The 72,089-nt window shown below is 43.9% G+C and overlaps 1 protein-coding gene across 1 annotated transcript; it reads right to left on the minus strand.

The window, feature by feature from the left end:
* Positions 1-13,277: 13,277 nt before the first annotated feature.
* On the minus strand, positions 13,278-52,522 carry PTAC7 (plastid transcriptionally active7). The gene is made up of 3 exons (XM_087387436.1): positions 52,077-52,522; positions 45,811-45,897; positions 13,278-14,041 (listed from the first exon to the last, which is right to left on the minus strand). The coding sequence occupies exons 1-3, from the start codon at positions 52,359-52,361 to the stop codon at positions 13,697-13,699; spliced, it is 717 nt and encodes a 238-aa protein (XP_087243562.1). The 5' UTR covers positions 52,362-52,522; the 3' UTR covers positions 13,278-13,696.
* Between the last annotated feature and the right edge of the window lie 19,567 nt (positions 52,523-72,089).

Genomic DNA, 72,089 nt, shown 5'->3' on the forward strand with positions numbered 1-72,089 from the left:
GTAATAGAAGGTAGAGTGCAATCGTGTCTCTGCATTGGGATCTTGGGCATATACACCAAGTAATATGTCATAGTGATAGTAAGAGTGAAACATCTGCGAAATTATAGAATGTGGATATGTGAACAGATTGGAGTGAATGAGTACAACAAGATCCAAGGATGGTGGGATTGTGACACAAATGACACCCACATTGGAAAAAAATGTGTATTGGAGTAAGTTGTTATGGCATTATGAACTATTTAGTTTTTATACCAAATCAAACATAATGTGCATGTGTGTATGTCATAATTTACTGTCATCGTTTTTTCACTATGGAATTTTTTGCAAACATTTGATGATGTCTCCAACACATGCCAATGTGTAACTGTGTAGAATAGAGGAAGGCTTTAAAGGAACCATTGCATTGTATTATGCAATACTATGTAGAATAGGGGAAGGCTTTCAAGGAACCATCACAATGCATTATGCAATACTATAAACAACAAGGAGAAAGCTTTTTTCGAAGGCAAGTATCATGGTTCAAGATAGTGCTTGGCTAAGTCGAAGTTAAAGGGCAAGGATAATTTTTTAGGCTCCAATGCACCCACACCTATCACCACTAGTACGTTAGTATGTGGGGGTCTTTTTCACTAGGGTCCTTTTTTGCAAGAATTTGATGATATATGAAACACGAACCAACAATGAAATACTACAAATAGGAAAGAAGCAAACTTTTGTGGAAGGAAAATATTGTTGTTCAAGACCACTTTGCTTGGTTGAAGTTAGGGTTCAATGCACCCACACCTATCACCACTATAAGTTAGTGCATGAGGGGCCTTCATGGAACAAGCTTTCAATCACTAGTGCAATTTCATGGCAACAAAAAAACAATATGGAAACAAATACCATTTACATTGAGGATGAAATCAATGTTACTAAAGAACCAACACCAAAAGCTAAAATTTACACCACCACCATCACCCTCTTGTATAATGCATAAAGTTATGCCACTCAAAAAAGGTGAAGGTATGTACAAGGTAGTAGAAAAAAGAATTCACTCTTCATTTTTGGGCTATGCAAACCATAAATGTAAAAACCAAGATAAAATGTCAAGGATACCACCAAGGCAAAAAAGGAAAATGCAAGTCAAAAATCAAGCTCAAACAACATGGTCAACCAGCCCCTTGCATTTGGGGAACCCAATATCATCCGACAGATCATATCAAGGATGGTTATATTGTCGTATGTGTGTGTATTGGGTTTGGATTTAGAAGTAAGCCCAACTTATTGTTTGCATAGGAGGTCATCCTAGCTTGATTTAAGCAATGATATCATGGAAGGAATAGATCTAGTCATGTCCAATGTATCTTGTAAGGTTATATGCATAGCCTTTGTCAATAATAAAATAATTGCATCTTTTATCTCATGTATATTGAAACATCATCACAATGCATCTTTCTTGAACCTTCTCTCTCTCTCTCTCTCTCTCTCTCTCTCTCTCTCTCTCTCTCTCTCTCTCTCTCTCTCTCTTGCTCTTGCTCTCTCTTTCTCTCTATCCCTCCCTCTCCCTCCCTCTCTCTCTCTCTCTCTCTCTCTCTCTCTCTCTCTCTCTCTCTCTCTCCCCCTCCCTCCCTCTCCCTCCGTCTCTCTCTCTCTCTCTCCCCCCCCCCTCAAGCTTCCACAACTGCTCATTACCAAATGGTATCAGAGCCTTAGACCTTTATACCTTTTTGTATTTCAAAACTTGTTAATTTTAAACATTAATTATCATTATTATAGGTAATAATTCCATCTAGTCTAATCACATTTTATAGGGTTGTTTCTCTACATAAGGTATTCTAGTGTAACCTAAATAGTGTAGCTAGTGACAAAAAACCAAAAAGAGAGAGGGAGCTATAGATGGAGGATGGAGATGGAGATAGTAGTGGAATTGATGGTGATGGACTTGCTAGTCACCGTCACTACATTCCTTTCCCCCAACTAGCTCCCAATTAGCAGTACAGACTACATGATCCTATTGGAGATCCCGAGGTTTTGCGAGGAGGTCTTGAGAAGCCAAGAGGTAGTCACAGCGATGTACAAACTAGACAAAGAACTGTAGTAAAGCATTTTCTCTAGTTATCTCCTTATGAGGACTACGCATTCGCTGATGAGCCAAATCATGCTTGTGGAGAACGAAGAATGCTTTCCCCTCCCACCTCGACATGGAGTCTCTTTCTTGGAAAGTTGTAGAGGCAGAGGAGTAATTCTTGCCCACCCCTCGTGTGCACATGTAGCTTAGAAGCCATGGGGAGGCTTCTTTAGGCTCCCCCCAAGATTGCATCCTTCTCCTAGCCTTCCTTATTTAGATGGGTCCCTAGCTCCCGAGTTCATATACAAAGCCTCATGCTTTAGCTCTCCCCAGCCTAGAAGAAGTGCAAACAATCCAAGTGAGACAAGAGCTACTGCCAACACTATTGAGAACGGAGTCCTCACTACTCCGAGTCCCATATGAAACTAGCAAGAAAACTGGAAATGGTGGGACAACAGCAAACAGCTCCCCAATAAGTGGAGGAGGCATTGGTGGAAGAAGCCCATTGGAGATGCTAGGAAGACTTCGAGGGAGGAGAGGCTTCCCCCCTCTAGCGAGATGAAAGAGAAAACTACGACATCTCAACTTGATCAACGAGCAAGAATTGAAATGCCACCAATTGATAGAAGAGCACACCAATCTGCTAGAGGGGGTGAACCACCTCTAGCAATGGTAAGTCCATCATGGCTTTTCTAGATGACAATCTTCTCACTAATTCCATGAGGTGGCTTAGCACACATGCACTAGTTGGCTTCCTTCCTGGAGTTAGACCTACAATTGTCTTAAGAGGAGACTATAATGAGGAAGTCTCCTCTACAAAGGAAACTATCAGCCTGATCCATGATCATTTTCAAACACTATAAGGAGGTTCAGAGAGCCAGAGAATTATGCCATGTGATTAGAAATAGAGTTGTGGAGGGATTTGATACGGCTTAAGAAGCCTTTAATTCTTGAAGAACTAAAGGAGGCAATAACAGTAATGGCTAATGGGAAAATACCAGGAGAGGATGGGCTGCCTGTGGAATTTTATAGAGCTTTTTGGGACACTATTGGGCCTTATTTTCTTTCATTGTGGCAAGCAAGCCTGCACAATGGATCTCTACCCTCTCTCGTTAATGGAGGAGTTATCAAGATGATACCTAAGGAGGGATCCAAAGAAGAACTCAAAAATTGGAGACCCCTCACAATGCTTAATTGCAGTTACAAAATCTTTGCCAAAGCTCTGGCCCTCAAAATACAAGGGAAGATGAAAGATTGGATCTTGCCAGAATAGAAAGGATTCATAAAGGGTCGCCATCTCCTTGAGACCATTATCAACATTTAGGAGGGTTGTGAATATGCCAAAGAGACAAAACAAGACATCTGCTTTCTAAAGCTAAACTTTGATGAAGCTTATGAGACTGGAGAGAGTGGGACATCCTTATACAATCTCTACAAGGTATGGACCTCGGGCCTTCTTTTGTTTCCTTTGTTCAACTACTGCTTATAGATGCCTCAGCCAAATTCTGTATTAATGGAGTAATGAGCCATCCTTTTCCTCTAAGGAGGTCAATTAGGCAATGCTATCCCCTTGCCCCTCTACTTTTTGCTATTGATGCTCATTCCCTTGGCTAGCTACTTAAGAGTGAAATCAAGGAAATATCAGAGGGATTGAACTAATGTCTGGTAAGCAATTGGTGTGTCAGCAATTTGTTGTTGACACAACACTCGCTCCCAAAAACACTGAGCATGATGTGGGATACTTAATGTATTGTCTAGATATCTTTTGTCAAGCATCTGGGTCAAAGATTAATCATGCCAAAATAGGGTATGACACCCTTAGTGGAAAGGAACAGTGTGTACTAAAGAACCTTGGATGTCCACATCTTCATGGAGAATTCAATTTCATTGAGTCCATGTTGGAGACAGTGGGGAAGTCGTTACACCATTCATGCAGGTTGCTACTTATGCTTTTGTATTTACCCACTCCAAAATTTATAAGGTTAGATGGTCTTACTGCACCAAGCCTAAGAAAGAAGAAGGTATAGGAGTAGCTCTCTACCACTTGGGTTACTAAGGCTATTCTAAACCAAGAGAATGATTGGTCCCAACTTTTATTAAGAAATATGAAACATGCCAGGCTAGTGAGAGCTCCAAAATAAAAAAACTACCCTCTGCTCTCTACTATTTGTAATCCTGAGCCTTGTAAAACTAAGGGTAGCTCCCTCTGGCAGTCTATCCAGAAGGCCTTTGAGGAGATCAAGGCCTTCTTAAGTTTTTCTAGGTAAAGGTGCTTTTATGGCCAAAGATTCCATTTGGGTGTCCTCTATTTTCAGTAAGGCCCAACTGACTGAGGAACAACTTGTAGTAGCCAGCACTCTGTTTAAAATATGATTGTATTATGAGTTTTGGCAAGGAGTTGTCAGTGTTGGAAGGGTGGTACAATGTTACTATTTCACAGAGAGTTTAGCTAGATAGGCAATTCATCTATCTTCCCTATTCCCACACCAGCTGAGGACATGGGATATCTGTTCAAGACCCTAAATGCCAAATGGTCATTGGAGGACAGCAAGGAAAGGAGGTATGAGAGATTTGGTAGGCTTTGGATTAACTGGTTCTTGAGAAAATGTCCTCCCTTGTATGGCCTATACTTTACAAAGTAGTTTGGACTAATGCCAGAGGATTTAGAATTGGACTAATGCCAGAGTAGTTTGGACTAATTCGAGAGGATTCAGAAGTAGTTTGGACTAATGCCAGAGGAATCAGAATTGGCAAGGGGGATGGAAAGTGTAGACGGTGCCCATGAGTGCTAGAGGGTATCTTTCATTTTTTTGTTGCTTGTCCACATGCTAGGAAGGTTTGGAAGTATATTCAAATTGAGTGTAGGGAGCTAGTCAATTGGAAGGCCATACTTTTAGGTGATGATTGCAAAAATAAAGAGGAGCATTGGTTTCTCAGAAGGGCACATGATTTATGGTTTACATGGATCTCTAGGAACAAATACCAGTTTAATGAAGTTGAAATGTATACTGTTGCCCTTTTTGTTGAATGGTGGAACAAGAAAAAAGGAGGCTTGATTTTGAAATAAGTGCTTACATTATTGAACATTCCAGGTTTTGTGTTGAGTTGGCTGTCCACAAAAGTAGATGTGACATTGATGATGAACAAGTTATGCCGCCACCCTATCTTCTCAGAATACCTCCATCTCATAAGGGAGCTGGTCACTCAGACTCTCAAACTAGAGCTGGTCAAGGAGTTGGTGAACAGTACCCTACTCCACAGTGATGCTAGGGATGAGGCTGAAAAAGATATTCTCTTTCCAGGTTCCCTCTTATTTTCACAAGAGTTTATGAAGTGTTTTTCTTAGTAAGCAGGGTTTGCTATTTTTTATTTATTTGATGGACAGTAAGGGACTAATATGTCCTGAGAACATGGAGTATTATGTTATCCTTTTTGTGAGGGTGTATGTCCTGGTATGGACCCTAGAACTACAAGGATATGAAATCTGAAGTTGTAAATATCATTTTGAGATAAATATAATCACTTTTCTTCTAGTCAAAAATAAATAAATTGTGTAGCTAGTAGAGGAGGTTCTCCTCATTTTCTTTTCTACCGCAAGCATTGCTTAGCTATGATATCTCCTTTTTTTGTTAGTTTTAGTGCAACTTAAATAGTTTAGATAGTAGAGGAGCTTCTCCTCATTCTCTTTTCTATATCAAGATTTGATTAGCTCTACAATATCTCCTTTTTTTATTATTTTAATCAAGGATCAAGAATTTGGTGTTACCATAGCATTGCCACAATGTCACAATCAACAAGAAAAAGAGTCATGTGGGCCAACAAGGTCAAAGACTAAGGAAACAAATCTGTAAGAAGAGATAAATAAGATAGAGAGATATTAAGGTGTCATCCACTAAAAACAGCTCTCAAGTGAAGAGTGAATCCTTGGGAAGCATAGAGCAACATCTAGTTTGTAGCCCATGTATTGGATTTTTTATTATTACTATCATTAGATGTATTTGACTAAGTATCATAGATGTATCTTTTTTTAGTGTTGATTCAACTTTTGCAATTATCTTTAATCATTTATATTTATTAATTGATATGAAGTGAGTAGAAAGTGAAATAAAGTTTATAAGGGAAAATGAATTTCTCTTTTAAAAGTAGTTTTGTACAAAAATAAAAAAGTGTGTTTTTTTCTATTTGAAGTATGCTTTAAATTCAATTTTGTTGCATATACTTATTTTGTGCACATGTAAAGTATGTAGTTACATAAGAAATTATGATAGAATTGCATGATTAACTTCACAAGAATGTTATAAAATGGCACTATGTCTACATCATGAGAAGATGATTTGTGTGAGTACTCTTTTATCTTATCATGCAAATTGACACACGTGATCTACATTGACATACATGCAACTATAAGATTTTCTATTTCGCTTCTAGTAGCATGTACTGTAGTGAATATTTGAGATGTAATTACTTTCATGTTTTAGGCAATAATTATCAATGTGTTAGTTATAGATTTATAATTTTCATCTTGTCACTTCATTGATAGTAGATATCATTGATATGAGATAGTATATCTTAAAATGTCATCTTGTATTAGAACAACCGAACAGAAGAATATTAAATTTTATAGGTTGTTTCTAATCAATCAAACAAATAAAGAATATCTTTTTGTGGCAATATTTGATGAGCTATGATTGAGGATGTAGACTGACGTATTTCACTTCCTCAGCCAAGAAGATTCTAGTAAACCTTTTCCTTTAAGTATGTATTAAGCCATCAGTAACACTCTTCAATTGTAGTGTTCTACAGGCACCAATCTACTAAGCATGTGTGTATCTAGGAGATAGCACTTGATCTCGTGCTATGTATAACAATTACTAAAGTCCACAAGTGAATTCTCCTCCTCATCTATACAAAACTTCTTCACCATCTTCCTTGTGTCATTTTCGAACTGATTGTGCCACAGTTTAGCCTTTATCCCAAAGGAAATAACCCACAACTTCCTATTAACATTGTTAACTAACATCATGAAGTAAGAATATCCTCACAAAGCAACTACAAACATCTTACCACAAAGATTCTCATGTACCAGCTCTCTAATTTAGCACTAGTTTGGTAGGACATAAAAGTTATTATGTGTGGTTAATTTAGCCAATTTCTTGACTTATTTTAAGACATTGATAAAGTATTTTGGGGTTTTGATTATTAAACATATTAGCTTATGTGATGAAAAAAACTTGGAATTATTATGAATTGGAACTTACACCTATGACTTTGAATTTTATCGAGTTGTTAACTAAAATTTCAAGCTGTTTTCTCAATTTTTGGATAAAATCACCATACTCCTTGGTTAGAACGAGTTTTTCCTTTTTTCTTTTAAGTTTTATAGTCTATAGCACATATATTTGGATAGCTTTCAAAGTTAGATAATCATATTTCCTATAAATTATGGACTCAAAATTTGCTACTAATAAGGCAAATTTGAAATTTTGCACATTTTTTGACATGTCTAACAAGTTTTGAACTCAACCATAGTTTATATATGTCTTCAATATGATATTATGGAGTAGCATGAGTTTTTAGGGAACCTAATACCTTATAGAACATCAAATTCAAACGTTATTTTGATTACCTATTATGCTGCAATTTATTCTAATTTCAAGATACAAGGATTAAGTGACATTATAGGGATCCCGTACTTTAGGGTGACTATTGCAAAGCGTGCACGTTTCTACAAGGCTTGGCCTGAAAGAGTTTTCTACATATTCACTCCGCGATGAATTCACTAGCTATATGGTCACCCGACCTAGCTGTTAGCTCCTATACCAGAGATTCCCTAGGCACTGAGTTGGGTTTCTCTGGAATAGGTTGGTTTCTTCTTTCATCCTTTATTAGTTATCTCCATACTCGACACCTTCGGGGCTGCTGTTTTATATGAAGTTTTTTCAAGCATTAATAGAAGGTTCCTTTCTTTGTAGCAAAAAAAGTGACATCATAGAAACCTTCAAAGGCAAGCCTAAATGTTTTTTGTAGAGTGGCTCTAGACATGAATGAGTGATACCAACAAAAATGCTTATATTTAGAACACTTAAAGATACTTCAAAACTATAAAAGTGCGACTTATTGTGAAACCTATTTTGAATTTTGCTTGGGTGAATTATTGTGCTATTATACATTTGTAGGCACTTTATAATCATATATGATACTTTTTTATGTTCCTTACACTTTTTAAGAATAATTTTATGAGTATATCCTAAGCTCAAGGGAGGGAATCCTCAGAAAACATATCTACATTAAGTAGCTAATTTTTTGCCAAAACACCAAAAGGACATTTTTATGTCCTATTAAGCTAACAAACTATTGCATGTTTCATTTTCTTACCCATCATGCAAGCCTTATGGCTTCCTATAGTTTTGGAAAAGCAAATAGATTAGAAACCATCCTTGATCTTTGCATCTACACAAATCATTCATCCCAAAGTTTTTGTTTGCATTGGTTGTAATAGATCTTAGCTCATACAAATTGCATGCACCTTATGCCGATTCCAACTATCTTGCCATTAGCATTAAGAATATCTAGTGTTAACCACATTGGTTAACAAGGCCAATTTTGCCATTCTTTGCCATTTTTATGTTGTTTTTGTAGTTTTGATTAGCTTGATTGATAGAGTAGAGAGCCTATTATGCCTTGGATCCAATTAGTCCCAAGAGAACAATCACGTGGAAGGCAAGAGAGTGATCAAGAGAGGTAATAGAGAAGAGGGTTGGCCCTCCCTTCAAAATGTGGACTGTTCCAAGTTCACAAGTCAGTTTTAGAGAGCCCTTTTGAATAACTTCGGTACAAAACTTATTTTTTTCCAGCAGCTTCCATCCTTAGTCCGATAGCCAAACAGACCTATAACCCGTTGCCTTCGATGTGATGAAATCTTATGTTGCAGATGCACAGTCCCGATGGAAGTAGTATCTACCACTAGTACAAGAGATCTTAAATGACAATCATTCCACTAGTGTGTGTAGAACTCCTTATGAAGCAATCTTCGGTAAGAAGTTCGAGTCCCTTCTCACCACAACATTCGAGAACCCTTTCGGATCACTAAGGTTATCAATGAAGTTACAGTTCCCTACGACATGGATCATGCATCCAGTTTTCCATGTGTCATGGCCCAAGTCATATGTGGATCTGACCAGGAAAGTGGTTCCAGATGTGGAGCAGCCTAAGACTGTTGATAGGCAAGGGTGGTCGAGCACGAGCGGATTTTGCTTCGTCGGTTCAAGATGGTACAAGCAATCGTCAGCACTTGTATACAATTAAGTTCAAGCACAAGGGCTCTCACCACGAGGCACCATGTGTTGAAAATGAATTTTCCACACATTATCCCCACCTCCTTTTAGCATATAAGAAGCCTTTTCACCTCCCCTCGTTCTAATTTCAACAGCAAAAGGGGATGTCATGGCCTCGCAGCCCGTGGCCATATTGGCTAGGGCTGTGCAATTTGACAGGCCAAGGGCCGTCGTGACAGAGCCACAAGGCAATGCCACAACAACAAACAGGTGTGCCGCACAAGAGCCACACCAGCAGCCACGTGGTAGCCAGCTGACAGACTACCTCAAGGCGGTCTGGTAGGGACAGATCGAGCCTGGGTCGGCCAAATAGGCAAGTCTAGATCGATGTAGTTCTAGGCCATGGGAGCCTATAAAAGCCAACTCCCTTGGCCTCATTTCTTATCCCACTTCTAGGGTTGGTTCACAGTAGTTCTCCCTCAGCCTTAAGGATAGGATCAGGCCTGCACCGACAGGTAGCAGTGGACCAACTCCCTCCCGTAGCATCTACAGGTTCTATTCCAAGCCAGGCTTCAGCACTTGGATACAACATTAGGGTCTACATCAAAGTAGCCCTCAGTTCATAGTTATATAGTGAGGGATTCGTCCTCCATACAATACTCTTCCATCTTTCTTTGTACAGTTGATTCATTCCTTTGGACAGATATTTCTATAGTTTTATTCCCTCTTTGGAGGCCCCTTATATTCCCCCTCAGATTCTCTCTCTCACCTCACAACTTCCACTTGTGTTTGAGAGTCCTTATTCTCTCAGTTCAATCAGCAGTTAGTAGGAGAGAGAGTGAGCTAATCGTTCTCCTTGCTACACTATCCCAAGGCAAACGGGTGGGGCTGCTACCAACGATGCAGTAGGGGCTCCTATGTCCTGCTGCTGCACATGAGCCCTATTGCTCTAGGACCCTAACATGGGGACGTCTGATGGAAGATCGAAGAAAGTCTTATCCTCCAACTCTGAGGACAGCCTACTAAGGCGCCCTCCATTGATTTCCCCTTGGGTCTGAGAAGCGCACTCATGTAGTCTGATTCGCCAGCTGCAGTTCTGCAAAGTCTTCCTCCGGCTGGGCTCCTTGCACTCCACCCTGGTCCAAATCCCATCACAGGGCTCTACCCAAGGTGTCTGGGATTCCATTCGATGTCCAGCCACACACTGAGCTCAAATTGGGCGAGTTTCCCTCTACTCCTGTGGAGTCTGGGGAGGAGCCATGCCCGTGCCCTCCGACAATCACGTGCTAAGTGCCTCCATCTATCTGTACCGTAGGCATTGACCTGGCAGATCCAAGATCTCAATACGCTGCCTAAACTCTCCTCCATCGAGAGTCTCAAGAAGGATCTCTAGGTACTTAGCTATCGACCCGAGGCGAGGAACTCCATCTACTTCCACTGATGTTGCTTTCTAAGGTGGAGACTCAAGCACCGTGCCGAAAGCCCTCCCAATGGAGTGAAGTAGAGGCCGATACTCCCTCCCAAGAAGTGAAGTATCACCAGGAAGCAAGGAACGTATTGAGTCGAATCCATGTCATGGACTATGAATCCATGGTACCATGGGATGAAGTCCAGAAGATGCAAGCCAAGGAAAAGGGAGCTCTACTCCACAAGGGCCTAGGTGGTGTCGAGAAAGATAAATTGAAGGATAGGCCGATACTCCCTCAGGAGCCCCGGGAAGTGAAGCATCACCAGAAAGCAGGGCACGTAGTGAGTTAAATCCATGCCATGGACTATGAACCCATGGTACCATGGGATCAAGAACAAAAGGTACAAAAGGGGGCTCTATTTCACATGGGCCTGGGTGGTGTGGAGAAAGCTAAATTGGAGGAAGACATCTCCCATAGATGGTAACCTCCTGGATGTGGTCACCCCCTAATGCTAAGCTCCCCTGGATCCAATCACGCACCTGGCTGCTCGTGGGAGTGGGGCCCACGATCCTACCCACCACTGCTCTATCTCAAACTACTTTGCTTCACCTGTTGCTTATTTGCTGGAGAAAGGAGAACCTTAACGGCTCGGGGAGTCAAGGGTGCTAAAGTGAGCCCCCACCACCAAGTTTCTTTTCCTCCAAGTCAAAGCAATAAATGCACCGCTGCAAAAAGGGAAAGGCGGGGTGGAAAAGCAGAGAAAAGACAGTCTTTGGTTCAGGCAATGAGGCTGCTACAAATAGTAGAGGGTCTGGCAAAAAGGAGCTGAAAAAAGCCAAAAGGAGGCTTGAAGCTGAGGGCTGCAGAGGCACTTGTCCAAAAGGCTAGAAAGGAAGCGACCAAGCTCGAATGTTGAGCTGCTGCTCGCACATGGGCAGCAGTAGATGCACCTAGGGGGCTTACGAGCAGCAGGCTGGTTCAGAAAACAGTCGCAACCAGCTCAATGCTGAATCGCAACTTCCAAGAGAGCTTCTTGGAGGGGGAAATCAGTCGCGTGGCACCCCAATTACGCCCGGCCCCACAGAAGCTGCTGGAGTATGGAGCTCAAGAGGGCTTCACAACCTGCAAACCTGTTGCAGGAGTCCCTGGAGGCATGCCAGCTCACGGGTGTTCCATGACACAGCCCAGCTGGCTAGAAATTCCGTGAAAGCAAACCAGCTTCAGGCTGCATGGGTGCAAGGTAAAGAAAGGGGGGAGTGGCAGGAGAGTGAAGAGAAGGCGAGGGGGGGAAGGGCAACAAGGAGGGGAGGGTAGGGGTGCCAAGCGTCGTGAGCAGGATAAGCCCTAAATTTACCACATGTTATTTTGCAAACATGCTGGTTCAATTTTTAAAGTCAGTCAGGAGATTTTTGCTTCAGACCAGTTTTCTAGGGTGCAGATTTACCACAGGCATGTTATCTACTGCGACCTTGCCAGATAACAAATTACTGTATATATACATATTTTCAGAGTCCCCGTTGTGTTGGAAAGCTTTCCAAATGCTTGTTTCGCCTGCAGGCAGACGGATCAATTCACCAAAGCACTACCCTGGGAAGCAGGCACAGGATGGCATTGCTAACAGGGAGATTGATGCAAGAAGACAGCAGGTTTATCATCACAGCATAGGAATAGAGGGAAGAATGGGACTCACTGCACATCTTACTGATGCTGTGATTGATTCAGTCCTATACTGAAGAATGCCTCTATAAATGCTATCCCAGTGCAAAGAGGAGTTTCAAGTGCAGATGATGCCGCTAGTCAATTCAGTCTCAGCTACAGGTATGCTCCAGCTACTATGTTTAAGCTATCTTGGAAACAGCACACCAAGTGGAAGGGGTAAGGACAGCTTGGATTAAAAGTTGATTAAGGTTTTGGACGTATCATCAATAGGCCCCCGTAAAGATGAGGAGCACTTCAAAGAGTCAATCTGTATGGCGAACATCACGCTAAGCAAAGAGAGAAGTAAGAAGAAGTAAGGTGAGGCTGAGGGAAAAGAAGAGCTGCTATGGACAGAAGACTGAAAGAGATTATGGTCTCAGGCTCACACCAGTTACTCAAAGATTCTCTTAGAACGGGCCTTATCAGATTTGCAGACAGCCAAAACTAGGAAGAAGATAGCAACTGACAACAGGGGTGGGGCTGACGATGAAGATCAGCAGTAATTGGAGAAAGTGCGAGAAGCTAGAGGCGCAGAACAGGTGGTACAAACGAGTGTGCCACTATTCCTGGCCGACTCGCATTACTTGACATTTATTTCATTTGGTCATGTTGCATTCTTGGACAGGTAAACCTCTGGGCCTTCCTGTTTGTTTCTTAATAGTAAGAGAATAAAAAGGTGCTACTTTCCAATACAGAGGCAATCATTGTATAATTTTCCAACATCCAACTTTTTTGCATCAACCTACAAAGAAAACTTTAGCATGCTGCTACTCCTGTTTTATGGAAGATGATGAAGGCAAGTTACTGTGACTTCCGACATATGCCATGATTTCAGTACTCTTTTAAAAAAATCATTTGCTCTTTTCTATATGACTAGGGCAGATGGACACAAAGGATACCTAAGTGAGTCCATTAACAAAGTCAGCTGAATCAAAACCTGACTATACCTACTCAGTTTTGAAATTAAATTTATGTTTGATTCCTCCAAAATAATGAGCTATGTATGTACTACATGAAAGTACAAAATATCATGGCTCTCCAGATTTAAGCAGCACTCAGAAAAGTGCCTTCTGATATGCCTCACTTTGTTTTCATGGTTAGTAAAGGAGGGCTGCATGGGCTAGCATTCTAAGAGCAAAAGCACTAAACCAACGATCGTAGCATCTGCCCGCATGCCCTGTGAACACAGTGCTCTGTAAACTGTTTCTTATTCTCCAAGAGCCCCTGCTGAGACCACACCCATACATCTAGTACAAATTGTTTCATCAGTGTAACGTGGACTCTCCCATCTCCTCAATAGATTCTTGCACAGCATCAAGATATGCATCTACAACCACTCTTCTTCCAGCTGCTTCATTCACTCTATCAGACATAGCTTTTAATACAGGTTTCTTGAGAATCGCCTCTTCTGGGTTATTAACTAAGAATTCAGTAGCTTCTGCAGCAACTTCCAAAATAAGGGCAAATTTGTTCTCACTTTGCAGGAGGAGTCGCTCCACGTCCCGTAATATGTGTTTACCATCTTCCCTGAACAGCCGTTGCTGCCGCTCATGGAAAGGGAATAGATCCTCCGTAGTCTTCCAACTTATGAGTTTTGGATCTTCCTTTTGCTATAAGAAAAGGAGTGCAAACAAAAAAAAATCAACATGAGCCAACATTACGCTCTCAGCATTTAAGAAATGAACATGCTCAGTTAAAAACACTATCAAAGAAGAGCCTTCAAGGGAAATGTAATCCTTTCACTTCAATGTAAGAATCAAAAGTCATCATTGCCTCTGCTTTCAGGCCCAACACCCTGTATCAACTCAATGATTTAGACAACTGTATCTTACATGCACAGACAAATACCAACGTCTCCACATAATCTATGTCAAAGTGGCATCTTGGACATCCAGACCAGTTGGATAGTGTGCCATCCACGACTTCCAAGTTGCAAGCCTAAGAACATAGTTACTACAACATTCAAACATCTGGAATATAATGAATTTTAAATAGACTTAAATGAATCGTGTTCCATACAGCACATTTTATAGGGCCTAAATTTCACGATGTGCAAACTAGACAGGATAAATTCATATATATTTTATACAGTACATGTAACACAAGTGGTAAGTTTCACAGAATACACATTCCACAAAATTATAAATGCCATACCTAAACTTCTCCAGAGTAGTGCATAGAAACTAGGTAGCACACATTGAAAATCCATTATACGTATTAAAATTATAACAAAGGAAATATTGAGATCAAATATCATAATAATATCACATATCATAACCAAAAACTGTAGTCTGTGTATTCTGAATCAGAAAATGTATGCCCTTTCTTTATTAGAGTCTTTGGCGAATGAGAGGAGGACAGAAGTTACGAACAGAAAATCCAAGTTTCACAGTGACACAACAAAGGTGGGTTGAATAGGTCAAAGCAAAGGGGTTGTGGCGGATGGACTTGCATTTGACTGATTGCCGTGTGTATACTTTGACATTCGCTGTAGGGGGTATGCATGCAAACAGGTGTGCATGTAATTTGTAGAAACCAAAACCTTCGTTTTTCCTCATCAGAGTCTTCAATTTGATGCCTTCCACTCGTGCATTCTGTAAGTTTCTGCCCATGGATGTCCACAGACTTCTGAACTGCTGATTTGAGGCTGCACTTTATTGTATATCTCCATTCTCTGTCTATGTCCCTCTTCGAACCTCTACTGCTTCCTAGCAGCCTGCCTCTCTCTCCAAGTCTATGTGCTGCCCCTTCCTCTCTCAGTCTCTCCCTTACCCCAAGCCTCTCTCACACAGCCTGTCACTCTGTCCATCTCCTCCTCAACCCCCCCACCCCCCACCCTTTGGATCTTCCCCCTTTGCACTCTCACACACACACACACACATGTTCTGTAGGAGCAATGAACCCTCCACTGACACGGGAAGATAACCCACATAAAAAAGGAATCTGAAATAGGCCAAAAAAAGTTGACAGAATGAAAGACGATGGAAGTTGATGGAACTGTCGATTTCCGTCTCCCCTTCGACACTCATCTTTTTTCTGTCAGAATCAGCAAGGTACATTGTATCTTTCCACAAATATTTAGCACATTTTGGATGCTAGAGAGTGCCAAGTGGGAAGGCGTGAAGGTAGCCATGGAGAAGGCTTTCCAAAGCCTACTGCTGGTGGAGCCTTCAGTGAGCAACACTAGAGACTTCATTACCAAAATGAAGGAGTGCATCTCCTTATGCATGGATAGGATGGGCATTCAATTGGATATGCAGGAAGCCTTGAAAAAGTGATCGTTGCCATGAGGAAGTCAATGGATGAGCAAGCCTCATGCATTTAGGCTCTGGAGCTAGAGATTCAAGAGCTCCAAAATGAAGTTAATGTTGGGACGGATCTGACACCATGGGGAGTCCTCAAATCTGAGAATGCAGCCTTGAAAATGAGTCTACAACAGCTCAAAAGCAGTCATGGACAGATCTTGGAAGACTCAAGAAGATAGAGGCCAAATTCGACGCTAAAATGGAAGTTCATGTCAAGGATGCCCAATTATAGGTAAGTAGTGGAAGGCACAAATCTCAAAAAGTCATCCAAGAGACTCTTGATGAGGAAAGCACGCAGCAAAATAAGCCCTTAATCTTAAAATGCTGCTTCCTGCAAGTCCTCATTGAGAGGCTATTTTGATGCCCACTTTCCACCCAAAAGGAGCAGCCAATGAAACATCACATCTGATGAAGGTCAGGCAGAGGTTTCATCATACTCTATCCCCATTTTGAATACAAAATACCCTTTCGCAACTAACCTTGGCTTATGCTACCATCAGATTTTCTCTTTATCTCGTACACTAACTTTGTCCCAATAGTTTTTTTCCCAATGGGCAAATTCACCAAATCCCATGCATTGTTTTTCTGCAACTCATGGCTCTCATCCAATGCTCACAGTCTTAAGCAACTTCAAAGCTGTTAGGTCCATCTACATAACACAGTGAACTCATCAAGGCTGTATCCCTACTGGAAAGAGCGGCTAAAAGTCTGCTGTCCTGCAGAGTTCGAATCAGCCACATGGGGACCCTTCTAACTTCCTATGAAGCAGCTCTTTCCTCTTTGACAATCTCTTCAATTCCATCATTTCTGATGGGCTGATCATGGACCTGATTGGGAGCATCCAAAGCCTGCTGTGCATCAGCATGTGCAGGTTGGAATTGCAGATCTTCTACCGGCGGTTCTGAAGTACCCTCAATTGCTATTGAAGCAACCATTCAAACACTCCTGAGAACCTCCATGCAGCTGTCTATTAAACTCAATCATGGACTGAAATGAGTTTTCTGCCAAAAACACCTCTGCTGAGAAAAATCTTGTGTTTTAGGATTGTAGAGACACAGAGCTTTACTTTTACTATTGTAGCCACACAAGAAAACTTAATGAACTTCCCACCCAGCTTACTTCTCAACTGTCTAGGCACATGTACATAGGCTGTGCAATCAAACATCTTGAGGTAGTCAACCTTGGGTTTCTTGTCATACCAAGCCTCCAAAGAAGTAACGGTCTTTAAGGCCTTGGTTGCGCATCTATTCAAAATGCGTGCTATATACATATTGCCTCCATCCAAAAAGTATGTGGCATTCTTCTCCCCCTAGTCATGCATTCAGCCATTTCCATCAAAGACCTATTTTTCCTCTCAACAACACCATTTTTCTGAGGTGTGCATGGGCTATGCATTGATGCTTAACACCTCTCCTTCAAGAAACCTTTGAAGGCGTTTGACACATACTCCACACCTTTACCTATTCTCAACCATAGCCATGAAGCATTGGAAGACATCTGATTTGTCCTCCATGAGAATCTGGGAAAATCATCTGTGAAGCTCATAATGCAGATGCTGTCCAAATCATAGGACCACACGCATCACTATGTATTAGCTGCAATTTTCTTCCAAACAGTCCCATCCCTTTCAAAGGCATTCCTTCCAAAAATGCACACTTCACATATGTGTCTTGGAGAAGTCTCCAATGATGGCATATTCAAAACCATCCCATGTCTCTACAATATCTCTAAACTAATCTTTTGTGCCATAATTCTGCATCTTCCATTGCAGAAGTAATTATTGCCACACATGCATTTGTTATACTGCTATCTTGTTTCCAGTTGATACAAACCCTGATTTTAAGTGCATGTCGTAACTATCTAATAGTCCTTTTCTCTACTTTGGCAATGCACTTATCATCTTCAAAGGTGACAGCATAACATCTTCTCCCAAAAGAGCAAACTAACAGCAACTTCTTCTTACTCCATTTCGGATAATCCTGAGTCTTTCCAGTGTGCTTTTAAGTGTGCTTTCCGTTTCGGCACAATTGGCATAGGCTGGCTCAGTTTCAACATTAGCACTTGTTTTATTTCTTCCTTGGCCTTGAACTCTAGAGAGTGCATCCAACTTATCAACATTCGGTGAATTTTCAAAACCACTCTAATGATCCTCAATAGATTCATATTCCCCATGGCTGGTCTCCATCAATGGATCCTCTTCAACCATTTCAAATCTTTTGGAAGCAGAAGTTCTTGTACGAGTTGGTGGATTGTAGTATCCTTGCAATTCAATTGACTGGCTTTTTATATTTGAACAGGTCCATACCATTAATGAATTTTGAGCACAAATGGTTGCTGGAGTGAGGAGAATTTAAAGAAAAACCAGTCGAACTTCTTCAGCTTGGCTATGGCAACCTGACGTGCAATTGTGCCCATCCTCTGGTGTAGACCTTGGCTGGTATACGAGCTTTATTTCTGCTTCAAAAGCCCTCTAATTGCTGCTTCTATCAGTGTGAATTTCGGTCTCTAAGATTGTTACTATTTCTGGTTCATATTCTTGACAGTTTGGGAAATGGATGCTTGATGGAAGTTCAAATATGCTGAGGATACTTTATTGACAGTAAATTTTCATGATTGTTCACAATGCCTAGCTCTTGTTGCTCTTCTAATGCTTCATATGTGAAAGAAAAAGGAAAGAAGAAGAAAGAAGCACCTAAATATGTCAATAGAAAAAGTTGTGAAGAAAAAGCCATATTATTATTCTGATCCAAAAAAGACTAGGATTCTCTTATTTCATTGCTTGCAATATGCACTTGTATGGTTGAGATTTATAGCCATTTATAAGAGAGAGGACACTACCTATAAAGGTAAGACTGTTGGAATGGTCACCTCCCCATCTGTAAGCCCCCATATGAGGAGAGCATGGGGGGGTGAACCTAGGAAAAGAAAGAGGGAGGGGGCTGCCACATGGGCAGCACCTCACACAAAGAAAGGAGAGTACCTGGTAGAAGAAAGCTTGCCTCGAGGGCAGATCTGGCAGAGAATGGCCACGTGACTGTCAAGGACAGAGCAGAGCAGATCTACACAGCATCTTCATCAAGGAACGAAGGCGCAATAACGTCATCCACTGTACGGATCTGTACCGGGCTGCTGCAGGGCAGTGTACGGAAGGTGTATGGGCAGGACATGGCGCCGGCAAAGGGCTGCAGCATGACGCAACATGGTGGAGGTCTATGGGCAGGTATACAGCCTGCAGGAGGGTCTCCAGCAGCAACTAAGGGCAGCCTAGCAGCAGCCCAAAAGGGCTTGGCTAGGGCCCTCATATAGGGCTGGTTGGACCAGCCAACCAGGTCGGCCAGCAAGCAGACTGGTCGACCAGGATGAGGCTGGCTGGTCGGTTTTATGACAGCCCCTTGGGGGCCTATGAAAGGAGAGGCCTCAGGCCTCATTTGATATCCAGCAGAGCAGCTTTGGGTGGAGCAGAAAGGAGCAGCACATCCACCATCCTTGGGCCTCTACACAAGAAGTGAAGGAAAGAGGTGTTGCTGCAGACTTAGCTCCAGGAAGAGGCTGAACCTAGACTCTCTTCTAGGGCAGAAGGTTGCTGAGATCATGAACACTTGGAGCAGCTCTCAGGACAGCAGACAGGAGCAGCAAAGGGGGGGCCTTAGGCCTACATTCAGGAGGACAAGGTGACCGAGGAGAAGCTGCAGACTCAGCTAGAGTGGCAGCCCACCTAGGCTGGCTTCAGGACAGCAAGGTGGAAGGGATCTAGACAGAGAGTCTACATATGCTTGAGGTGGAGCATGCAGGCTCAGAGATCTAGAAGTGCCAGGCTTGTAGTTGAAGAACCTTTTGGTATTGTATCCTGTCCTAAGGACGGGTTGAAACAGACCCTCAAAGCATGGTGCCTAGAAGACTCCAAGTTGTTCACTCATTATGAGGGGGACAACTGGAAGATCGTGATGGCTGGATTGCTCGAGTTCAAAGGCGGGAACATGACTGAAGGAAGTGGTGCCAGGAGGTGCTACCAGAGATGGACCTGTGTACCAAGATGGTGTGCAGAAGCGGAACCAGACCTAGTGGAGCAGGAGCCACTGGATGAAAAGCCAGGAAAAGATTTTGACACCGAAAGGTTCCAGAGGACTACGACCAGGGAGTTACTGGAGCATCTTCATCGACGTGTTGGCATTGGGCCAAGATGTGTCCATGAGAGGGGGTGTTGGAAAGGTCACCTTCCCATCTGTAAGCCCCCAAATGAGGAGAGCGTGGGGGAGGGAGACCTAGGGCAGGATGTGCCCAAAGAGAGATTACCTGGATGTGTGGATCTGGGACAGATCTGGAGCATTCATGGTTGGCGGGGTGTCCCAGGTAAAAGGGGTGATGACATCAGCAATGTACGGAACAGTACGGCGCTGCATACGTGGCTGGAGAGAGCCTGGCAAGGGCAGAACCAGCAGGGAGAACAGGCGCTGACATGGCAGGGGATGGGGCAGCCCATATGGAGGGCTGGTTGGGCTGGGCAAAGCCAGCCAACCAGGCCCTATCTAGGGCTGGCCAAGGGCTCAGTCCCTGCATAGAATCGTGGGCCAGCAAGCCCTGAAAAGAGAGCCCAGGAGGGCAATTTTGTGGGGCCAGTAAAGGGCCCTATTGGGGCTGGTTGGGCTGAGCCAACCAGGTCGGTTGGGCCAGCCAACCTGGTCTGTCCAGTCCGCCCAGATTGGGACAGACTGGTCAGTTTTCTCAGCAGGCCTTAGGGCCTATATAAGGAGAGGCTCTTGGCCTCATTCATCATCCAGCATAGCCAGCAGTTCCAGGGCAGAAAGGAGCAGCAGGAAGCCTACTCTCTGGGCCTATCTACAGGAGGTGAGAGAGTGCAACAGGTGCTGCAGACTTAGCTCTAGGGAGAGGCTGGACCTTGGCTGTCTTCTAGGGCAGCAAGGTGCTGAGATCATCACACCTTCTGGAGCAGCTATTCACAAGCAGGTTGGAGCACTGAAACATCTATCTTGGGGCCTACATTCAGGAGGACCAAGAAGACCTGTGTGCTGCAGACAAATCTTGGCAGGGGCTGCCCACCTAGGCTGATTCATAGGCAGGAAGGTGGAGAAGAACACACTGGACGGAAAGTCTACAGACGCTCGAGGTGGAGCACGCAGGCTCGAGTCTAGAGATAATTGGCTGATAGGAGAAGGACCTTGTGGTAAGATCAGAGGACCACACCATTGGTGGGACTCTGGATCTATATCTTTTGTATTGTGTCCATAGTTTTGGACGGAAATATATATTTTGGTGGTTTCTCTATCGGGCTGGTTCATTGTCTATTGATGAGTCTACACATCTATGTGATGCACATTAAGTAAAGAAGTTTGTGATTCCACATCCCACACGCACACTGTGTGAGCTCCTGAGCATTACTATAAGTCTTCCGCTGTGCGTACCCTCTGTTGGGTTCATTTCTAACACCAGTCAACACCATGGTAAAGGCATGTGTAACATCATAGACTGCACACCTAACACCATCAAAAAGAACCTGATATCCACAAGTAGCTAAGGCTGAAATGGATATGAGGTTTTTACGGATACCTGGTACATATAGTACATTGTGTAGGGTAACTAGACCACCAGATACTGAAGTAATGGCAACTTGCCCAATGCCTTTTACTGAATAAGATGCATTATTTGCACATGTAATTGTTAACTATCAAAGAACCAGGCATAAGAAGCATCAGAAACTGTCATGCAGGCATCATGAATAGAAGGATTGCACCGACAAGTAACAAGAAAAGCCCAATGCTGATCATGTGCAAAATTGGATGTCTCATGCCTGTCATCTATACTAGGAGCACCAGAAACTACAAGACCTGACTCCTTTTCAAATGCAATTCTCTTTTTGCACTCAGTGATGTCATGCCCAGGTTTCCTGCAATAATTACATCTTTTTTTCTTTGTCTTCTCCAAGAAGAAGATGCATCAGAGGAGTGACCAGCATGTCTATGAGGAGGCTTACCAGCTGAAACTTTCCCCTTGCCCTTGTTTCTATGTTGTGTGGCAAAGGCTTGATCACTAGCCATAGAAGCATTTATAGTCACACAGCTTTGTTGTTCCTGTGACAAAAGGGCAACCAGCTGGTCAAAAGTGTAGTGGTTGGCATTGCCATGGCAAACAACCGCAAAGTAGTGGCAAAGTCCTAGTATGAGCCAGGCAATCCATCAAGTGTCATGGATACAAGCTGAGAATCTGGGACTACCTCATCAATACTTGCCAACTGCTCTTTCAAATCTTTAACACTAGTAAGATAGGCATCCATATCACCACCGTCTTCAAGCTTTAAGTCCTTCGACTGCTTGCAGAGATAGGCCACTCTAGCAGCTGATATAAGGAGGCAAGCTGATCCCATGCTTATTTAGCTGTCTTGCATGAACGGATATGAGGGATAATAATCCATTTTACTAATAGAGCAATCAAGGCATGTGCTTTTGCATCACGTCCATCCCATTGAATTTGCTCCTGAGGTAGGAGGCAAAGCAGCTGTAGTGGAAGAGGCAAATGTAGTGGAACAAGGAGCTGTACCAGAAGTAGCATAGACCCATCACCATATGAGTCTGAGGTAGTACCAGATGTACAAGAGGCATTAGGTCTAGTGGGTCTGACCTCGGTACCTACAACAATGTTCCAAATATTCTTGGCAACCAAGGCATCCATCAGTCTCATTGTGATTGCAATGGAGCAACAAGCTTAATTGCATGATTGGGGATCTGAGGAAATTATTATTAAGCTGGAAGGGAAGGATGTTTTTATTCCCACTAATCCTCAAAAAATACCAAATAGCTCTTGTCCTAAGGAATTAGAAGATACTGATCAGTTTCCCCAAGATGTCGAGTCTCAACTCATGGAAATGCAGATCATTCCAGTTAGTGAAATTGGCATATATCAAGTAGCAGCAGCTGATATAAAATGTAAAATGAAGGCTGAACAGCTAGCAATATAGAAGGATATGTATCCAAGTCATTTCATGGAAGATAATGTGGGTGACAGGGAAATTGCCAAAACACCCATTGCCATCACTCGACTCGGTACTGACCAATTGATTCCTGAGTCAATCCCATCATATAATACACATGGGGTAATTTGTGCCATATCAAGCTTGTCCTCAGATCCAAGCATCCCGAACGAGTCATCGTTGTTGCTAGCCATAGTGCAAAAAATGCAAGGCAAAAGCACCAACTAACAATGCAAATGAAAGAGAATGCAAGCTCTCAACTGCAAATATAAATGATTGCACAAGACTCAAGGCTTCTTGCTGCAAAATCTTGCTGTCCCAAATACTATATGCTGCAAGTATTCCACTAAGGCAACACGAGGCCTTCCAAAGGCAACATGGGGCCTTTCTTGGAGCAAAAGAAAGAGACTCGATGCTGAAATGGAAAATAATCAATGCTGTAGTGGTTTATCTCAGGGAGTGCAAAGGAGTAGTGGGCCCCTTCAAGGAGAAGAGGATTGGGCACAAGGAAGTGCAAGGTAGAAGCTTCCACGAGTGAAGGCCAGCATCAGAAGATCTCGTAATCAGTGCAGCTGCTGCCAGGGATGTAGAACTCTCAGCCCGAGATGAGGAGCCAGCAAATGAGAGCAAGGCGGCTGACCTAGGGCACCTTGAATTGCAGCAGCCAGCAAAGGACAGCAAGTCGGCTGGTCTAGGGCACTCCAAAATGCTGCAGCATGCCACAAATGTGTAAGTCGTCTGGTTTAGGTGCTCCTATAAGCCTTGGAAAAGCTCGAGGGTGGCTTATAGAGCTCCGAAATGCTGGAACAAGTCGAAATGCAGCAAGAGGGTTCCCCGAACTGGAGAACCAGGTCAAAATGCAGCAAGAGGGCTGCACAAAAGTAGTCGCCTATGCAGCAGGAGCCTAAAGGAGGTGTATTCTGGCGATGGAAGTGCTTGGAAGAGCCTCAAGTGACCACACGTGCAGCCGCACCTCAAAATACGTGCCGACAATAGACGAACTGAAAGGGACTGAAGGGGGAATGAGAGCAAGAGGGAGAGAGTGAGAGAGAGAGAGAAGACTCAAGGTGTGCGAGTGTGAAGTGATGAGCCACACCACAAACTCATTTGTTTTTATTAGGATTAGGTTTACCCTATGACTGTCTTAAGACAGTCATAGGTGTCCTATCTTTAATGAAGGGTTGGCAATGTGCCTTTACCCCAACAACCTCCCACCTAAAGGCCAATGTGCCTAGAGGGGAGAAAAGAATAAAAATTACAGCAATAGTATACAAGACCATAAAATAAGAATGGTCTCATCCTAATCCCATGATGTGGCGGCAATGTGCAAACCGCTCTGTAGGCAACCTCTTAGTGAGCAAATCTGCAGGATTATCATCAATATGCACTTTCACAAGCTCAAGTCGCTTGTCTTCCAGTACCTCCCTGATGAAATGATATTTCACTTCTACGTGCTTGGTCTTCTGATGAAAGACCGGATTCTTTGCCAACATGATAGCACTCTGACTATCACAATGCAAAACTGGCATATCTCCTGTAATGCCCAAATCTCCCACCAGCCGAGTAAGCCATATTGCTTCCTTGCAGGCCTCAGTGGCTGCAACATATTCAGCTTCAGTGGTTGACAGTGCAACACATTTCTACAACCGAGACAGCCATGATATAGCACCTCCTGCAAATGTGAAAATATAACCGGTAGTAGACTTCCGGTTATCTGCATTCCCTGCATAGTCTGAATCTGTAAAACCATGCACCAATGCATCCTGCCTACCATAGCATATGCACAAGTCTTTGGTACCCTTGAGATACCTCAAGACACCTTTCACTGCTTCCTAGTGCCGCTTGCCTGGATTTGCCATATACCTGCTGATGACTCCCACCGCAAAAGCAATATCCGGACGAGTGGCAACCATGGCATACATCAAAGAACCAACTGCAGATGCATATGGAACCTTGGCCATTTCAGCCTTATCATCATCTGATCTGGGGCTGTCCTTACTGCTGAGTTTTAAATGTGGAGGCAACGGGGTACTAATAGACTTCCCCCCCTCCATTTTAAAGCGTTGCAGTACTTTGTCAATGTACTCTTTCTGTGACAGAAACAAAAGTCCCTTGGACCTGTCACGAGTAATCCGCATGCCAAGAATATGATTTGCATCACCCAAGTCTTTCATGTCAAAAGACTTATGCAGTTGTTTCTTCAAAGCACTAATCTCATGCTGAGATTTACTGGCAATAAGCATGTCATCCACATATAGAATGAGTAGCATCAAACTGCCATCCTTTGCCCGTTTGGTGTACAAGCAATGATCGGTCTCACACCTATGATACCCTTGGGACTGCATGAAGGCATCAAACTTCTTGTACCATTCTCTTGGCGCCTGCTTGAGTCCATACAAGCTCCTCTTGAGCTTACACACAAGCTGCTCTTTCCCTTTAACAGCATATCCCTCTGGCTGACTCATATAGATCTCATCATGGAGATCTCCGTGAAGAAAAGCTGTCTTCACATCCATCTGACATAAATCCATGTCATCATGAGCAACAAGAGCTAACACTGCTCTCAAAGTAGTCATCTTGACTACAGGGGAAAAAATATCATCAAAGTCAATGCCCTTCTCCTGCTTAAATCCCTTGGCAACCAATCTGGCCTTATACCTTGGTAAAGCATTTGAATCCACTTTGACTTTGTAAACCCACTTGCATGGCAAAACCTTTTGCCTGCAGGTAGCTGCACCAAGTCCCATGTATCATTCTGAAGTAGGGAGTCCATTTCTGACTGCATGGCTTTCTCCCACTTCTTTTTCTCTGTTCTTCCCATAGCTTCCTTGAAGCTGGAAGGCTCACCACAATCTGTCAGCATGATAAAATCAGCCACATTATTGGCTCCTGGAACAAACCTGGCAGGAGGCCGTTGTGCACGGGTGCTCCTCCTAACAAAATGTTCCGGATTAGGCTGCTGTCCAGCCTGTTCTTCATGCATGACAGGTGGCTGTACCACTATATCTGGCTGTTCTACAGCCCCATCTGCTGGCATATCTAGTGGTGCATCATTGGCAAAATTATCTGGCTGATTTTCAGCCTGTATACCCTCTTGAACAGGGTTATCTGCAGCAGGCTGCTGCTGCATATAAATGGGCATTCTTTGCTGTCCAACATCATCATAAATAACCCTCCTGTATTCCACACGTTGCACGGGTTCCTTGTGTACACTATCCTCTTTAAAGATGACATCATTGCTGCGTATAATCTTCCGTTTAACGGGATCTCATAACCTATACCCCATTTCACCTTCGTCACCATAACCCATAAAGATGCATCTGATAGACTTTGGATCCAGTTTGGTGCGCAGTTCTTTGCGTACATGAGCAAAGCACTCGCAGCCAAATACACGTAAGTGCTTATATGAAGGTGGCTTGCCAGACCACACCTCCTCTGGCACTTTCAACTCCAAAGCCTTGTTTGGCGACCTGTTAATAATGTGAACTGCTGTTTGCACGGCTTCTGCCCAAAAGCCATGGGGTATTGCAGCATAAGACAACATACATCGAACCTTCTCCTGAATAGTTCGATTCATATGCTCACTTGCACCATTTTGAGATGCATTATGAGGGGCTGTGAGTTCTTGTTTGATGCCCTTAGCTTGGCAAAACTGCACAAAAGCATGTGAAACATACTCACCCCCATTATCGGACCTGAGGCATTTCAGCCTGCGACCTGTCCGATTCTCAACCTGAGCGACAAACTTCTTGAAAGCATCTAAGGCATCTCCCTTATGCTTCAAGAAATAGACCCACACTTTGCGTGTGGCATCATCAATGAAAGTAATAAAATATTTTGCACCCCCTAGTGATACCTGTGGCATCTCACACAAGTCAGTGTGCACTAGATCAATTGGTGCTCTATTCTGGGGAGTTCTCCTCTTATGAGGAGTCACAGAATGCTTGCCAAATATACAATGATCACAAGTAGGCAAATCTGAAAAAGAAAGAGGCGGCAGATAACCCAAACGTGACAGTTCTTGGATTCCTTTAACAGACATGTGTCCCAACCGGCTATGCCACAATGAAACCTTTGGCAGCTCGGTTATGGCAACAACATGATTACCCACACTGGAAACATAAAGAGGGTACAAGGTATCACTCTTAAAACCCTCAGCCACTACCGTCTGGCCATCAGTAATCACCCATTTGGAATCCCCAAATGTGGTGTGGTAACCACTGTCATCCAATAAGCCAGTGCTAATCAGATTTTTCTTGATTTGCGGCACATGGCGGACACCATCAAGCATGAATATGCGTCCATCAGGAAATACTATCTGTATAATGCCAATCCCTGCAATCTGACATGCATAGTTGTTCCCAAGATGAACAACTCCATGAGTACCTGTGTAGGAAGTAAACCACTCCCTATGAGGAGTAACATGAAAAGAGGCACCTGAATCCAAGAGCCAGGTGTGCATGTCGTGACCATCAATAACCAAGGCATGTGCTATTACAGCAGAAGAGCATAAAACATCATGTATGTCACTGTCACTGTCCTCTGCTGCAACATTCACTGCATCCAAGTCATCTGCCTTGGCCTTGCCTTTGCCTTTGCTTGCATTTCCTGCATCCTTTGTTTCAGCCTTCTTGGCTTTCTGATCTCGTATGAACTTGAAGCACTTAGACTTCACATGTCCCTTCTTGCCACAATAAAAGCATTCAATTTCCTTTTTACCACGGGACTGACTTCGGGATTTGGACTTACTAGCAGATCTCCCCTTCTGCTGAGTCCTGCCTCTATCCTGTACCTGCAAAGCATTTGAAGATTTGCTGCCCGCATTATTCTTCCTGCTCATCTCCTCCATGAGGAGAGAGCTCTCTACATCAGCATATATAAGAGTGACATTTGAATTAGACAGGGTGGTCTTGAAAGTGTCCCAACTCTCAGGGAGGGTACACAACAAGAAAGTAGCCTTGAACTCCTCATCAAGATTCAACCCCTGTGCAATCAGTTGTGTAAAGATGGCATTGAACTCACTCAAGTGTGAGGTCATAGCTGTACCTTCCTTCATGCGAAGATCAACCAGCTTCTTCAGCCAATAAACCTTACTGGCTGAGCTCTTTTGGGCATACAATTCTTCTAGCCTTTGCCATAGACCATAAGAGGTCTTTTCAACCTGAACATTGAACACAAGAGTGTCTGAAATAGTGAGCATGATAGCTGCCCTTGCAGACAAATCAAGCTCTTCCCAGTCATCAGCTGCCATGTCAGATGGCTTGACACCCTTCACCCTTATGGGCTTAGCAATCTTCTTTAACAGAAGTACATTCAAGCACTGTTCTGCCCATAATGCATAGTTGTGTGCCCCTTCCAGTTTCTTTATGTTCAGAATTGAAGAATCACTTCCCCCTGATGCCATATCAAATAAGGAAAGTACCTGACTCCCTGGAAGTAAAAAAGGACTGAATAAAAATTCTGATTTCTCAGAAAAAACCTGCTCTATTCAAGAGCCAGAAGCACTCTCAATGGTGCTGTTTTTACTGTCAGGAAAATCTGCAGCAAAACAGTAAATGACCCTGCAAATACTGTACCTTCTGACACACTGTACCGTGCTCAAAGAGGCATAAAAACAGTAATTTCAGACTGCTGCAGTTGCTCAACAAGTGCTTAACAGTGCATAATCATCTGACAAAGCACAAACACTGCTGTAAACCCTGATGTACTGACTGTACTGATCACTTCTCCCACCTCAGATGAGGTATTGCACTGAGTTAATATGCATAAACCACTTGGCAAACACCCAAAAAAAAATGACACTTCAGCCTGTCACACAGCCTGCAACAGAAAATGGGATAAATCCCAAGCAATCACCCTTATACCAAGGGGAGAAAATGCATCTGAAGATCTCTGTCGGTAACCCAAGTGCTATCAAACAAAGTCTGGGCAAAAGCCCCTTGATCTGACACCTGAACCAAGTGGAGAACACCTCAACACTGAGGTAGCACGCAATATGAAAATCTCTCTGACAAAATCATCCACCAATGTAATGCATATACTGCCCTGTGTAGAAATGACATACACAGATCCCAACGTACAAACACTCAATGAGGAACCTTTTGAGCACTGTCAACGATGGACAGTTAGGGACCGAGTAAGCTCGATGCGCCCTGGCCAAGCGTGGCTCAACTGAGGTTCTCTGAGTGTGGCACAAGAAATGTGACCTGCAAGAAAATGTCACCTCGACACTGCGGAAATCAAGACAAATGTGTGCTCTCTGGCACCACACTGCCTCAAGGCATACAATGCATCACCTTCCGGGCAAAAGCCCTATAATCTGCTCACCTGTGAACTGAGATTCAAACCCAGTAAAAGCATATGTCCTCTTGCAAAATCAAGGCATTACCTTCCCAGAACAAAATAGCTGTGCAATCAACCACACACTGTGGTTCTCTTCACCTCAAGCACAAGATGAATGAAAGTACTTGCTGATGGAGAGTGTGAGGGAGAGATGGAGTAGGGAGTAGAGAGACACACTCACAGTAGTCACACACCAGTGGGTGGGGATAAAGGAATGAGTGGTACCTCCCCAAGTACACACACTAGTATATATATGGATATATGGATAAGACTAGGGCCACTAAGTACCTAAGTACAATGTGTACTTAGTGTACTTAGTAGTACTAGATTAATACTGTTACAAGGGTGGCCAGTGCCTTTACCCCAACAACCTCCCACTTAAAGGCAGTGTGCCCATAAGAGAGAGTAAAAGAAAAACAGCAATATACATCATCATGTACAGGACCAGTTGGTCTGCTTATCCTATACCCATAAGCCGTCTGCAGTGTGCAAACCGCTCAGCAGCCAATCCTTTTGTCAACAGATCTGCTGGATTGTCATCAGTGTGAACTTTCACAAGCTGAAGTTGCTTGTTCTCAAGCACCTCCCTGATAAAATGATACTTCACGTCGATGTGCTTCGTCTTTGCATGAAAAACAGGATTTCGTGCCAACTGTATGGCACTCTGACTGTCACAATGCAACAATGGAGTATCACTAGAGTAGCCCAAATCTGCCACTAGCCGAGATAGCCATATAGCTTCCTTGCACGCCTCAGTGGCTGCAATATATTCAGCTTCTGTAGTAGACAAAGCAACGCATTGCTGCATTCTAGATACCCACGACACTGCACCTCCAGTGAAAGTGAAAACATAGCCGGTAGTAGACTTCCGGGTATCAGGGTGACCGGCATAATCAGAGTCTGTATAACCCTGCACTTTTGCATCTTGACTGCCGAAACATATACACAAGTCCTGTGTACCCTTTAGGTATCTCATGACACCTTTCACTGCATTCCAATGCTTCTTGCCAGGTTTAGCCATGTATCTGCTAACCACTCCCACTGCAAACGCAATATCGGGCCTGGTTGCAACCATAGCATACATGAGACTGCCACAAGCTGATGCATACGGAATCTTTGACATCTCAGCTCTCTCAGCATCTGTCTGAGGGCTGTCCAAAGCGCTGATTTTCACATAAGGAGGTAATGGAGTACCAATACTCTTCCCCCCCTCCATGTGAAATCTCTGCAAGACCTTGCCAATGTATTCCTTCTGAGATAAGTACAGCAACCGCTTTTCCCTATCCCGAAGTATGCGCATACCCAATATATGGTTGGCATCACCAAGATCCTTCATATCAAAGGTCTGGTGCAATCTCTTTTTCAAGGCATTCATTTCCTTATGAGATTTTCCAGCAATTAACATGTCATCCACATACAAAATGAGGATAAGTAAACTGCCATCTGAAGCTTTCTTGGTATATAAGCAGTGATCAATGTCACTTCTCCTGTAACCCTGGGTTCGCATGAATGTATCAAACTTATGATACCATTCCCTGGGTGCCTGCTTTAGACCATAAAGACTTTTCTTCAGTCTGCATACAAGCTTCTCTTTGCCCTTCACTGTAAAACCCTCTGGCTGCTGCATAAAAATTTCCTCATGTAAATCACCATGAAGAAATGCTGTTTTGACATCCATTTGGACCAAATTCATATCTGCATGTGCAACCAATGCTAATACAGTTCTGAGTGTTGTCATTTTGACAACGGGAGAGAATATCTCCTCAAAGTCAACACCATATTCCTGCTTGAACCCTTTGGCAACCAGTCTGGCTTTATGCCTTGGCTTTTCACCAGGTGTGACTTTAAGTCTATAAACCCATTTGCATGGCAGTATTTTCTTACCAGTAGGCAAGGGTACCAATTCCCAAGTGCCATTCTTGTGAAGACTGTCCATTTCAGACTTCATAGCAAGATCCCATTGAACCTTGTCTGCCCTCTGCCTAGCCTCTTTGTAGCATGAAGGCTCTCCACAATCAGTGAGCATCAAATAATCAATGCCTGGAACAAATCTTTCTGGCTGCCGCGTCTGTCTGGTTGACCTTCTAACCCAAAGACCATCATCTTGAGCTGGCTGTCCAGCCTGTTCATCACCCAGATAAGGTGGCTGTTCCATGATTCCTGGCTGCATTTGCATGTCAGGAAGATCACCTAACTGTGCCTCATCCATTGGGATGTTTTCTGCCATAACTGGCTGTCCATTAGGATCTGCTGCAGCATCATTTAATGGCTGATTATGCTGCTGTTGTGGCTGATTTACAGCCTGTCTGTGTTGCCCATGATGCCTGTCATCATCAATAGTTACTTTTAAAGGTTCCTGCTGTACAACAGGTTCCTTGAACATGATGGTTTCATCAAACACGACATCATTGCTGCGTATAAGTTTTCTGTTCTTGGGATCCCAAATCCTGTAGCCCATCTCACCTTTGTCACCATAACCTAGGAATATGCATTTAAGAGACTTTGGATCCAGTTTAGTTCTGTCCTCCCTGCGTACATGCACATACGCGACACAACCAAAGACCCGTAGGTGTTTGTAAGACGGAGGCTTGCCCGTCCATGCTTGTTCAGGCACACCACCACATAGTCTCTTGTTTGGTGACCTGTTAATAAGGTGCACAGCTGTCTTTACAGCTTCAGCCCAAAATGTGTGGGGCAATGCAGCATGTGACAACATGGATCTGACTTTCTCTTGAATGGTTCTGAACATTTTTTCAGCTGTACCATTCTGTGGAGGATCATATGGTGCAGACAAAACCCTTTGGATACCCTTTGCCTCACAGAATTCTTGAAATTCTTTGGACAAGTACTCTCCACCATTGTCAGATCGTAAGGCTTTCAGTTTTTTGCCTGTCTCATTTTCAACCAGTGCAACAAACTTAGTGAAAGCCTTGAACGTATCACTCTTCTTTCTGAGAGTGTAAACCCACACTTTGCGGGTGGCGTCATCTATGAATGACAGTATGTACTTTGAACCTCCTAAAGAGAGTGTAGGCATCTCACACACATCTGTATGTACTAGCTCCAAGAGCTGTAATTTCTGATTTGACCTTCTCTTATGAGGTATTTGTACTTGACGACCGTAGAGACAAAATTCACATTTCTGCAAATTTGAATATTTTAGACTCGGCAAGTAACCAAAATGAGCCAATTGCTCCATTCCCTTAATACTCATATGGCCAAGCCGGCTATGCCACAATGAAATCTTTGGCAGCTCGGTGGCATTTACATCAGAATGCGGACAATGTCCAGCATGAAGTGAGTACAAAGTATCAACCTTAGGACCCCTGGCAATAGCCATTGCCCCTTTGCTGATTTTCCATTTCTGACTTCCAAAGGTGGTATGATAACCATCGTCATCCAACAACCCTGTGGAAATCAAATTTTTATTCACCTCAGGAACATGCCTGACCCCTTTGAGCATTAACTGCTGGCCATTTTCAAGCACAAGCCTGACATCACCTATACCAATGATAGAACATGCATGGTTATCACCAAGAAAGACAACTCCCTTCTGCCCTCCTGCATATCTGACAAACAGATCTCTGTAGGATGTCACATGAAAGGAAGCTCCTGAATCTATAATCCAGGAAAACATATCTGATCCATCACCAGCATGAAGTGTATGAGCCTCCAGTGAAGAGGTGAAACATATCTCATGTCCACTGTCACTGTCACTAACATAAGTAACATTCAGCTCCTCTTTTTCTTTGCCCTTAGACTTGCCTTGAGCCTTGCCTTCTTTGGCTCTCTGGTCATTCTTCTTTTGAAAACACTTTTTCTCAATATGTCCCTTCTTGCCACAATAGTTGCATACAAGATCACTCTTAGAGCGGGACTTGCTCCTCTCTCTTTCTTTGTCTTTACCACGTGTTTTGGACCTGCTGCGTGCATTCAAGGCATTTGACTTCCCAATAGCATTGTTCTTTCTGTTCATCTCTTCCTGTAGAAGAGCACTCTCCACATCTGCAAATAACAGAATGACATTTGAGTTGCTGGTAGAAGTCCTGAATGTGTCCCATGACTCAGGTAGAGAACATAAGATGAGTGTAGCTTTCAGCTCATCATCGAGCTTCAACCCCTGGTTGATCACCTGGCTGAATATGCTGTTAAACTCAATAATATGAGTGGACATAGCTGTCCCCTCCTTCATTTGAAGACCAACAAGCTTTTTTCAGCCAGTAAGCTTTTCCCGTGGCACTTTTCTTGGCATAAGTATCCTCAAGGCGTTGCCACATTTTCCACGCAGTAGGTTCATCCCTGATGCCTACAACCAGTGAATCAACAACTGTAAGCATAATGGTCGACCTGGCCAAGCCGTCCATCTTCTCCCACTGCTCATCAGTAATGTTGGAGGGCTTAACACCCTTCTCCTTTATAGGTTTGTACTGGTCCTTCTGCATCAACACATTGTAGCATTGTGTCCTCCATATGTCGTAATTTTTAGCTCCTTCGAGCTTCTTTATCTGAAACAAGGACGACACATCGCTGCCGGAACTCATGGTAAAGAAAATAGAGTTTGACTCCCTGTAGTCGTGCAATTAAGCACTAGTTACTCCAAGAAAATTCCCCCGCAGCGGAAGTACGATCAGAAAATGAACTTGGTACTGTTTCAGTGGCATAAAACCGACTGAATGTCTTTCTCCCACTTGCTGCAGAAACAGTACAGCAATCTGTCCTGTGTTTTTTTGCTGGCGAAAGTGCGGTACAGCTCCTTCAAAGTGCTCCAGAAAAATCCCAGAACTGTTTTCTGAAAAAGTAGCAGTACTTTTTGACCTTTTTGACAGTGAAATCTGGTCAAACTTGCTGGTTGACAGTCCCGGACTGTCAAAAAACAGTGAATCTCAGATTGTGGATGAAGATCTCTGATTTTAGACCTCCATATGCTCCAGAAACTTCCCCCCCAACTGAATTCACAGTTTAGAAGTGAGATTGCTCAAAAGCCCTTTGAATGCATGAAGAAAATCAAAGATTTGACCTCCAATTAAAAAATTGACCTTTGACCCAAAAACAAACTGTAAGTCAAATTTGCACTTTCAAAGCATAGTAGTGCTTTACGAGATAGCCTGATGCATGTAGAGTGCTCCCACTTGACAGATTTCTGGTCAGGCTACAAAAGCCCCAAATTTGACTAAAGTCAAACTTGGTCAAAATCGACCAAATCTGTACCAAAAGTGATTGTACTTGCAGCAACAAGCTAAAGCATTTGGCCCAAGCATAATAGCATCAAAAGCCCCTTGAATTGACTGCACATTCCGTGCATTAACACAGCAAATGGCATCAACTGCGACTGATGGAGTAGGGAGTAGAGAGACACACTCACAGTAGTCACACACCAGTGGGTGGGGATAAAGGAATGAGTGGTACCTCCCCAAGTACACACACTAGTATATATATGGATATATGGATAAGACTAGGGCCACTAAGTACCTAAGTACAATGTGTACTTAGTGTACTTAGTAGTACTAGATTAATACTGTTACAAGGGTGGCCAGTGCCTTTACCCCAACACTTGCTGTACTGTCAAGATAACACAGTTTTGTGAAACTGAAAAATGACCCTGAATCAAGAGGAATGAAGAGCAGAATGCGCTTTCACCTCTCTTTCTTCCCCAAACAAAAAACCAATCTGCACCTGCTGTACTTACTGTACCTGCGCATTGTACGGAATCCCAGAAAAGGGAAAAAAAAAAATTCAAAAATTTTGCCCTGTTGAAGTTCCCTGCAGGTACGGCGGCGTCGTCCGTACGACCGTACGGCAGTCCGTACGACTGCGTACGGTCTCCCTTGGTATGGTCTGTGCGACGCCTCGAAACAGCTAGCAGCAGCTGCTATGCAGCAGCTGCTGGCTGCTGGCGTTATGCGGCGCCGCTGTGCTGCAGCTAGCAGCTGCTATACAGCCCGCGCCCGCTAGATGACCGCGCCCGCGCCCGCGACAGCTCCCGTGCCCACGCCACAGCCCACGCCCGCGCTGCTCCCGTGCCCACGCTCGATGCCCACGCTTGCGCCCTGATCAGATCCGTGCCGCTCGAAGTCCGTCCGTACGGCTGTACGGACGTCGTACGTCCGTACGGCGCTGGCTATGTACAGGTCAAGGGGTAGAAGGGAAAAGGTGGCTCTGATACCAGTTGAAAGGGACTGAAGGGGGAATGAGAGCAAGAGGGAGAGAGTGAGAGAGAGAGAAGACTCAAGGTGTGCGGGTGTGAAGTGATGAGCCACACCACAAACTCATTTGTTTTTATTAGGATTAGGTTTACCCTATGACTGTCTTAAGACAGTCATAGGTGTCCTATCTTTAATGAAGGGTTGGCAATGTGCCTTTACCCCAACACGAACAGGCCGCCAAACAACCACAATTGAGAGCTAGAGGGCTCAGGGTGGCTGGAAATGGCTGAGGGTTTTGACACTGACCTGCTCTGATACCACTGTAAGCTAGGGCAAGCAATGAAGCAATGGAGGTGGAAGCAATGGAGGGAAACCGCACTTCTGTAATGAATGAGAATGAAGTATAAAGTACACATAATAATGAAACCCTAGGACAGGCTGTCCTAGTAGCACCTAGTGTACTAAATGACACATGTCATCACTCATAAGAGCCCTAACTGTCCTAATTGCCTATATCTCCTACAAGGCACATACCAAGGAGCAGAAGGCACCAATGGGTCGCAATTTTATTGATGCTTTTCTTGTACAGAAGCTGAACATCCCCAAGGTTCCTAGTAGCCATCGCTACGTCGTAAATCTGGCACATGGAAACACCAAATCTTGGGAAGAGTTAGTCCAGATCTTCAGGTGGAGATTCAGGATTACTCGAAGATTTATCGTTCCATGCTATAAGGTTACATCATGTAGATCTTTTGATTGGCATGGAGTGGTTCTTTGCGAACAACACTACAAAAATCATGTAATAAAATTTCAAGTTAATGGAAAATGGTTTACTCTTCAAGAGGATCTTTGTGGACCCATGGTGAAGATATCCTCTCAACTTGATTTAAAGTTACCTGAGTCTAAGGATCAGTATTTTTGTTCTACTTTGGAAACATTTTAGTTATTGCAATTTGGAGACTATGATGCTTTTTGGTGTGTAGACAACCTAAATGGTGTTTTGATAATAATTTAAGCTCGTTTTCTACTAAACAAAGCTATGAAGCATGTCTTATTTGACATAATGTTAATGATATGTTTGCTGTCCCAAAAAACAGCAAAGAGGATAAGATTACAGCACCCTCTTTTACTCATAATATACTTCGGTCATGGATCTAGATGCCCGGGTTGCTGAGTTGACAGTGTGTGAGCAATGTGCGGTTGGAATCCCGTTGCTCGGTATATTGACGATATAAATCAGTCCGCTTAATCTTATGCCTTGCCTACTGAGGTAGAAAATCTAATTAGTTGGAGCTCTTGGAGTGAGGAATTACCCAAGGCTCAACTAATGCCTGAGATTTTGTCTGATTATTCAAACGTGTTTCCAAAGAAACTGCCAATGGGTCTCCTATAAGGACAATTGACCATCAATTCAAACTTCTACTTGGTGTGCATCCTATGTTCAGGCAACCCTTGCACGGAAACTTCAAGAATACCTCAGACTGAGACCTAGCAAGTCACCATGGGGTGCAACAGTGCTACTGGTAAAGAAGAAAGACTCTGGTATGCGTCTATGCGTAGACTATAAGGGTCTTAATCAATTAGCGACTAAGAACAAATATCCATTACCTCAGATGTACGATCTCATTGATCAGCTCTGCGGAGCTAAGTATTTCACTAAGATCGATTTGAGAACACGCTATCATTAGGGATGGATATTTGAAAACGATGTTTTCAAGGCCATATTTTGCACAAGATTTGAACATTATGAGTTCTTGGTAATGCAATTTGGATTCACTAATGCTCTAGCAACCTTTTAGCAGAAGGATGAACGATTTATTTCATCCATATCTGGGAAATTTTGTTGTGGTCTTTCTCGATGACATCTTGATTTATAGCAAGACTCTCTTGGAGCATGGATGTCATCTGTGGATAGTACTATCCATACTCAAAAACGAGAAACTCTATGCTAAAGAGAGCAAATGTGACATCTTGAAACAAGAAATCACATACCTTAGGCATGTCATTTCGATAAATGGTGCTCGTATTGACTATGAGAAAGTTAGGAAGGTATATGAGTGGCCCACTTTGAGAATGATTACCAAAGCCAAATCCTTTCTCGGATTTGTGAACTTCTTCCACACTCATATCTGGAATTATGCTAAGATAGCATTAAGCCATTAAAACATAGTGTCACTACAGCTCCTATCTTACACGTAGTCGATCCTACTAAACCAGTTGTGGTTGACACGGATGCTAGTGACTAAGAGCAGCTTTGTTCCAAGCTGGTAGACTAGTAGCTTTTGAGAGTAAAAAGCTAACCGAGCCACAATACATGTGGCCAACAGAGGAAAAGAGTTGTATGTTGTTACTCACGCATTGAAAAAGTGGAGATATTATTTATATGGCCCTACTTTTGTGGTCTACATGGCGAACAGTATGTTCAAAATTGTCAAACCAATGCCAAGTCAATAAAGCTGAGCACTTGAGACGAGGAGGATTGTTGCATCCTTTGGAAATACCTGAGAATAAATGGCAAAGTATTTCCATGGATTTTGTGGTAGGTCTGAAGGGAGAAGGTGAGTGGGAGAAGTACAAGAGGGAGAGAGTGAGAGAGAGAAGACTCCAAAATGTGCGGGTGTGAAGTGATGAGCCACACCACAAACTCTTAAGTTTTATTAGGATTAGGTTATTCCCCCTATGACTGTCTTAAGACAGTCATAGGTGTCATATCTTTAATAAAAGGCGTGGCAATGTGCCTTTACCCCAACAACCTCCCACCTAAAGGCCAATATGCCTAAAGGGAGAAAACAATAAAAATTACAGCAATATACACTTACTGTATACAAGACCATAAAATAAGAATGGTCTCATCCTTATCCCATGATGTGGCGGCAATGTGCAAACCGCTCTGTAGGCAAGCTCTTAGTGAGCAGATCTGCAGGATTATCATCAGTATGCACCTTCACAAGCTCAAGTTGCTTGTCTTCCAGTACCTCCCTGATGAAATGATATTTCACATCTATGTGCTTGGTCTTCTGATGAAAGACCGGATTCTTTGCCAACATGATAGCACTCTGACTATCACAATGCAAAACTGGCATATCTCCTGTAATGCCCAAATCTCCCACCAGCCGAGTAAGCCATATTGCTTCCTTGCAAGCCTCAGTGGCTGCAACATATTCAGCTTCAGTAGTTGACAATGCAACGCATTTCTGCAACCGAGACACCCATGATATAGCACCTCCTGCAAATGTGAAAATATAACCGGTAGTAGACTTCCGGTTATCTGCATTCCCTGCATAGTCTGAGTCTGTAAAACCATGCACCAATGCATCCTGCCTACCATAGCATATGCACAAGTCTTTGGTACCTTTGAGATACCTCAAGACACCTTTCACTGCTTCCCAGTGCCGCTTGCCTGGATTTGCCATATACCTGCTGATGACTCCCACCGCAAAAGCAATATTCGGACGAGTGGCAACCATGGCATACATCAAAGAACCAACTGCAGATGCATACGGAACCTTGGCCATCTCAGCCTTATCATCATCTGATCTGGGGCTGTCCTTACTGCTGAGTTTTAAATGTGGAGGCAACGGGGTACTAATAGACTTCCCCCCCTCCATTTTAAACCTCTGCAGTACTTTGTCAATGTACTCCTGTTGTGACAGAAACAAAAGTCCCTTGGACCTGTCACGAGTAATCCGCATGCCAAGAATATGGTTTGCATCACCCAAGTCTTTCATGTCAAAAGACTTATGCAGTTGTTTCTTTAAAGCACTAATCTCAAGCTGAGATTTACTGGCAATCAGGATGTCATCCACATATAGAATGAGTAGCATCAAACTGCCATCCTTTGCCCGTTTAGTGTACAAGCAATGATCGGTCTCACACCTATGATACCCTTGGGACTGCATAAAGGCATCAAACTTCTTGTACCATTCTCTTGGTGCCTGCTTGAGTCCATACAAGCTCCTCTTGAGCTTACACACAAGCTGCTCTTTCCCTTTAACAGCATATCCCTCTGGCTGACTCATATAGATCTCATCATGTAGATCTCCGTGAAGAAAAGCAGTCTTCACATGCATCTGACATAAATCCATGTCCTCATGAGCAACAAGAGCTAACACTGCTCTCAAAGTAGTCATCTTGACTACAGGGGAAAAGATCTCATCAAAGTCAATGCCCTTCTCCTGCTTAAATCCCTTGGCAACCAATCTGGCCTTATACCTCGGTAAAGCATTTGAATCCACTTTGACTTTGTAAACCCACTTGCATGGCAAAACCTTTCTGCCTGCAGGTAGCTGCACCAAGTCCCATGTATCATTTTGAAGTAGGGAGTCCATTTCTGACTGCATGGCTTTCTCCCACTTCCTTTTCTCTGTTCTTCCCATAGCTTCCTTGAAGCTGGAAGGCTCACCACAATCTGTCAGCATGATAAAATCAGCCACATTATTGGCTCCTGGAACAAACTTGGCAGGAGGCCGTTGTACACGGGTGCTCCTCCTAAAAAAATGTTCCGGATTAGGCTGCTGTCCAGCCTGTTCATCATGCATGACGGGTGGCTGTACCACCATATCTGGCTGTTCTACAGCCCCATCTGCTGGCATATCCAGTGGTGCATCATTGGCAAAATTATCTGGCTGATTTTCAGCCTGTATACCCTCTTGAACAGGGTTATCTGCAGCAGCCTGCTGCTGCATATAAAAGGGCAATCTTTGCTGTCCAACATCATCATAAATAACCCTCCTGTATTCCATAGGTTGCACGGGTTCCTTGTGTACACTATCCTCTTTAAAGATGACATCATTGCTGCGTATAATCTTCCGTTTAACGGGATCCCATAACCTGTACCCCATTTCACCTTCGTCACCATAACCCATAAAGATGCATTTGATAGACTTTGGCTCCAGTTTGGTGCGCAGTTCTTTGCGTATATGAGCAAAGAACTCGCAGCCAAATACACGTAAATGCTTATATGAGGGTGGCTTGCCAGACCACACTTCCTCTGGCACTTTCAACTCCAAAGCCTTGTTTGGCGACCTGTTAATAATGTGAACTGCTGTTTGCACGGCTTCTGCCCAAAAGCCATGGGGCAATGCAGCATAAGACAACATACATCACATACATCGAACCTTCTCCTGAATAGTTCGATTCATTCGCTCACTTACACCATTTTGAGATGCATTATGAGGGGCTGTGAGTTCCTGTTTGATGCCCTTAGCTTCGCAAAACTGCACAAAAGCATGTGACACATACTCACCCCCATTATCGGATCTGAGGCATTTCAGCCTGCGACCTGCCCGATTCTCAACCTAAGCGACAAACTTCTTGAAAGCATCTAAGGCATCGCTTTTATGCTTCAAGAAATAGACCCACACTCTGCGTGTGGCATCATCAATAAAAGTAATGAAATACTTTGCACCCCCTAGTGATAACTGTGGCATCTCACACAAATCAGTGTGCACTAGATCAAGCGGCGGTGCTCTATTCTGGGGAGTTCTCCTCTTATGAGGAGTCACAGAGTGCTTGCCAAATATGCAATGATCACAAGTAGGCAAATCTGAAAAAGAAAGAGACGGCAGATAACCCAAACGTGACAGTTCTTGCATTCCTTTAACAGACATGTGTCCCAACCGGCTATGCCACAATGAAACCTTTGGCAGCTCGGTTATGGCAACAACATGATTACCCACACTGAAAACATAAAGAGGGTACAAGGTATCACTCTTAAAACCCTCAGCCACTACAACCTGGCCATCAGTAATCACCCATTTGGAATCCCCAAATGTGGTGTGGTAACCACTGTCATCCAATAAGCCAGTGCTAATTAGATTTTTCTTGATTTGCGGCACATGGCGAACACCATCAAGCATAAATGTGCGTCCATCAGGGAACACTATCTGTATACTGCCAATCCCTGCAATCTGACATGCATAGTTGTTCCCAAGGTGAACAACTCCATGAGTACCTGTGTAGGAAGTAAACCACTCCCTATGAGGAGTAACATGAAAAGAAGCACCTGAATCCAAGAGCCAGGTGTGCATGTCATGGCCATCAATAACCAAGGTATGTGCAATTACAGCAGAAGAACATAATACCTCATGTCTGTCACTGTCACTGTCCTCTGCTGCAACATTCACCGCATCCAAGTCATCTACCTTGGCCTTGCCTTTGCCTTTGCTTCCACTGCCTGCATCCTTTGTTTCAGCCTTTTTGGCTTTCTGATCCCGTATGAACTTGAAGCACTTAGACTTCACATGTCCCTTCTTGCCACAATAAAAGCATTCAATATCCTTTTTACCACGGGACTGACTGCGGGATTTGGACTTACTAGCAGATCTGCCCTTCTGCTGAGTCCTGCCTCTATCCTGTACCTGCAAGGCATTTGAAGACTTGCTGCTCGCATTATTCTTCCTGCTCATCTCCTCCATAAGGAGAGAGCTCTCTACATCAGCATACATAAGAGTGACATTCGAATTTGACAGGGTGGTCTTAAAAGTGTCCCAACTCTCAGGGAGGGTACACAACAAGAAAGTAGCCTTGAACTCCTCATCAAGGTTCAATCCCTGTGCAATAAGCTGTGTAAAGATGGCATTGAACTCACTCAAGTGTGAGGTCATAGCTGTACCTTCCTTCATGCGAAGATCAACCAGCTTCTTCAACCAATAAACCATACTGGCTGAACTCTTTTGGGCATATAACTCAGCTAGCCTCTGCCATAGGCCATAAGAGGTCTTTTCAGCCTGAACATTGAACACAAGAGTATCGGAAATAGTAAGCATGATAGCTGCCCTTGCGGACAAATCAAGCTCTTCCCAGTCATCATTTGTCATGTCAGATGGCTTGACACCCTTCACCCTTATGGGCTTAGAAATCTTCTTAAGCAGAAGTACATTCAAACACTGTTCTGCCCATAATGCATAATTGTGTGCCCCTTCCAACTTCTTTATGTTCAGAATTGATGGTTCACTTCCCCCTGATGCCATATCAGATAAGGAAAGTACCTGACTTCCTCCAAGTCAAGAAAGACTGAATAAAATTCTGATTTCTCAGAAAAAACCTGCTCTATCAAGAGCCAGGAGCACTCACAATAGTGCTGTTTTTTACTGTCAGAAAATCTGCAGCACAACAGAAAATTTCTGTCCAGTTACTGTACCTTCTGACACACTGTACCGTGCTCAAATAGGCATTAAAAAACAGTAATTTCAGAATGAGTAGCTGCTCCACAAGTGCTTTAACAGTGCATCAACAGCTGACAAAGCACAAAACACTGCTGTAAACACTGCTGCACTGCTGTCCTGATCACTTCTCCCACCTCAGATGAGGTATTGCACTGATTTAATATGCATAAACCACTTGGCATATACTGTTTTGTTTACCGAAAAAAAAAGAGCTCCAGACACTTCAGCCTGTCACAAAACCTGCAACAGAAAATGGGATAAATCCCAAGAAATTACCCTTCTGCCAAGGGAATAAAATGCATCTGAAGATCTCTGACAGTAACCCAAGTGATCTCAAGCAAAATTTGGGCAAAAGCCCCTTGATCTGACACTTGTACCAAGTGAAAACAACCTCAACAATGAGGGATAAGGCATACAATGTGCAAATCTCTCTGACAAAATCAACTAACAGTGTAATGCAAATACTGCCCTGTGTAGAAATGACATACACAGATCCCAACGTACAAACACTCAATGAGGAACCTTTTGAGCACTGTCAACGATGGACAGTTAGGGACCGAGTAAACTCGATGCGCCCTGGCCAAGCGTGGCTCAACTGAGGTTCTCTGAGTGTTGCACAAGAAATGTGACCTGCAAGAAAATGTCACCTCCACACTGCGGAAATCGAGACAAAAGTGTGCACTCTGGCACCACACTACCTCAAGGCATACAAAGCATCAACTGCTGGGCAAAAGCCCTATGATCTGCTCACCCGTAAACTGAGATTCAAACCCAGTAAAAGCATATATCCTCTGTCAGATGCATAAATTACGATATATGTGCACAAGTCCTCCTCCAAGCAGGAGGGAAATAAAAGAAAAGTACTTGCTGTACTTCACGCAATACAATGCACCTCGGGAAAAGTACTTGCTGTACTTCACGCAATTCAGTGCACCTCGGGAAAAATCCAAATCTCCTCGCTTTTTCTCCCAAAAAAAAACTGATGTACCTGCTGTACTTTTGTACCAGTGTACTCGTGCAGAGTACCTGTGTACCTGCTGTACTTCTGCAGGGTTCAGAAAAGAAGATTTCCGAAAAATGTACTTCCCTTGCTGCAGATCTTGACGAAGAAGAATAGACGCAGATCCAAACTAGAAAATGCACCTCCCTGTCGAAAAAAAAAAATCCGGAAGCAACTCCCTGTCACAGTCCGTACGGCGATCCGTACTGTACGGTAGAAGGCTGTCCGTACGGCTGTACGGCCGACGTCTGTTCGTACGGATGTACGGACGACGTACGTCCGTACTGTTGTACGGCGCACGAAATGGCGCCTGCGCCTGCGCGATGCGCTGCCTGCTGCAGCCCGCGCTGCCCTGCGCGATGCGCTGCCGCCCTGCTGTCCCGCTGGCCCGCGATGCACGCTGGCTGCTGCCCTGCGTTGCTGTTGCGCTGCCTCGCTGCAGCCCTGCTGGCCACTAGGGCAAAGAGGTAGGGAGTGGGTAGACGGAGTGGAGAGGGAGGGGTAGGCAGGGGTAGGAAGGGAGTGAGGCTGGCTCTGATACCAGTTGAAGGGAGAAGGTGAGTGGGAGAAGTACAAGAGGGAGAGAGTGAGAGAGAGAAGACTCCAAAATGTGCGGGTGTGAAGTGATGAGCCACACCACAAACTCTTAAGTTTTATTAGGATTAGGTTTTTCCCCCTATGACTGTCTTAAGACAGTCATAGGTGTCATATCTTTAATAAAAGGGGTGGCAATGTGCCTTTACCCCAACAAGGTCTACCACGAACCTCTTGTGGGCATGATGCAATTTGGGTAATCGTTGACCGACTCACCAAATTGGCTAGATTCATACCTATGAGACAGACTATTAAGCCACCCATCTTACTCACTTGTTTGTTGAGAAGCTGTTTAGTCTTTATGGCTTACCGGCTGAAATAGTCAGTGACAGGGATGCTAAGTTTACTAGGCATTTCTGGTGGGCTGCATTCAAGAAGTTAGATACTCAGCTCAGCATGAGTTTAGCTCATCATGCAGAATCTGATGGATAGACTAAGCGGGTTAATCAGATTTTGGAAGACATGCTGCGAGCTTATGTCTCCCTAAGGCAGTCTGATTGGGAAGACTTCTTTGCTTTGCTGGAATTGTTGGAAAGTAGAGCCTCGTGGGGAGTCGACAACCTGAGTGAGTAGTGGCAACAAATGGCTTGAGGGCATACGTGGCTAATTGTGTAGCATGATGCAGCAAGGGAGGGTAGGATATGGACCCAAACAATACTCCACGAATCAACATATGCGCCTCCAAACAGCAGCAACTTTCCCACGAACTGAATGCTTGCTTCTACAGCTCTCCCGGTCTAACGGTCTACTCATGTTGCTGCTCTAATACTATGTGAAAGTGCAGCAGAGTTGTGAACAGCAAACTGAGAGAAAAAACAGCAAACTCACCTGCACGGAAAGATGCGATGGAGATAGAGATATGCTACACCAAAATTTTAAAAAAATCGCTCTACTGATGGGCCAAAACCTCATAGAACAATTGATGAAAGAGGGTAGAGGGGGGGGCTATAAATAGCCCCCAATCCTCTAGATTCGGCCTACTTATGCAGGCCAACCTGAGTCAACTGAAAGGTCAGCTGACCCAACAAAAGGGGTCCGGTCTGATCGGTGGCAACCCATCTAGGCTGATCGAGTCACTCCACCAGGTGGGTGGCCAAGTTGGCCCCCAATCCTGGGCCTGGAACTGGCTGTAGCAGGGCGGCTCCACGCGACAGCAAGGTGGGTCAAGAGGACCCCTAATCTCCCCGTACATAGCTGTACCAACACCCTTGAGCCTCTGTTGTACCCTGGCGCAGCCATTGACATCTGGGATTAGCCCTAGAACTAGCTGTATCCTCCATGACACCTTGGCAAAAGATGCAACCCTGGTACGTGTCCATCCCCCTCCTACTCTATAGTCACATAGGGCGGGCACACCCACAAAGAAGCCCTCACTCTTATACATCATGAGATGTCACTCTAACAAAAGCAGCACCTTTTGAAGAAATGTATGTTTTGACAGCTAGTAATGAGCAGACAAAATCCATGTCTCTTGTGGCTGGCTTTATCTATGTGTGAGGTGCTCATGGTGGAGCATATATACAATGCATAGCACGAGAACCTGCAACACTTCTCTAAATATTTTATTTTATCGACCCTGTGTTATTGTCTTTGACATATTAGAATGCGCCAACAAGTTGGCATCCATCAGAAGATCAGTAATCCATACTCTGGACATCGACCCAACAAATAGTATTTCCGCTAACCTCAAAGACAAATTTCGATATGACCCCAGGTTTTTTTGTCATCCTATGTCCTAAGATATAGATCTGGCACGAACCAACCTCACCCATTAGCCAATGCCAGACTGTAACATATGAAGATGTAAGCATTAAACTTTTCTTCAAAAGAGGGTTTCGATGATGTACCAGGCGCCGTCGCCGACGTAGTCTACGAGACTGTGGACCACTCCCAGTACCTTTTCTCGCATTTAATTCCAGCCTGAATGGTTCTTTCTGCAGAAAAAAAGCAACCAAAACTCAATAAAAAATCCCTTGATTTCAAAACTTAAAAAAATTCCCAATCAAAATGCACTTTTTTCTTTATGAACGATGCATTTGTTAATTAGAAAATTCTCTACACAAGTACAACATGTGATTTTGAATATATTTGCGCATCAATTTAAGCTAAAACTTACAAAAGATAAGCCACAGCGAGAGAAAGAGCAGTATGCCATTGATCATCGATTATGAACCCATGGTACCTGGGACCAAGTACACAAGATGTGGGCCGAGGAAGAGGGGACACTACTCCACCAGGGCCAAGTTGGTCTCGGGGGAGCTCAATAGAGGAAGAAAGACACCTCTCCCATAGATGGTGACCTCCTCGATCTGGCCACCCTTTAATGCCAACCTCCTGTGAATCCAACCGCGCATCTGACTCCTCGTGGGAGTGAGTCCAACTATCCTACCCACCAAATGCTCTGTCTTGGAGTGACTAAACTGCCTACTTTGCCTATTGCTTGTCTAGACAGGTGGCGACAGAAGAACCTTAGCGGCTTGGGGAGCCAAGGGTATTGCCATGAGAGCCCCTCTTTCTAGACCAAGGGTCGCCACCAAGATTCGGTCTTTAGTAAGGACAAACACAAACGCTGCGCTGCCAAAGGGGGAGGGGGTGGCAAAAAAGGGGGCGAAAGGAGGCCAAGGAGAACCAAGAACCTCAGAAAAGGAGCTCTACCCTGTAAAAGCAAGTTGGTCCACCAATGAAGCGCATTGCCTTTGAGAAAGGTGGCACCTTTTTTACTTTTGATGACTCTGTGAAGTTGCCACCAGCATATGCTGCATCAAACTACTATACAAAGGTCAAGGCCTTCAACCTGTCCTGCATTCCATTGAAGGTCTCAAACTTGACTGCAGCCCCACCTTCTTTGACGTCTTTCAACTTGCCCTTGGGTGCAACATTGTCATACACATGTGGCTGCAAAAACGGAGGTGCCATTGTCTGTCCCATTCTCTGTGCATTACCGCCACTTCCCATGGCTGGGTTGACCATTCCAAGTCCCATTCCCTGCATCTGAGGCATTTTTTATTGGACCACCCATCATTCCAGGCATTCCAATTTGCATTCCGACGGGCTGCATTCCAATGTTAGCATTCATAATGTTTGCATTACCTGCCTGCATACATCCCATCATAGGTTGCTGAAAATTCTGCATGCCAGGCTGCATGCTTGCCAAGTAAGTTCCAGGCATATCCATCCCCTCTGTAGGCTGTCCAACCATGGCCTGGAAGATAGAACCTCCTCCAAAATACCCTGGGTGCATCATTGAGAGGAGAAAAGTCTGCTGTCCTTGATTAATGGACTGAAAATTGTTGGCCTGTAGGTGATTTCCATCCCAAGACCAACTGAGGGTATTACAGGTGGCTGTCCACTAGGGGGTGAATGACGATGAGTATTTTCTCTACTTCCTCTACTTCTTTTTGGCTGCCTTTTTCCTTCCGGGAGAGCGCATTCAAAATCTCAGCCAGGTTCCGAGTTAACTGTTTGAGGGTGCCCACTGCACTTACCGATTGCACCTTAAAAAGAGCGAACATACTGTTCCTCATTATCCTGCACCCCAGCATTCTGCTCTTCTTCTTCCCTTTCTTCATCCCATGGCCTATCCGCCCGATCACTGCCTGTGTCAACCATTATGGCTGAAGTGTGTGGCTGTAATAAAAGTGCAGCAAAGGCTTTCTTTTCCCAACACTACCAGGACTCACCTCTATGGGAAGATGGTGATTTTCCCGGCAATGGAACCACTGAAACCGGCCTTCAGTAAACTAAAGGGTAGTAAACCGTAACTAACTGGACTTCCACACTATTCACAGCCATAATGCATCATTTCCAGCCACTTCCATTAGTTAAACATCACTTAGAAACAACTTTGAAAACCCTGAAAGGATGTTTGGCTGGCCCTACTTGGCCATGTGGCAGGCTGCCATTGGCCCTAGGCAAGCTTGCCCAAATCCACCCTGGTTCTAGCCATATAGCAGGCCCAAAGCTTGCCCAAAACTGCGCGATTCTTCTTCCTCCATGTTGCTGCACACCTGCATCTTGCCAGGCCTCTGCCAGGCTCTAGATCTGCTCCAAAGCCTTCCATACAGCCTGCTGTACCTCTCCGTACTGCTGACGCAGGCATCCGTACAGTCCCATACCCTTGCTCATGTCATCACTGATGTGGACGCCTCTTTCTCTTCTGTAAATCCTGTGCAGATCTGCCCCTTCCATCAGTGGACAGCATTTAAATAACTCTCTGCGCCAGATCTGCCCTCAATAGTGGCTTTCTTCTACGAGAAATCTCTCTCCTTGTGCTGCCCACATGGCAGCCTGTTTGCTGCACATGTGGCAGCCCCAAACCTAATTCTATTGTACTATGGTCCACCCCCCCAATGCACTCCTCTTTTGGGGGCTCTCAGATGGGGAGGTGACCTCTGCAATCCCAACACCACCTCTCATCGACAAATCTTGGCCCAATGTTGTTCCGTTGATGAAGATGCTCTAGTAGCTCCTCTGTCGTAGCCCTCTAGATCATTGCGGTGTTGATATCGCTTTCTGCCTCCTGCTCCGCCGAGTCCAATTCTACAGAAGCACACCAATTTGGTACACAGGTCCATCCAAGGTATCACTTGATAGCACAACCTCCTTCAATCACGAGCCCGCCTTCGAACTTGAGCACTCTAGGTACTAGTATCCTCCAACTGTCTCCCTCATATGGGTGAATAGCTTGAAGTCATCTAGGCACCATCTGTTTCAACATGGCTGAACACGAGGGCTTGCTTATTGGGGTCGAGGTTGTGTGTGTGTGTGTGTGTGTGTGTGCGCGCGCGCGCGCGTGCGCACAACCTCGACCCCGGTAAGCAAGCCTTTGTATTCAGCCATTGCAGCCTTATCAACACCCACCTCCTATGCCAAAAGATACCAAAGGAGGAGGATTATGTGAGACCCACAGGAGCAAATCTACTACTTGTGTGAGAGCTCAAGCTTCAACTTGCAGCCATTATGAGAAAAGCGCAGGGTATGGAGAGGTCTCAAGAAGGAAATACTTCCAATTTCGAATGGGATCAAAATGATACGAGCACTATCACTCAGAAGGAAACACAAGCACAGGTTTATCTTAGAGAATGGGCAGCGAGAGTTAAAATTCCCAAACAAACACACAAGCTGAATTTTTCCCGGATCCTCAGGCAAAGTCTCTTCTCTTTTCTTTAAGGACTCTGGGAAAGAATCGAAGACTAGAGTATTCTCTTCTACTCAATGCCTCGCGCCTCCCTTCCCCTTGCCATAGCTCCTCCCCCCCTCCCCCTCCCCCTCCCTCTCTTTTGCCACCTCTTCCACCCTCTTTTTCTCCTTCTCCCCTTCTTTTCGCCTTCCCCTATCTTCTTTCAGCACATCAGAAGCGCCTCTTGCAAGGAAAGACTTCAGGGTTCAAGGGCAGCAACTTGGAAGCTCAAAAGTTTAAGGCCAGCAAGCACGAAGCCCCTACAAAGTTCAAGAGGTTTGAACAGCCCACTAAGGCTCGCTTTGTTGCAAGACAAAGGCTCGGCTGAAGATGACAGCTGAAGAAAAGCAAGCTATTTATGATGCTAGTAAGTGTTACGACCCACCATCACCCCCATACACAAGACAGGAGATCCCATAAGCCTGGAAAACTATTAGACCATTATGATTGGACATGTCGTGTCCAAGATCTATACATTAGTACTTGACACAAAGGTTAGCCTGGTTGCAGAGCTTCAGGGAACCAGCCAAGACTTTCTACAGCTAGAGATCCCTTTGGAAGGTAAGAGTTAAAGTTGGACGGTAAGGCACTGTAATCCAAAGATGGGTAGATCATGAAGGGAAGCCGGTTCCACTGGAATTTTCAGGAATGTACTCGCAGGCTCGATAGCTCGCAAGAGACTGGTCACCTGAAGCTTCCCCTGGCACTCACCTCTGCTTTTCCCTCGGCAGAAGCAGAACCTAAAGCTTTTCCCCTGCTAGAAGCTTTTTCTCGCACTGATAGCTAAGTTGAAGCTACCGGGTTCGAATCCCTTCAGTGCTAAGCACTACACAGAATGAAGCGAGATTACCATAGGGTTTTAAGCCGTGCAACAGGCAGGCTTCCGAATAGATTGCGGGACCATGGATCACATACTAACTCTCAGGGGTTATCGAGGAGGCCAAAGCACGGAAACAGAGTTTACTGTTGTGTTGTGGATTTCCGCAAGGCGTTTGACACAATGCCAACGGCCAAACGCTTACTCCTACAACCAGGTCACCTGGGCAGTCATGGCACTTTATGAGAGAGTCCATGTCGGGTTCGGACAGGTGTAGTGTGGATAGAGGAGATCATGAGCGCCATTGGGATCAAATCACCATGGGACTTTAGGTGGGGCTGGCTGCTCCCTGGTAGGATCCTTGCTCCGGATTCTCCTGTACATAGATGCTGTCTTCTTACTCTCTTCCTCAGGTTAGGGTTTCCAGCGACACTTGGATGCACTTCATACCTTTTGTGAGCACTGAGACACATGATTTGAAGGTCAACCTTGGTAAACCCAGGTCATGATCTTCAACACATCCCAAGCAGCCATGCCCGGAGAACATTTCAGACTAGGAGGGCTGCTAGTTGAGGTGGTTGCATCCCACACATACTTGGAAGCCCTTTCCTCCGGCCCGATCCTTACGATGCTACCAACAATCCAAGCCCGTTTGAGTAGAGGGTACGCCGCATTGGCTAGACTCGAGCGACAATGCTTCCACTCTCACTTCCAGGAACCCAAACCAAACCCTCCTCTTTGACTCTTGGTTCGTCCAGTAGGTATGTATGGTAGCCCTTGTTGGGGGCTAGACCTATCAGAAATAGAGTGGGATCGAGTTAAGAGGCTTCATGTTCTCATGCTTTCACGGATGATTCACAATAAGCCCTCAACCCCACATCAGATAGTCATGGTTGAGTCTGAAGCCTTTCAGGTTATCGCATATCTCTACCACATTAGACAGTATGGCTCCACATTAGACAGTATGGCTCTTGCACCACAAGGCTACCTAGGCTTCCTTGGTTGGCCTTGTCCTCATCCTCGGCAGAGGGTGACCAGAGGTGCTAGTATGCACGCACATGCAGATGGTTTGACAGCTTGGGACTCCACATAGACTGAACCAGTTACCTCCCTTCCACTACAACGTCAAAACTCCATCCATCCCGTTTACATATTACAAGGTCAACCAGGTCATCCGAGACTATTACACACATTTAGGACCTAGTTGGCACCACGGAAGCTCCCTATCAAGCTCAGTTTCTACACAGACCACTACTTGCAAATTTCAACAAAGGGCTTTATGGACCCACCAGGATATACACGGATCCACCTCCCCCACTCCTTGAGGACATCGATCGAGCACCGCCTCTGTATTGAGAGTGGTCAAGCTGAGCGGATACCCAACGAGGGTCACATAGCTAGAATAAGAGGAGTTACCCCAATTTTAGTGAATTTCAGGTTAAAGCGATCTTCAAACAAACCGGAAACAAGGGTACATATAGGTAAAATCATTACTACGTTATCCAATTACCCCTATCCTCCTAAGGTTTGTGAAAATAGAGGCCAGCTGATCAACATGGAGCCGGTAGAGAGCCACAGAGAGAGAGAGAGAGAGAGAGAGAGAGAGAGAATATTATTAATGTCTAGTGGAGGTCCAAAAGGATCTAACAACATATACAAATACCATGGTGTCTTTCCATAAAGTTCTCTCTTGTCCTATCCCTCCTTCCCAGTCCAGTGTTTACGTCTTGCAATCTTTTGATCTCCTCCCACCCAGACCTTGTCTTCATTCTCACTCGCTCTCTCCCCTCCTCTCCCTTGACTTTGATTATCAGGCCCCTTCTCCCCAACTGTATGATGAGTTATTATAATACGAGAAGAGCCAAAAACTCCCAACTGCAGTACCTCCAGAAATGGATGTGGCACGGCACTTCATGTATGTAAAATAAAATTCGAACATGTTCTGATGTCGTTGCTTTGAAGAATTCATGCAGCTGAACTAATAGAACAAACGAAATGATAATATGTCCCCCTAACGAAATGCTATTAAGATAGGAATTATGACTTCACATCGTTCGCACAGGTAGACGTGAATACATTACAGCATATATTACATACATGCAAAGTCCAAAGTGCACCTTTTTAAAATCCGAATCCCCTGTTTTCGCATCCTCTCCCTCAAAGAGATTCAAGTTTGTAGAACGGTTATAAAAGCTGCTTTTGCCCGACAAGAAACATAAATCCTCGACAACATTATGATGCTCTCTCGAGGTTCTGAGAGCTTTGGCTCGCATAGTGAATGGAGGACGTTTCAATGTGACGTAATACCCGTAGATACAATGGGGACATGCAGGCGCTCCAACATTCGCATGAAATTTCGGCAAGAAATGACCCAAACTCCCGTTAGCAATGATAAGAGCCATCTCACAAGCTGCACGCCAGCATGACTATCTAAGCAACACCTCCAACCCCCAACGTATGCTCCTGGATGGATTTCAGGTTGTACGGGACGAGCCTCCAAGTGGTTTGCGGATTAGACTTCACCTCCAGGTTGGGTAGCACGTGGCTGGGTGTGCCCCGTAGAATTGCAAGATGGTTGTCATGTGTGGTGGTATACAATAGCTGGCAATCATCAGGTTACGAATTTATGTCACCACCGTGTGATGGGTGCAATGGTACACAATTGCTAGCGGTCGTCACGCTACGAATTTATGTCACCAACACGTGATTGGCGTAGTGATTGGAGGGGAGATGAAATGAGTATCATGTAGCAATTGGAGGACTTGGCCACAGAGTCAACGGCCTTCATGAGCCAAACACAAATCTTTTGTGTTTGTGTCCAAGCTTGTCCTGCTATTGAGCCAACCAGGACAACAACCCTTCACACCACGTTTTGAAGGATGGCCGTTGTTGGTTGGAATAAACCTAGCCTAAGGTTGTTTACACACAGAGAGGCGTCCATCATTGGGACCAATCAAAGGTGAATTTTTTAATGATGGGCAAACTTCGCATTACACACACAAGGGCCTAACCTCCCACTCCTAAGTTATTTCGATGTCTTGCCCTCTCCAAGCCCTTCCATGCCCAGCCCAGCTTGGCTGCCAAATCTGCCAATCAATTGTGTTTTTAGGGTCCTGTAGATCGTTGCCATTTTCTTTGGGCGTGCCCATGGGTGGGCACTGAATTTTTTTAAACCCACGATAGGCAACTAGTGTGTAATGGGGTGCAACCGTTTCAGACTACCAAGGAATCTTTTTGGGCATCCATACATTGTTCCCAGAGGTTCGGATGAGAGTTTGTCTAAGAGGTTTGGGTGGAAGGCTGCCTGAGAGGAAGTCTTCCACCCGCCCCCTCCCTTCGTTCCCATATCAATCGCCTTCTGCCACATTGAATCATCAGGCAAGATCACTTTAGCAAGCTTTGTACTCCAGAGCAACATCTTGTTGAAGCTTTGGCGCTAGCAACGACCAGCTCATTGATTATGTTTATAATTCTGTATACTCTATTGAATCACATTCTGTTCATGAGCTACTTAGTGTGTGGACTTGAGATGGTTTATGTGTTATTAACTAGAAAAGAATTCGAGGCATAATGCTAGACGCGAGGCATGGCGACGCTCGATGGCCATAGAGGAAAAGGGAACATGAGAGAAGAAGCATTAACATAGGTGGGGAAAAAGGATTAAGAGGGGTGGGAATGAAGAGAGGGACCATGCCACAAGGGGGAAGGGAGAGGGGGAAGAGGAGCATGTACATGATGGGAGGTGAAATGTAGAGATGGAAACATCAAGGGAAGAGAGTCATGCTTTATTTGAAAGGAAGGATGGGGGGAGGGGGGAATCAAAGTACTAGCTAGGTGGCTTTACAAGAATGAGTGTTTCCCATCATGGAATAGCCCCCTCCTTTTATAGCCAAGAGAGAGGGTCTCTCCCAATAAATGCATCCTCCCACATGCATGGTGTGTGTGGAAGAGTCTCCCATGTGGGCTAGGCAGTTACGCACTCTCAATTGTGTGCGACAACCCTTTGCCTCATTTTTCCACATAAATCAACCCCCATATCCCAAGTCTAAGATACTCCCTTGGTCTCTTCCCAATTTTATAATGCGTTCAAACATCTAGGAGGACAAGTGGAGGGTTGGCACAAGGAATCTTGCCACCTCATCCTACTTTCCCATTATTTAACTTGCATTCTTGGACTTTCTACACCCCCCCCCCACATGGGCCTATTCTACATGGAGGGAATAATCCAATATAATATCCATCTCCACCTATTTTATATTACTTCTCCCATGGTCCTTGGGCCATATCTCACTAAATGCAGGTGTGGGACCGCCTATGTGGAGGGGTGGTACATGGAGGACCCATGCCACCTTATCATTTTATATTATTACTACCATGGATTATGTACAACACACCTTATGGGTCCTCTTACGTGGAAGGGTGGCACATGGTCATGCCCTGCCACCTCAACCCTGCGCCTTATGCACGCCATATTTTATTATACTATTGCCACACACACAAGCGCACACACATATTTATGCCTTTTACTTTGGTCAAATTTATCCATAACAGTTTCCCCCCCAGGCAGGGAATGCACAGCACTTCCATGCCTGGGACCATCACGCACAAAGAAGGGCTTGAGATAGGATGAGAGAGTATCACTGTCTTGCTCCTCTTCTTCTTCTGGTTCAGTGGCACCTAGTTGCACCGGGATCTTCTCCTTAGAAGCACCAAAGACATGTGTCATGTCTTCCAATAGCTGACTGCATCACTCTTTCTCAACCATGGTCTCTCGAGTATGGCTGGGTAATTCCTGCCTGTATCTTCGATGTCCACTACATAGAAATTGACGGTGGTGGTCAACCCATTGACAGTGATGGGCAAATCCTCAATGACTCCCACGGTGGCGAGTCGTCGACCATCTGCTATGTTGATTCGAGTGGAGGAATGCCTTGTGCATTTCAAATTCAATTTCTTCATGATTCGGGCCACCATGATATTACATGCAACTCCCCCATCGACACACACACTTTTGACACAACAATTATCTTTGATGACATCTACTGTATGCGAGTGCCGATCAATTTCTTCAGAGATAGAAGAAACCTCTCATACCTTTCCCTTTTTCTTGCTCCTCCTTGTTGAGAGCCCTTGCTGCAGGTCACGTCTCACCTTAGGGCTTAATGCTATTAGTTGAGGAAGCGTGATGCTCAAGACCAATGAGCAAGGTCCTGAACGACCGAATAGTCCTCTTGCCTCGAGCCGATAGGAAAATCCGAGGGCGACCACTTACTCATGCGAGATCTTTTAGTCTTCTCTGTTGGTGGGTCTGCCATCTCAGCATCCGAGGGCTCTGAGAAGGACACCTTCTTCCTGGGGCGCGGCCCGGTCCACTCCACGGTTTGGAGAGGTGTCCCAGGTGGTACAACTTCTTTTCCCGAGGTCAAGGATCTCTACATCAGAATCCTCGGTGCCTGATTCACTTAGAAGATTCACCCTTGGAATTTTGGGGCATTCCGTGCGATAATGACCCTTTTGGTGGCACTCGTAGCACACAACATTGGCACGTTCTCTTGGAGGGTGATTGGCTTGATTTCTGATGCCCACCATCTCAAGTTGAAGATCATTCAGGGCCTTGGCAAGGTCATTGACTTCGGGTTCTTTAGTAGGAGGGGCCGGGGGAGTAGGAAGGAGGGGGGCTCATGGGCGAGGCTGGGGAAATCTTCCAGGCGGAGGTTGAGGATATAGTCCTTGTTGAGGGTAAGCATATAAGGGAGGACCATACATTTGAGGTGGAGGCGGTGGATACATCCCTGATGAGGGGTGGGGGTCTGCCCCTGAGTTGGATGCCTAGGTTATTGCAAGAATTGAGGGGGTTGCGGAGCGACAATCGTCTTCTTTGAAGTGGGGTCAGATTGAACTTTATCAAACTTTTGAGCAATCTCATGTGCTAGCACCATAGTTTCTGGATTCTCCCATTTAAGCTTGAGGCAAAATTTGTCACTTGCTCCTGCTACAAGGTAGCCCAGCACATGCTGAGTCATTCTAGCTCGAAATCCAACATTGTCCTCTTGCGTGGCAATTAAACGGTCCAAGAGCATGGCCGCTCAATCCACATATCGACACACCGTCTCACCTTCTGACTGCTTCAAGTTTGCCACCTGCAGGTACACATTCTCTGGCTCCTCTTCTTTGCCGAAATACTCAATCATCGCTGCTGTCAACCTTGGCCAGCTTTGGCGAATGTCTTCGGCTTGGCTTCTCATACCACACTTGAGTCAAACCCTCTAGAAATGTGGGAAGAACCAACAGCCATCTATCTTCAGCAAGAAAGTTGAGAAAAACACAATGCCGCTTGAAGGCCACAAGATACTCATTTGGATTTTCTTCAACCCATCCACAAAACATGGGAATGTCAGCCATGCTTGGAAAATGGAAAAGAGAGAGATGAAATGAGGCTTATCTATTGGCAAAAAATGGAAAGAGGTAGCTTGAAGGTGAAGATACATCCACAAAGCACACATAGGTAGGGTAGGGTGTGACTGGTGTATTGTGAAATACTACACAGGAAGAATCTTCAGCATAGAATAGCTCATAGACAATCTTAAAAGGACCAACCCTCATGATATCGCATCCATCTTTACAAGCGAGGGTTAGAGACACGGCGCTGCATGAGGTTGTTCATCAAGGTAAACAAGAATGCCATGACAAATATCAACAGTTGGAGAGCTTGCACATCACCTTCAGCTTCTTCCAGTTCTTGTAATCGCCATGCTATTTCTTCAAGGGGTGTGCGGTCTGGCATCCTTCTTTTGAGCAATGTCCTTGAGGACCTTTCTGATGATCTTCCAAAGTCGGTAAACTCGTATCAAATATGCCCAACACTTAGTTTCATGATGACCACAACCTTTGCATTCCTTACAAATGATCACCCTCATTCGTAGCTTGCGACTTTGTTGGGGTGGTGCTTCCGCTCGTTTCATGCGTGATTGAAGTACAAGCTTCACGTGCCAAGAAATTAGCAACTAGATTTTGAGCTCGAGGGATATGCCGAATTTTCACCTCTTCAAATTGTTGGCAAAGTTCCAATGCTTGTTGATGTCGTGGAACCAAGCCTTCGCTCCGCACCTTCCACCTTCCACTAACTTGTTCACACACGAGTTGAGAATCTCCTTGCACCTCAAGTTGCTTGATGCGATGTTCTTGCGCCTTTTATAGCCCAAAAATGAGTGCTGAGTACTCAGCTTGGTTGCAAGTACTTGTTGGTGCAGACTTGCTATAACAATACACCTCACCCCTTGGTAAAGTGAGCTTCACACCCACACCAGTAGCCTTGGTCGAAGGTTTATATGCACTGTCAAATTGGAGGAGCCAAGATGTCATCACACCAAGACTAAAATCTGGATATCCCAAGTTTCTCGGTAGTCCAAGATAGGTAGAAGGAGAGGGTGGGGAGAATTCAATACTTGAGCAAGACATTCAGCACCAAATAAACTTGCAATCCTTTGTTGATAGTTTATCTTTAGACCAAAAAGAATTACACCTTGAAGCTCAAAATGAGGCACAAAAGGTTGATTAGGTAAAAGGGATTCCTTGGTCGAAACATTACCAACCATAGCCGAGCCCTAGAAACCTTTGTAGTGAGATCGAGAAGAAATCATTCAAGACGAGCTTATCCATAGGAATTAATAAGCAGATGCGCCAAATCTCCCCCCAAGCTTGGGGAGCATCCCACCCTTCGAAGAATGTCACCCTTTTAATTACCTCTGATGCAGCAAGTAGCTCGATCACTGCACAATGAGTAGAATTGAAATCAAAGTCCTCCCAGTGTATCACTAGTTCTTCACCTTGAATCATCCACAGTGTATCATCCCACCCATCGTCTCCTTGAACAATGCATTGTACAATCAGTTGTTGAAGATCGACATGAAGATCAAGAAAGAGATTGTTTTCAGGGTCCTGTAGACCGTTGCCATTTTCTTTTAATTACAAAACAATGTGTGAAGGGCGTGCCCATGGGTGGGCACTGAATTTTTTTAAGCCCACGATAGGCAACTAGTGTGTAATGGGGTGCAACAAATTTCAGACTACCAAGGACTCTTTTTGGGCATCCATACATTGTGGGCACCCCTTTGGCAATGTGAAAACACCCTAATGTCTTTGATGCACCCTTTTAGATCCTCTAATGGGTCACCCAACTTCAAAAATTCATAGCTAGCAATCTACTAGCAATTCTCAACCTGAATTAACTGCAAAGGATTCCTAATTTTATGCAGAAAATTCCCACACCCATCCTTCCTCCCAGAGGTTTGGATGAGAGTCTGTTTGAGAGGTTTGGCTGGAAGGCTGCCTAAGAGGAAGGTCTTCCACCCACCCCCTCCCTTCGTTCCCATATCAATTTCCTTCTGCCACATTAAATCATTCGGCAAGATCACTTTAGCAAGCTTTGTACTCCAGAGCAACATCTCGTTGAAGCTTTGGCGCTAGCAACGACCAACTCATTGATTCTGTTTATAATTTTGTATACTCTATCGAATCACATTCTATTCATGAGCTACTTAGCGTGTGGACTTGAGATGGTTTATGTGTTATTAACTAGAAAAGAGTTCGAGGCATGATGCTAGACGCGAGGCATGGCGACGCTCGATGGCCATAGAGGAAAAGGGAACATGAGGGAAGAAGCATTAACATGGTGGGGAAAAAGGATTAAGAGGGGTGGGAATGAAGAGAGGGACTATGCCACAAGGGGGAAGGGAGAGGGGGAAGAGGAGCATGTACATGATGGGAGGTGGAATGTAGAGATGGAGACATCAAGGGAAGAGAGTCATGCTTTATTTGAATGGAAGGATGGGGGGGGGGAATCAAAGTACTAGCTAGGTGGCTTTACAAGAATGAGGGTGTCCCATCAAGGAATAGGCCCCTCCTTTTATAGCCAAGAGAGGGGGTCTCTCCCAATAAATGCATCCTCCCACATGCATGGTGTTTGTGGAAGAGTCTCCCATGTGGGCTAGGCGGTTACACACTCTCAATTGTGTGCGACAACCCTTTGCCTCATTTTTCCACATAAATCAACCCCCATATCCCAAGTCTAAGATACTCCCTTGGTCTCTTCCCAATTTTATAATACGTTCAAACATCTAGGAGGACAAGTGGAGGGTTGGCACAAGGAATCTTGCCACCTCATCCTACTTTCCCATTATTTAACTTACATTCTTGGACTTTCTACACCCCCCACCACATGGGCCTATCCTACATGGAGGGAATAATCCAATATTAAATGGCGAACCCATGCCACCTTATCATTTTATATTATTACTACCATGGATTATGTACAACACATCTTATGGGTCCTCTTACGTGCAAGGGTGGGACATGGTCATGCCCTACCACCTCAACCCTGGGCCTCTGGGCCTAATGCACACCATATTTTATTATACTATTGCCACACATACAAGCACACACACATATTTATGCCTTTTACTTTGGTCAAATTTATCCATAACAGTGTCAAAGCTTAGTAATTCATAAGCAACTCATCACTCTCTTGTTGCAACAAGATATAAGGAGTCGTGGAGATATTGAGACTTCAAAACCTCTTGTTCGTAAGCCGTTATTTGTCTGAAGTGGAGATTTTTGAGGGAATTGCAGAAACCCACAAGGGATTCAAATCTCTATGCAGAAGTAGGATACGACTTCTGATATACCTCTATTACTACTACGAAATCAGAATCAATGAAGTTATCGATTTCTGGATTACCTTGCCAACAGGATCAACCTCTTGACTATCACAACTCTGCACGAGATGCAGGAGTGCTTGATTCCAGTGGCTTCCCAACGTTTTCCAAGCAACGAATGCTTCTCCACTTTCTCTCTCTACCCTCAGTCTCTTCCCTTAGTCTTTCTCCCTCACTATCTCACTCGCTAGAGCTAGTAGGGAGCAAGCAGTTGGGAGGCAGTCCTATATCAACAACGACTGAGTCGGCTAGAAATTTCAAGAAGGTTGGACCTCCCAGAATTCTAAGCGCACCGCCTCAAATGATTTGCAAACGGCCCTCAAACCTTAGCTTAATTTTTTCGAAGCATGTGGCATACTAATACTAAATAGGATTTGAGGAACATCCTGGGGACCTATTGTATTTGATTTTTAAGAGTGCCTCTTAAGAGGTAGTGCTATAGTTGAGAATTGGATTCTATACCAGTTAACTTTTGCCAACAAATTTTAGACTCAGCGGTGGCTAAAACTTGTCGATGTGTATGTTCTTGTCCTAAGTTCAAGCCCCTGAGGCTGCTCAAGGATTTGTCTTAGTAACCCATATGGGGGTGCTCTTGGCATTTTCAAAGATTTTAGTACAAAGAAAAAAAAGAGAGTTAATTGAGTAAGACACTTCAAACTAACTTTTATAAACACCATCATTATGCAAAGTGTTAACTTTATGCCTCAGGGGGACAATTCCTATAGTGGTTGGATAACTCTCAAATCTGATCCAGTATTCAAAACGCAACACTTCTAAGAGAAATGTATGCTTTGATGGCTAGTAGTGAGCAGCACTAAATCCACATCTCTTGTGGCTGGCTTTATCTATATGTGTGAAGTGCTCATGGTGGAGCATATATACAATGCATAGCACAAAAACCTGCAACACCTGTCTAGATATCATTTCAACATACCTCTCCTCAGCATCAGTGAGTTGTCAGCTTGTATAATACACAAGTTGCTTGCATCCTTGCTCTCCCTCTTGCAAGAGTGTGGCACCCATTGAATGTGATGATACACTTGGATTCCCCAACCTAGGAGGTTGCATGATTGAACCTTGACTCATGCATACCTTAAGCAAACAAAAGGCTTGAGTTTGATCTATCCCCATTGGAAGGGAAGATTTTTCTCTGTAACAAATTATAGGATACATTTTTACAAAACAGATGTCAACAAAGCGTTGGTAGTACTTTGTTTTCCTCACCTCCCTTACATTGGTGGGTGGTGGAAGGGCCATAATTGCTTGTATCTTCTTAGGCTCTATCTCTATGCCTTCTTGTGAGATAACATGTCCTAAGAGTGCTACCTTTTTGCATTCTAAGTGGCATTTTCTTGGATTGAGGCACTCTTTTGCATCATCAGTTCTTTGCAAAGCCATTCTCATCTTTTCCAAGCGATCCACATGACTTCAATAAATGCAAAATCATCCAAAAAGACTCTTATAAAATTTCGCAAGTAAGGTGCAAATACCCAACTTCCTAAAACATTGAAAACTTAATGGTGCATTGGTCAAGCCAAATAGCATCACCCTCTTTGCAAAAAGGTTAGGAAATCCATGCACATTTTCAAGTAATCCTCCCTCTCAATACCTATTATGGGATCATCAAGAAGAAGTTCATTTTGCTAGTGAAGACTGGTGACTTCCACATCCTCTCTCTTGAACTTGGTTGAAGAAGGCCCTTCTTCCCAGGATCTCTATCTACTAGGCAAAGACCAAATGCAACTCCTTCCACCTCTCCTTTTGAGATGGACTCCTCGGAGCTACCAGTTGTTTTCTTGTCATTGAATGACTCTAGCTCAGCACTCCTGGATGTTGAAGAATTATCTCTGACCACTATCCTGTGGCAACTCTTGATGTTGTAGAGCGGATCTTCTTATTTTCTCCTTGCAAAATAAGATCACCCATCTCCACTTCTGAACTGACTTCACCTAGCAAAGACATGGCCTTCCCAAGGTCAATGGGTAAGCCCTATCATCTAGCTTTGTAGAAATAATCTAAAAAGTTGTATACATACATCCACTACCAAGTTCTTTACCACTCCTAAGGTTTTCACTCGTCTTATCAATACATTTGTTGCAATAGGAAGAGTTGATAGAACACAATTTTAAATCAATAGGTTTCATTGTTTTTTTCACTCATAACATTTATAGATGCACCTCCATCAATGTATGCATTAGAAACTATTTACCAACAAACAATGTTTTCTCTTCCAAGAAATTTGAAAGTATTTCAATATTTCCCTTCATAGACCAACCTATCAAGTGCCATGTTTGATTGAAATCACAAAGATAACTCCTCAGATCTTCTTCTTTTGATCCTTGGAACACTGGAATGCTAAATAGTTTGCACCAAAAGATGCATAGAAACAAACAATGTTTTCTCTTCCAAAGATGACCTCTGGGATTGTGAGGTATGATAGAAGGATTCTAAGCAAAAACTACCCGGTTGCTCTACCAAAAGATGTGATATAGAACTAGGGGTTTAGTTTTGGTCACATCTAAAAACCATAGATTGAAGAAGATGGAAGAGGTTATGGCATTAGATGAAGCCAAAGGGGCTCCCACACTCTATTTGCCTAGATTAAGACAAATATCAACTTCTCTCTCTATTTAGAACTTGGCCAGCCCTAAGGCATGGCATTGTTCTCTTTCCTTGCTATTGCCACTTTGCTTTCGTTGTTGTTTCCTTTGCTTTGTTAATGGTACTTATGTTATCATTTTACTAATGGGTGTGATAATCCTGGCATTACGCCATCTTATACCATCTCATACATAGCCTAGAATTCCAAGTTGCTAGTCCTACGCAAGTGCCGAGAATGGCACTTAGGCCTCACTTAGGTCATCCTAACCTAGGCAACTATTTTGAAACTGCATGTTCGGCTTAAGAACATGCTGCCCTTTTCTACGATGCTTGGTCAAACAAGTAAAATGCATCCCCACACTCTGTTGAACCCTATATTCATCGATCCTCTCATTCTCTCCCTAGTCTCACTGTTTCTTATCTATGACTTGTGCTGCCTGAGCTCTATGTTCACCATGGCGGCTAACATGCCCCCCCTCCTATTGTTGCTGATCTATCCTGGATCATCCTCTTTATAGTAGTGTGGTAGTGAGAATTGTTTGTATCATGGGATAGTGATCCAGTAGGTGGTTTGTGATGTAGTCGACATAGGGACAATACTTCCAAAACTAAGGGTCATGCATGTCCTCACATGTTTGGATGCGGTGGCTATGCAGGTTGTAGACATGGAGGTACATGTCAAGATCCTAGAATTGGGAGCGATCTACATTTGGATCAAAGACAATTTCATTATTGAGATTCTAGTGCTTGTCGTTGAGGGGGAGGCTATGAGCAGTGAGGTTGTTGATGAGCAGAAGGATGATGTGGTAGGAAATGTGCAATCACCCATGATGGCTGGGTCAGGGATGATAGCATACATTTCATTGAAATCCTCGAGCTAGTTAAATAACCCCTATTGTGTGAGATTCTATCCTTGGAATTTTTAGCTTATTCTCGGGGTTCCTGCTTGGGCAGAATATGGAATGTAGTGGTGATGCCAGATTGACGGGCCTCGAGGATCCACAAGAGAAAACTTATGATATCACATGAGTGTATAATAGGGGGGTTTTTTGAAATGAAGCATAAGAGAGGGAAGCATCGGGGAGATCAACTCCCATTGGAGCTTCGCTGTTTGGGATCCTCGATAGGTGGTCGGTTAGAACATGGATTTCGCCCTTGTGCACAGTGATTGTAAAGTTGAATTCTAGCAGAATCAGTATCCATCTAGTGATGCGTCTCGTCATGCAGGGTTTGTTGACCAAGTAGAACAATGCTTGATGGTCCACGAAGAAGACAAACTTGTTAGCTATAACAAGTAGTGCCTGAACTTCTTGACTGCATAGACCATGGCGAGACCCTCTCTCTCAGTGGTGGTGTAGTTACCTTTGGACTCATTTAGTTGACAGCTTGCAAAGTATACAGAGTAATCCATGACAGCTTGCAAAGTATACAGAGTAATCCAAATTATGCTCCTTGGGCTGGGCCAACACACATCCAATGGCAAAGTTACAGGCATCAATGTGGACGTGGAATACTAAATTCCAATCGGGAGACCTCAATACTGGGGCGGTGGCTAGACGTAGCTTGAGGGTTTCAAAGGATGTTTGGCATTCTTGGTCCACTCAAAGGATACTAGTAGTTTGTATAACGGGCGGGCTATGTTGGCGTAGAACAAGATAAACCTTCGGTACTAGCCCGTATGGCTAGTAAATTGTTGGACTCCCTTAGCGTTGGTGGGGGGTAGTAACTCCAAGATGAGTTTGATTTTGTTGTAGTCCATAGAGATTCCATTCCGGGACACTATGTGACCCAGGATGACACCATGTTTGACCCAAACTAGCACTTAAGGGGGTTGAGGGATATGCGGTATAAGCAACACTTCTCGAGGATGAGCCTGAGATACTTCAAGTGGTCATCCCATTTTGAGTTCATGCAGATATCATCCAAGAAGACTTCCACAAAGTCCCTCAGGTATTCCTTGAATACCATGATCATCATACATTGGAAGGTAGCCGGGGCATTGGTTAATCCGAACATCATAACCCTGGCTGCATATACACCCCATTCAGTTGACAAAGGCGGTCTTGTGTTGTTCTTGGGGGGCAATTGAGACTTGGCTGTAACCCAAGAATCCATCTAGGAAGCTATACGATTTCTTTCTGGGTACCCTTTCTAGAACATGTTCCATGAATGGCAAGGGGTAGTGGTCACATCTCGTGGCCGCATTAACCTTCTTCAAATCCATGCATACTCTAATTTTTCCATTTTTCTTTAGGACTATCACAATGGGTGATACCCAGTCTGTATGCTCGATCTCATAGATGAATCTTGCAATCTATGTGTTTCTGGATTTCTTCCCTCACTATGAGTGCGTATTTAGGATTCATAGGATAGGGGCGTTGCCATACTGGCCTGGCATCATCCATCATGGGGATTGTATGTTGCACTACTATGGCAAGTACCCCTTTCATGTCCGTGTATTTCTAGGCCATACAGTCCTTATATTCCTGTAGGAGAGCTATTAAGGCATTCTTCACTAGGAGTGAGGTCATCGGTGACAAACACGGGTTGTGGGTCTTGCGCTTCTAGGGCTAAGTTTACTTCGTTGACCGGGGCTGGTCCATCATACCCTTGAGAACAACCATCCTCTCGAGATCTTTTGGCCTGTTGGTATAAGATCTTACGATCCTGAATAGTGTAGGCCTTGTAGTGGGCTGGTACTTGCTGTAGGTCTTCTTTATCCTCAATCTCCTTCTCTTTTTCTGCCAGAGCAGTGGAATTTTTGGCCTTAGCTTGGCCTTTAGATACAGGGGATTTGGGACCTGAAGGGGGCTCTTCCCTTGTACTCATAGAGTTGACGGGGGTGGTTACCTTACTTATCCTATGTCCCCAGTTAGAGGAGAACTCAGGGTGGGCGATCATGGCGCCTACGTAAGATAGCCAGTGAAGATTTGATTTTACCCTTACGGTTCCCTTGCTTACCTCTTGGGGCTTGAGCATATTGAACATCCTTAGCCTGGGAACCACCGGGGTCAGACCCTTGAGCTCTGAGGTAGTGGGTTGAAACCGTACTCTTTTTGGGACATCTATGTTGGCTAAGATGTGCATCCGATTCTCTGGGAATTTTGGCTCGGGAAGAGGTGCATACCAGAAGTCATCGTCAGACTCCTTCTCATCCTCTTCCTTGTCATAGGGTTGGAATAGCTTTACGCAGGTGGTTCAGGTGGTGGTGTCGAAGACTACTAAGTTCCTATCAACTTGAAACACCAAAAAGCATCCAAAACAAGCTTCCCAAGCTCACAAATGGCATTCCTACATGAAAAAATAGATTTTCGTCCTCTCTCTCTCTCTCTCTCTCTCTCTTTCCACCTCTCTTCTCTCCTACAACTCCACTAACAAGCTCCAAGGTAAGTTTGAAAACTTGTGCAATGGAAATATATCGAAGGGAGACAAGTGCAAATGCAAAAGCATACCTTTTATCCCCAGCAGTGGCACAAAAAATGTAGTGGGTCTCAACGGTGACTCACATGTCGTGGGGTAGTTGAAGATATGCCGATGGAGTCTCCACTCCTAGCTACTCCTTGTAGGAGCAATGCATAGCATGAATCATCTGCAAGTGTCACTCAAGCGGCCTTTGGAAAGTTGCAATGTAATTTCATGCGAGAAAGAGGGAAGGGGAAGAGGGGAGGGGAGAGGGAGAAGGAGGGAGAAGGGAGGAGGAGGAAGGGAAGAAGGAGAAGGGAGTGAAGGGGGATAGAGTGACAACCACAAAGGCACTACAATGGAAACAAGAGAACACCCAAAACACTCTCTTGGAAGAGAAGAGGGAGCTTTTATTTAAACTTGTGTAAACAATAATGAAGTCCAAAGTCAACCATTTGGCCTTTTATACAAGTCACCTTTTGAAGGGAGGGCCAACCCTTTTCCTTTTTAGCACTCTCCCTCACTTTACAGCCATGGGCTCTTGGGTTCATAGGGTGCCAAGGCATATTGCTATTCTTGTCGACTCTCCCTACTAGCGGAAATAGTGCTTGTGTTAACCATATTAAAGCGCTTGGGACAAACCTGGAATTAGGAGGTGGTCCTAACCAGTTCCCAAATAGCACTTGTGTTAGCCTCACCACTTCTAGGCTCGGGTTATTTGGGGCTCAAACTCCTGGAGTGCCCTTACACCTTCACCTATTTGTGGTTTGAACCTCGTAGACTAGGCTCAAAACCTAGAGTGATGAGGCTCGGCTTCCGCGAGACACCCCATGGCAACCTTGAATGTTGTCGGGAAGCATTTTTTTGGAATATTTGGGGGACAAACTCCCTGAGTTTGAGCTGTACTCCTTTAGTGGCTATTTTTGTTGGCGTCACTATTTCCTATGGATGTGGAGTTGAAAAGTGCAAGGTGCATGCACTCTTCATGGCCCATAAGTGTGCATCTCCTTGTTCCTGGTATGCACCTCCTTGTTTTGGGCGGGGGCAGCTGGAACATATAGCCTGTGCCTGGGATCCTTGAATCCTTGGACTTTGGAGATCAAACTCCCTGAGTTTGAGCTTTACTCCTTCCGTGTGCACCTTGATTGTAATCATTAACCTTGGTGTATTTGGGTATCAAACTCCCTTGAGACTACTCGTCACAAAGCTGATTTAGTAGATGGGTAGCTAGTTCCTCCATGTTCATTCCTTTGGATCCTATGCTCACTTCCTTAGCTTCCCCCCAAAGTGGATTCATTAGTGGGTTCTAACACATCTGAAGAGGTTGTGCAGGATTTGTCCCTTGGGATCTTCTCCATCATGTTGTCACTCAGGAAAATTGTCATCTTACTATATAAATTGAATGACATGGAATCCATTGCAAATAGATGGTCATATAATTTTGGATCCCAAATATCTAATAGAGAATGTGGAAATCGTTTCAAAGCATTACTCATTATCTCATGTGATTCACATTATAAGTTCAAATGTTTAATCTTGTCTAAGTAGTCTCTAGGAGACTCCATTTCATTTTGCTTGACCTCGTATAGTTGGTTGATAGGACTCCATTTTGGTTCCTTGGGGTGAACCCTACTATGAATGCCTTGCACAAGGTGTCCCAATTGATCTTCTCCTCGACGTTCAAGGATCTGAACAATTGACCCACCTTGCCATCAAGACTCAAGCCAAAATCATTGACCTTATCTTAATCCCTAATATCTCCAAATGTCTCATAAATTTGTTCAAATCACTCAACATAGGAGATTGGGTCTCCATCCCTTAAGAACTTGGTGATTAATTTAGAGATTGTGATGAGTTTGCTTCTAGAAGGGTTTTGATACCTCCCCCTAAATGTTGGAGGCATGGGCCCCCTTGCTAGTGCTTGCACTAGGATCCTCAATGGCTGATCAAATAAGTATAGTGTGCGAAGAAGGATATGATGACCCTGCTCTGTACATTGGTCATCCTCTTGGAGGGTTGATGGTTGTACATTTGTAGGATTTGAGTACCCTAATGGAGAACACTCTTCAAACATGCCCACAAATTATGTGTGGAATGCAATGTATGCCAAATAATACATAGACTCCTTCCTCAGCATCACATGCCTCTATAATCTGACTTACCATGGGAAACCTTTCAATATTGGGGCTTGGACTTTATGGAACCTTCCAAATAACTTGCCCAATACACATTGAGCAAGTGCATCATTGTAGCCTTAGACTATGCAACTAAGTGGTCAGAGGCCAAGGACATAAGAGATAACTTGGCTCAAAGCATGGTCAAGTTCTTTTATGAAAATATCATTTGATTGTATGGGTGCTCGACATTGAGTTTCCTAGTGACCAAGGTGCCAGCACTCTAGCTATCCATCTGTACTGCCTACTCCATCAAGAAAAAATTAAGTTTAGGGATATGTAGAACCATAGTCTTGCAAAGGGTCCAGACATTTCTTAGACAATATTACATCCAAATGAGACCCTTCAAAAATAATTGAGACAAAAAATTTAAAAGAAAGAAGGTAACAAATCCTCTTTTCTATGTACATAGAACAAATGAAAAGTATAACATCAACATTGCAAAACAACTAATAAATTGAAACACATTGCACATATTTGTATTGTGTCTATGCACAACACATGGAAGAGAAAGATTAGGACTCATGAAACAAGAACTAGGTTTGCACCTAGTATATATGCTTCCTGGGGCACCAACTCAATGTGTTATGCCACTACCCTCATCAAAAATCCATGGTATGGGGGGGCAAGGTCCATATAGAATATAGGTGAACTTCAACTTATCACTAGGCTAAATTTGGGTGTGTATATAGACTAATGGAACTCCTATATCACTATACAGAAGCTTTCCCTTTTTCCAAAACCAATGAATAGGAAGATACTTAAGCACATGTTTACAAATGAAAACTATCCTGCTCCATCATCACGTGGTGGCATTAGTCAGTGTTTGAAGAAAGTGTATATGTAGTCACTGTTTATATCTCAAGCAAAAGCCTACATTCGCACACATGGTTTGTATCCTAAAAAGAATACAATGAGCCTAAGACATCCAGCTGGTCCACCAACTCTGCAACTCTTGACTTTAAAAAAGACAAGGAAATAATACTAAACATTGAGCTTCATGAAGAACATGCCGATTGGGAGGAATCTATAACCAAAAGCATAGTCTCTTTACGCACTCATAGTCGCACAAAATAACATTCATATATCTTTAAAAAATGGAACAAAATGTTAAGGAACACCCACTGATGGAAGTTGTCCATATCAAGTAGGTCAACCAATAGTTGTGCAGATGCATGAGAGCCCCATCGTAAGGGATATATTATAGCAAAAAAAGTCAATAAACATAATGCTTTTTGTTTAAAAATATATAATACTCAAATGTGGCTTCAAAGCAATCATATATTTGGTAATCCTGCAGTGGAGTCAGTGACGAATGTGAAGCTCTTGGCCATCATATTTAGTTGCATGCAAGAGCATGTCCATGGGTTTTAAAAGAACTCTTCATCAACACATGAGCTATATTGAAACTAATCTACAAAGATTAAGCAAACAACGAAACAATATGCTTTTACTTTTTAATGAACAATGGTACAATGTAGAAAGGCAGCAACCATACATACTTGCTATTGTTGCTGCACTTATAGGAATTACTTATATACAACATTTGTAGTATATGTTACCCTTGAATCCTCGACACTGGCCTCGTCGGCATTGTCTTGAAAAAATACTTTGATAGGATTTGATGATTGTACACGTGAGCAAGCCACATATAATTATCCGTGTGACTAAACACCGGTGTTGCCAAGGATAAGCCAAGAATGAACATTGTTTGACCTTGGGCCTTGTTAATTGTCATGCAAATGCTAATCAAATGGGGAATTGCCTCCGTCTCATATCAAACAGTAGTTGCAAATTGCTTGGAATGAAGGTTATCCTCGAAATGAACATCAATGCCACCGATAGTAGTACCAGTGATGATCTTGGCCTCCAACACCTTTGTGTGGAACTCTGCATATCAATCAAGTGCCGTCGCATAGTCCCTTCTACGGATCTAGGTTGCGCAGCAAAATGATTCCTCTTCAGAACCAATTAGTGAGGTGTATAACCACCGCCAAAGTTGAGGCTATTGAGGTACTCTGTTGCATACAAAAATGAATCTCCATCTGTATTATTCACTGAATCTACACTTAAATACTCCTTTCTATACCCTAGCATTGTATTTAGTATTGCATTATTAATTGCATCAACTTCAAGGTTTTTGAGGTGTAAGAATCGCATGCTCTCCAAAGTATGATACAAAGTCCACAACTTTTGTAAGCCCAGTAGATACCCACTCAATCAGGACCACCATGAAGTTGGCCTGCAAAAGCATTTTCGTCAAAATTACAACAACACTTTCTTTTGTACCCGTGCCTATCCCATTTCTCTCCCATTTCCAATGTCTAGAACCCACTGCATGAACTCACGTTCTGATGTGCCATCACCACGTTGAAGAACCCACATGTTTTGTGTGACCTTCAAGGCCTTTGTGTGTCTCCAGATTTTGGACTGACATAAAGCAGCATTTACGATGTCCTCTCATCTAGCCTTTGGAACCACTGGCAAAATCTCTTGAAAATCCCCTCCTAGTAGCACTAGTTTTCCACCAAATAGTTGATCACTCGACATGATGTCTTGTAAAGTCCCATCTAGTGCTTCAAAGGCATGTCAATGAGTCATGCGAGACTCATCCCATATTATTAGCTTTGCCAGCCTCAAAACATTAGCAAGGGTACTGTTCACACTAATATTGCAAGTGCTAGAGGCATGTAGATTCAATGGTATCTTGAAGCATGAGTGTGTTGTATGTCCATTGGAGAGCAACAATGTCGCAATACCGGAAGGTGCACATGCCAATATAGTGTCCCTCCCCACATAACCGAGAAAGCAAACAATTATAAAGAAAGGTCTTTTCAGACCCTCCCAAACCGTCCAAAAAGAACATGTTCACCCATGTTTGCATGAACAGCTCTACTAAAATTTGATCATAAGCAACCAGTTGACATGGATTCAGACTTGCTTCCATCCTACGGGCAATTTCTACCTACTATTGAACATCAAACATCCTCTCCTCTTGCAATAATACATTTGCAATGAAATCAATGGATCTATCCATGGCAGGTAAATCACCAAAATTTGACAATGTTTGCCCATGTTGCCGAAGAATATGATTTAAATGTGCAAGGGACTACCCTATACATTGTGCAATGATGAACTGGATTCTCCACACTTACTTCTAATCTCCTTCTAATGCATGAAAAAAATCATCTGAAAGCACCGAACAAAGATTTTCCCATAAAAGCTGAGGAGACATTGGCTCACAAAGACCAAAATTGTCACAAAGAGCTGTCTCAATTGTTCTGAACAAGTGTAGCCTCTTGCATGCACATGAACCACTCTTCATAACTTTCCAATAAGCCTCTAGCAATGCATGCTACCTTGAAAGAGGGATAAAGTTTCCCACCGAACGTGCATAGGTCACCAAAAGTCTTACAACCCCTGCAAATGTTAAGTAGCATGTGCATGAAGTATTGCTTGCCTAGCAGATGGTGAAACATTGTACATGCGACCAATGGTATTTCCCAACTTTCTTCGAGTCCATGTCTTCCTATTTTTGTTCCAAACCCATGCACTTGCAAAGTCTTCATAAAGCAGGCTATTTACATTAGGATGAAATGCATTGCATTTGAACCACTCTGTAAGACTAGTTTGTCTATTTTGCTCCCTTTGCACAACATCTTGTAAATTATCATCATCTAGATATATCACACTATTCATCATTGGGAGATGAACTTGCAACCAATGGACATCAAGCTTTTCATCGTGCATAGAGTATTCATAAATCCTCTAACACGCTTTCGAAGACAAAATGTAACGTGCATTCAAGTATTGTGTGATCTCATTAGTAATACCATCATGCAGATTGTAAAGCTCTCCTTCCCCTCCTACATGATTTACAATCTGCATCCCTACCATTGCTCTATCATGACCCTTGTACACATACTTATATGGATACTTAACTGCAGTGATTGTGGAACAAACCCCAACATTTATATGTGCCTTGTATTTCATGGAAAGAAAAGGATTAAATGGCACAATCCAGCAGCTGTCCACCACACCATGTTTCACCCGTATCTTTCTACCATCATTTTGACGCATGTTGAAGAGCAGCTCCTTGGAATTGTTTGCTGCCCATACTTTGCTTCCAACAATTACAGCAATTCCTTGAAATACACGTCGACCCATCTTCACGTAAAGCTAAGCTAACACTTGTCAAGAATCTTTTTGGCTTGCCATAGGCTCTCATAAAAGAATAAAC

Source organism: Dipteris shenzhenensis, chromosome 16, assembly GCF_047967505.1.
Source record: "Dipteris shenzhenensis isolate YYH24624 ecotype China chromosome 16, Dip_SZ_1.0, whole genome shotgun sequence".
NCBI classification, from domain to species: domain Eukaryota; kingdom Viridiplantae; phylum Streptophyta; class Polypodiopsida; order Gleicheniales; family Dipteridaceae; genus Dipteris; species Dipteris shenzhenensis.

What these genes read in the sequence shown, in the direction of transcription:
- PTAC7 (XM_087387436.1), bottom strand. Translation starts at nt 52,361, where the DNA reads ATGGCTCTTATCATTGCTAACGGGAGTTTGGGTCATTTCTTGCCGAAA. An exon ending in GGGATTCGGATTTTAAAAAG is followed by an intron (nt 45,898 to 52,076) that starts GTGCACTTTGGA and finishes TTTTTTCTGCAG; the next exon opens with AAAGAACCATTCAGGCTGGA. An exon ending in TACGTCGGCGACGGCGCCTG is followed by an intron (nt 14,042 to 45,810) that starts GTACATCATCGA and finishes CTTTTCTTATAG; the next exon opens with CAAAAGGAAGATCCAAAACT.